Source organism: Stegostoma tigrinum, chromosome 17 (genome assembly GCF_030684315.1).
Source record: "Stegostoma tigrinum isolate sSteTig4 chromosome 17, sSteTig4.hap1, whole genome shotgun sequence".
In the NCBI taxonomy this organism is placed as follows: domain Eukaryota; kingdom Metazoa; phylum Chordata; class Chondrichthyes; order Orectolobiformes; family Stegostomatidae; genus Stegostoma; species Stegostoma tigrinum.
In genome coordinates this window covers 60,735,994-60,808,082 of record NC_081370.1, presented here as the reverse complement: position 1 = coordinate 60,808,082, position 72,089 = coordinate 60,735,994, and positions in this window count along the sequence as shown.

Genomic DNA, 72,089 nt, shown 5'->3' with positions numbered 1-72,089 from the left:
GTGAATACAAGACCATCAAACATATGAACAGGAGTATGTTCCTATCGAGAAGTGATGGCCTAGTGGTATTATCAGGAGACTATTAGCCCAGGCAAAGTTGCGTGATCTGGGTTCAAATCCCACTGACAATGAGGTTAAACTAACTCAGTTAAAATCTGGAGTCTAGTGAAGATGATCATGGAACAATTGTTCAGGGAAGCAGCCTGTCTGGTTCACTAATCCCCTTTAACTAAATGTACCACCAGCCTCATGCACAGTTCCATGCAGTACTTGTCTATCTACACCACTCAAACCTTACCTTTATCTGCCTCAACAGTTGGCACTGCTCTAAACTGTGTGCTCCCATTTCACATCCTGTTCACCATAGCAGCTATTCATCTGTGGTAGGTGTATTATGCAAACATAACTGCAACACAATCATCCTCACACTTCACTCCCTTTGCCTTTCTCAGGAGAAGGTGATAAAAAGGAGCTGGAAGCAGTAGTGAACTGGCAGGGGTTGGGAAGAGGGGTATGGTGCTAGGCATAGTTCCACATTCTGGCCCCATTGGCTGAGAAGGTACCAGAGATAATTGCACCAGGCCATTAAGGTAGTGGCCCGAGGGGGCACCAATGTCCCTGAAGTTAACATTATCATGCAGACTAATAAATCTTGTCAAATCCCATGCCACTCACAAACTGCTCCAAAGTACGAACTAGAGACGGTAAAATTGTGCACCTCAAGCGTTCACCTCCAATCCCTTCCCTCAACCACAAACCCCTCAGCCCCAACCTCTCCAATAGCCCTCACCTCTTAATTCCACAATTCCCACCCCCTCCTACAACCCCCAACCCCAATTCCATAATTGCCAACCCTCTCCTCCAACCGCCAATCCCCCAATCCAACAAACCGCAGCCCCTCCTACAATCCCCACTTCCCCAATTCCACAAACACCCCCACAACGCCCACCGTCTCAATTCCACAAACCCCATGCCCTCATACAACCCCCACCCTGACAATTCTTCATCTCCATCCCCAATTCCACAATTCTACTCCTCTTTCTACAACCATGACCCTCTGAACAACACAACCACCAACATCCCCACCATCTTCCCCATCTTAGCCCCTTACTGATATCTTTTCCTCCATGTGTAATTGTTCTCACATGACAACAGGGGCTTCAGAAGCATGCCATTGGCTGCTAAAGAATTTCAGGCAGCATGGTGTTGTGAGAGGCAGGATCAAGATCCAAGTATTTCTCTTGTTGGTTTCATGTCCACATTTTTTAATCTTATTCTGCCTCTATGAAGGACATTTACTTGTTTCCTAAAGAACAGTGATGACTGAGGTCTCCCGGAATAATACCTCTGATAAATGATCAGAACGTCCTACAGCCTGTGATGTTTAAGGCCCTTCAGTGTGAGGAAGGGACACCACAACTAGACTGGACAGCCCTGAACTAAGGTGGGATGGGAAGAGGAAGGGTGTGAGTGTAAATTTGTTCTTATCGTGAGGCATTCTGGAGCAAAGTCGGGTTCAGATGCAATGTGGAGTGCAAACAAATATCTAGCAATGCCTGAAGAAAATCAAACCATTCTGAAGGGTCACTGGACCCGAAGCATTAGCTCTGTTTCTCTCTACATAGATTCTGCCAGACTTGCAGCATTTCTCCAGCAATTCCTGTCTTTGATTTAGATTTCCAGCATCTGCAGCTCCTTGTTTGACTGAAGAATATATTCCAGCCAGTTTGCAGGCACCAAGGCTCTGTAAACGGAAATCTGATGATAATCAAATTACCTACATTATTTTAAAGATTATTAATAATAAAATTATACTGACGAAGGGAATATGTTATCATTATTATAATGTTATTGCAACTTTAACACGAACATGAGTTAATAGTATTTGAATCTGGTTAACAATAGTTTAAATGAATGAAGATTGATTGCTCCCTTGCTGTGTGATATTGATCAGTATCTATTTTAACCACGTCTTCATTTGAGATCAGATAAATGTTCCAGCTACATCCTGAACAATATCAGGTGTGCCCAGAATACAGAGGATAGTATTTCTAGTGATAATGGGAACTGCAGATGCTGGAGAATCCAAGATAATAAAACGTGAGGCTGGATGAACACAGCCAGCCCAGCAGCATCTCAGGAGCACAAAAGCTGACATTTCGGGCCTAGACTCTCTGATGAAGGGTCTAGGCCCGAAACGTCAGCTTTTGTGCTTCTGAGATGCTGCTGGGCCTGCTGTGTTCATCCAGCCTCACATTTTATTATCTTGGGTAGTATTTCTAGTTGCATATCTCAGTTTTGTTTTCCACCTGAATACTTTCCACGCACAATTTATACGAGTTCACCCTTTAAACAGTTTGTGTGTAGAAACCGAGTCACCCAGAAGATATGTCTTCATTGTTATGTTCACAAAACCATCCAACTAAAAGTTCTGAACATCTGTCCTCTATAATAGATCAGGAGGGATTGCTAAGGTCCAACATATGTGAGCCATTCTCATGACAATGGGAAGGTTGCATCTGTTATAGCAGTTTTTTTTTGCAGTTTAGGACACCAGGGTTTGTCAGGAATCTGTTTGTCTGGAATAAATGAAATCTCAGACTGTTTTTCTGTCTGCTAAACTATACCTTCATCCGTTCGCCTCCTGGTCTCACTTTGTCATCCAGACTCCCCCGAACCATCTCAGGGAAAAGAAAAATCACAAACTTGAGGACTTCTGTTTCTAGTTTTATTTTCTTATTTTGGCATTGTCAGGCATATTACTTATCTGACATTCGCTCTGATACAATTAATCCCTTGAAATGCAAATTTCCCCCACTGCTATAGCATAGACAGGTGTTCCAAGCTGTGAGCCAAATGTTTTGGTAGATTTATTCTATGTAAGGTAGGTGTTTAAATTCCCTCTTCTTCACACATACAAGCTTGTGAAATCTACTTCTCCATCAGAAGGTTTTGTCTACTGGAGTTACATTTATTTATTCTATCCAACGGGTTTGCTTTTGTGCGTAGACTACCTACTGGAATCAATTTAATTTAAGGTATGATAAAGTGCTACATTGTATTAATCAGCATTTACAATGTGACATGACAAAAATGATTGTGGATTAACAGGCAGAAACGTAGAAAATCAGTTTCGGCCCTTCAAGTGTGCTCCACCATTCAATATGCTGATGGCTGGTTATCCAACTCAGTTCCCTGTTCCTGCTTTCTTCCCATACCCTTTGATCCCCTTAGCCCTAAGAACTACATCTAACTCCTTCTTGAAAATAACCAATCTTTTGGCCACATCACTTTCTGTGGCAGAGACGTCCACAGGGTCACAACTCTGTGGGTTCAGAAAAGACTTACAAGAATGTTGCCAGGACTGGAGGGTTTGAGCTATAGGGAGAGGCTGAATAGGCTGGGGTTATTTTCCCTGGAGCTTTGGAGACTGAGGGGTGATGTGTAGCAATTTGAAAATCATGAGGGTCATAGATAGGGTGAATGGCCAAGATCATTTTCCCGGGGTGTGGGAGTCCAAAGCTAAATGGCACAGGTCTAAGATGAGAAACAAAGAAACAAAGAAACCTACAGCACAGGAACAGGCCCTTCGGCCCTCCAAGCCTGCGCCAATCATGATCCTCTGTCTAACCTGTCATCTATTTTCTAAGGGTCTGTGTCCATTTGCTCCCCGCCCATCCATGTACCTGTCCAAATATATCTTAAAAGACGCTAACGTGTCTGCGTCTACCACCTCCGCTGGCAACGCGTTCCAGGCACCCACCACCCTCTGCGTAAAGAACTTTCCACATATATCTCCCTTAAACTTTCCTCCTCTCACTTTGAACTCATGACCCCTAGTAATTGAGACCCCACTCTGGGAAAAAAGCTTCTTGCTATCCATCCTGTCTATACCCCTCATGATTTTGTAGACCTCAATCAGGTCCCCCCTCAATCTCCGTCTTTCTAATGAAAATAATCCTAATCTATTCAACCTCTCTTCATAGCTAGTACCCTCCATACCAGGCAACATCCTGGTGAACCTCCTCTGCACCCTCGCCAATGCATCCACATCCTTTTGGTAATGTGGCGACCAGAACTGTACACAGTACTCTAAATGTGGCCAAACAAAAGTCCTAAAGAGAGGGGAAAGATTTAGAAGGGTCCTAAGGCGCAACTTCTTCACACAGAGGGTGGTATGTGTATGGAACAAGCTGCCAGAGGAAGTGGTGGGGGCTGGTACAATTGCAACATTTAAAAAGTATTTGGATAGGTACATGAATAGGAAGGGTTTAGAGCGTAATAGGCCAAATGCTGGCAAACGGGACCAGATTAGCTTAGGACATCTGGTTGGCAGGGATGAGTCAAACTAAATGGTCTGTTCCTGTGCTGTATGTCTCTGTGACTCTAATACTCCATAAAATCATACCATGGGGAGGGTGATGGCCTGGTCGTAGTATTGCTGGACTGTTAATCCAGAGAGCCAGATAATGTTCTTGGGATGTGGGTTGAATCCCTCCACAGCAGATGGTGGGATTTGAATTCAAGAAATATCTGGAATTAAGAACCTAATGATGACAATGAATCCATTGTCATTTGTTGGAAAAATCCCATCTGGCTCACCAAAGTTCTTGAGGGAAGGAAACTGCCATCCTTACCTGGTCTGGCCTATATGTGACTCCAGACCCACAGCAATGTGGTTGACACTGAACTGCCCTCTGGGTAATTAGTGATGGGCAGTAAATGCTGCCTGGTCAGCGACGCCCTCATCCTGTGAATGAATAGAGGAAAAGAAAATCTGCAAGGAAAGATGGCGCCTAGGTTTAATGCCACATGTGAACGATGACACACTGTGGCCAAAGTAGGGCTCCCTCAGCATTGCAATGGAGTGTCAGCCAAGGCTTTGTTCATGCATCAGTGAAGTACAACTGAGTCAACACAGCCAGCCAAAAACAGAACGTACACCCAGGTGGACAAAGGTCTGTGGCATTGGCAACAACGATAGAAAGTCGAAGCAGGAACAGGCCATTTGGCCCTTCAAGCATGCTCTACCATTCAATATGGTCATGGCTGATCATCCAACTCAGCCCCCTGTCCCTGGTTTCAGCCTATGCCCTGTAATCCTTTTAGCCTTGAGAAGTTGACCTAACCATTTCTTGAATGAATTAGATCCTTGAGCTTCACATTCTGTGGCAGAGAATTCCACAGACCTACGCGCTCTCTGGGTGAAGAATTTTCTCCTCAGCTCAGTCTTAAATATCCTACTCTAAATCCTTAGTATGTGGTTTGCCAGTTCTGTGCTCTCTGGTCATTACGAGGATCCTTCCTCCATTTACCAGGAACCAATCAGGTTTCTATAAGGCAGCTTTTTGACTCTGTTCAGCATTAGCCTATTTAAATCAGCTGTAAATCACAGAATCACATGGCTGTTACATTGTAGAAGGAGGCCATTCAGCCAATGTACCTGCATTTGCTCCTCAAACAGGCATCATCAACTTGTGACAATCTCCTGCCTTTTCCCTGTAACCTTGCGTGGTATTTTTTATCCAAATAATCATTCAATGCCCTCTTGAATACCACAGTGGAACTTGCCTGCTCAGCCTAACTTCACTTCACCTTTGCATCTTTGAAAATCACTTTAAATCTGTGCCCTCTCATTGTTCCCCAACCCCGCACGGCCCGTTTCTATCTCCTTCCCAAAATCCACAGACCTGCCTGCCCTGGTCGACCCATTGTCTCTACCTGCTCCTGCCCCACCAAACTCATCTCCACCTGTCTGGACTCCATTTTCTCCCCTTTGGTCCAGGAACTCCCTACCTACGTCCGTGATGCCACCCACGCCCTCCACCTCCTCCAGGACTTCCAATTCCCCGGCCCCCAACACCTCATTTTCACCATGGATGTCCAGTCCATGTACACCTGTATTCCTCATGCAGATGGCCTCAAGGGCCTCCGCTTCTTCCTGTCCCGCAGGCCCAACCAATCCCCCTCCACCGACACCCTCATCTGCCTAGCCGAACTCGTCCTCACCCTCAACAACTTCTCTTTCGATTCCTCCCACTTCCTACAGACAAAGGGGGTGGCCATGGGCACCCGCATGGGCCCAAGCTATGCCTGCCTTTTTGTAGGTTACGTGGAACAGTCCCTCTTCCGCACCTACACAGGCCCCAAACCCCACCTCTTCCTCCGTTACATTGATGACTGTATCAGCGCCACCTCTTGCTCCCCAGAGCTCGAACAGTTCATCCACTTCACCAACACCTTCCACCCTAACCTCAAGTTCACCTGGGCCATCTCCAACACATCCCTCACTTTCCTGGGCCTCTCAGTCTCCATCTCAGGTAACCAGCTAGAAACTGATGTCCATTTCAAGCCCACTGACTCCCATAGCTACCTAGAATACACCTCCTCCCACCCACCCTCCTGCAAACATTCCATCCCCTATTCCCAATTCCTCTGCCTCTGCCACATCTGCTCCCAGGATGAGGCATTCCATTCCCGCACATCCCAGATGTCCACGTTCTCCCAGGACCGCAATATCCCCCCGCAGTGGTTGAGAACGCCCTTGACCGCGTCTCCCGCATTTCCCGCAACACATCCTTCACACCCTGCCCCCGCCACAACCGCTCCCAGAGGATCCCACTCGTTCTCACATGCCACCCCACCAAATTCCGGATATAACGCATCATCCTCCGACACTTCTGCCATCTACAATCCGAACCCACCACCCAAGACATTTTTCCATCCCCACCCTTGTCTGCCTTCCGGAGAGACCACTCTCTCCGTGACTCCCTTGTTCGCTCCACACTGCCCTCCAACCCCACCACACCTGGCACTTTCCCCTGCAACCACAGGAAGTGCTACACTTGCCCCCACACCTCCTCCCTCACCCCCATCCCAGGCCCCAAGATGACCTTCCATATCAAGCAGATGTTCACCTGCACATCTGCCAATGTGGTATATTGTATCCATTGCACCCGGTGTGGCTTCCTCTACATTGTGGAAACCAAGCGGAGGCTTGGGGACCACTTTGCAGAACATCTCCACTCAGTTCACAGTAAACAACTGCACCTCCCAGTCGTGAACCATTTCAACTCCCCCTCCCATTCCTCAGACGACATGTCCATCATGGGCCTCCTGCAGTGCCACAATGATGCCACCCGAAGGTTGCAGGAACAGCAACTCATATTCTGCTTGGGAACCCTGCAGCCCAATGGTGACAATGTGGACTTCACAAGCTTCAAAATCTCCCCTTCCCTCACTGCATCCCAAAACCAGCCCAGTTCTTCCCCTCCTCCCACTGCATCACAAAACCAGTCCAGCTCGTCCCCTCCCCCCACTGCATCCCAAAACCAGTCTAGCCTGTCTCTGCTTCCCTAACCTGTTCTTCCTCTCACCCATCCCTTCTTCCCACCTCAAGCCGCACCTCCATTTCCTACCTCTACCTCATCCCACCTCCTTGACCTGTCCATCTTCCCTGGACAGACCTATCCCCTCCCAACCTCCCCACCTATACTCTCCTCTCCACCTATCTTCTTTTCTCTCCATCTTCGGTCCGCCTCCCCCTCTCTCCCTATTTATTCCAAAACCCTCACCCCACCCACCTCTCTGATGAAGGGTCTCGGCCTAGCTTTTGTGCTCCTGAGATGCTGCTTGGCCTGCTGTGTTCATCCAGCTCCACACTTTGTTAACCTCTCTTTCTTGTTCATTTTACAGACAGGAACATTTTCTCCCTATCTATTTTTGTCAAGCCCACTCATAATTTGAAAACCTCAATCAAATCTCCTCTCAGCCATTGTCTCTCCAAGGAGGCCAGTCCCAACATTTCAGTGGTCATTTTTCTTCTTTCCAAATTCATTTTGTTCATTAAGTCTGAAACAAGCTTTCCACTACAAGAAATTTTGTCGTCAAGAAAAGTTTGTCTCTTGTTGTGGCAAGATTTTCTGTCCTGGTTTCCGGGAGAAAGAATCAATTCATACTCCCTTCTCCCATCAAATCATAAAATGAATGGATCAACATAGTGAGATTCCTTCTTATTTGTAGCTGCACAGATATATTTTGTTGAAGTTTTCATTTGTCCCTGGATTAGCGAATTCATTCTATGAGTTTGCATTCTCAGCAAGAAGGAGACAGGGTGGCAGGAATGGTGCAGATCGTGCTGACAATGTTGTGCCTCTGATTATCTAACCTCAACACTCTGCAAACAAGGCTCCTTCATAAGACTGCAATAAATCCTTGCACACAGTAACTTAAAAGTTATGATAACCCCTACAGGGCCCATGAGGAATTAGTGATGAATCTCCTCATGAAGGTCGTTTAGTATGAGTTCCCTTGGTAACAGTCGATAGCCTGCCCAGTTTGAACTCATCACCAGAGCACTTTGTAAAGCAGACTTAGGTGTGCGCTGCTGGTGGGTTAGCTCAGATGATTAGAGCGTGGTGCTAACAATGCTAAGGCATGGGTTCCATCCCTATTGACAAAGCTCCTTTCCACTTGTGGTGCACTGGTAGTGTCCCACCCCTGGATCAGGCTGCCTAGGTTCAAGTCCCACTTGATCCAGATGTGTTTAATGACATTTTCCAGCAGGCTGATTAGGCAAAAATGTGTTCAATTGAGAAAAACCAACTCAGGGATGGGTCTACAGAACTGTCTGCCCTGGGCTGGGACTAACCATGGCTTACACCACACATAGTGTCTCTGTTCTGGTGTTCAAATAAATGGGGTTCTATTTCAGGCCAACTTCCCGATCTATTACAAAAAAATTTCTGAAAAAAAAGCTTTCAAAGCTTTTTGTCTGTACTCATCAGGATGTTCTCAGTGGACGTTACTAATGAATAAGTCCATTCCGAGAACAGGCATAGTTTGATAGATTGTATTTCTCTTTGTTTTATTTGACATGGTAATCTTTCACTGAAACAAGAACGCAGCAGGCTGGAGATTTGTTCTTTCTTAACAATAATACAGAAATTCCTTACACAAAAACACATAAACCAAATCCAGCTAACGATATATGTAATATAAATAATAAAAGCAAACAGCAAAACAAGACCCCACCTACTCCCCAGCATCATCAGCTTAGTTAACCAAAATGCGAGTGTATCTTTCCCTGTGTAATCTGTCACTGTATTCAAGCACCTCAGCTGATGTCCTGTGTGCTGGGAAGTCCTTTTCTTGGAATACTCACACAACTAAGAGCTTAGTTTTTCTGCAGGCTACAAATCAAACACTGCTGGTCTGGAAGTTACACAAACTAACCTCTTTTGCTGAGGTAACTCATTCCCTAAAATGTTTGAAACAGGCCATATTTGCTTTTGACCCCGTAGAGGTCTATGAACCCAAAAGCCTTTTGAAATAAATTAGAAAAATTTTTCTCATCCCAGATTTTGCTACGTCTGATGCTACAAAGTTTTCTCCCTGCTGTTGTAAACCTCCAATCTCCCCCTCCACCTCCACACCCACTGTATAAACAAACTTCCCTTAACACTCCAGGGGTCCCTTCAGTCTCCTGTTCTCTGGCTCATACTGGCTCTAAGCCATAGTTCCAGAATGCTTAGCTTGTTAATATTTAAACTGCCTCCCCAAAGTAGACCTACCCCCGTATGCAGGAGCAAATTACTGCAGATGCTGGAATCTGTACTGAATGAAGAGTCATCTAGACTTGAAACTTTAGTTAGCTTTCACTCCATGGATGCTGCCTGATCCACTGTGATCTGTTATTTCTTGTTATCACTACACCCATATGCCACTGGTTTGAAATCCAAACTCGAAAGAGATGATTTTAATATAAATAAATCACAAACCTTTCATCAAATATATGTATAAATAGCCAAGTAAATTTCAGAATCCACCCAAAAAGAAGATTGTTGTGATTGTTGGACGTCAGTCATCTCAACTCCATGACATCTCTAAAGGAGTTCCTCAAAAGAGTGCCCTAGGCCTAACCATCTTTAGCTGCTTCATCAATGACCTTGCCTCCATCATAAAGTCAGAAGTGGGGATGTTCGCCAATGATTGCACAGTGTTCATACCATTTGCAACTCCTCAGATATTGAAGCAGTCCATGTTCAAGATCTAGACAATACCCACATTTGGCTGACAACTGGCAAGTATCATAGGTGCCACACAATTGCCAGGCAATAATCATCTCCAATGAGAGAGAATATAAACATTGCTCCTTAACATTCAATGCATTACTACTACTGAATCCCCCATGATCAAAGCCTTAAAGGTTGCTATTGAGTATAAACTGAACCAGACCAGCCTTAGACCAACCAGTCAGAGGCTAGAAATCCAGCAACCAGTTCACCTCCTGACTTTCCAGAACCTGACCACCATTTACAAGGTGTCAGAATTCTCTCCACTTACTTCGAACAACACTGAAGACGTTTGGCACCATCCAGGACAAAGCAGCCAAGCATCCATTCCCTCCGCCCCCGACGCTCAGTAGCAGCAGTGTGCAGTGTCTACAAGATACACGGCAGAAACTCAACAAAGGTCCTTCCAAACCCATGACCACTTGCATCTGAAAGGGCAAGCTCAGGGAACCGCCATGTGGCCAAACTACAGTCACTGTCGCTGGGTCAAACCCTGGAATTCCCTCCCTTAACAGTACCATGGCTGAACCAACACACATCTCAAATGGCTACAGTAGTTCTAGAAGGCAGCTCACCACCATCTCTCTGAAGGGCAACTAGGAATGGGCAAATAATTCTGGCCTTACCCATGACATCCCATGAATGAATACAGAAAAGAGAATAAGGAGAAATAATTGGAGGGAGCAAAATGACGTTTAACACATCATTCACCCAGCGCCACTTCTTGCAGCATGTATCTCCTAGTGTTACTGTTTTATAGCAGAAGACTGGCCAATGGGGAGCAGGCAGACCTTCTTCTGTGGAGCTACCTGTCTTTCCTGAGCATCCAGCTCCGTCCAACACTCTGCTGCTCATATCTTCCTCAAAGTGAGTCCCCTTCACTTATCCCTCATGTGCTCACTGACCTACATTGCCTTCTCAGTCAATCAAACATTACATTGTTTTTAAAATCCTCTGTCTTGTTTTCAAATCCAGCCGTGGCCCAATTAGGTGTCCATTAATGTCCTTGCAGCCAGTTGTTGAGGCCAGAAACTCTAGGACAACTGCCCAATGTCTTTCCAGGTCACTTTCTTCCCTTTTGTCACTTCTGAAAACAAACCTCTTATATTAAATCATCAGCGCTACTCTATGAGTCTTATTTTTGTTTTACAATCCCTTGTGAAGCATTCCATTCTGGGTAGGTGCAATATGGGTGTAACACGTTGTTGGTGAATACGCCTGAGCAGTTGTCTTTTAGCCAAGGGGCACTACTGGAGTATTCTCCGCTGTCCTGCTACCATGGAATGAGTGGGAAAATGAGTGAAGATAAAATTCTAACTGAGGAAAGAAAGCATGCCAACCAGATTTGAGTTCTCCATGGAGCCCTTCCTGGCCAAAAATGCCCGGAGCCATGTCCCCAAACCTCAACAGTTCCATCAGGCTGCGAGACCTCCCACCACTATAGACAGGATCACAGTGATCATCAGCAACCATCCCTCAGCACAAGGCACAAGAAGCCCAGATGTTAAGAATTGGCACAGCCTACAGACAGTCGCCACATCTCCCTGTGTGGGTACAGCCCAAGTGTCCTGCAAGGAGTTCCCAAAAGGAAACACCAGTGATGGATACATTCTGGTGCAGCCTGTCTGATATGCCTCAGAACAGAGCTCCAGAAGAACCCCAAATGTTTATTTCCAAGTAACATTGTATTTTACTGGTATTTTTGCTCTAGGTTTCTGACCACAGTTTTTGTTCAGTTTTGACCATCATTTATGGCATTCACTGTCTCACAGTGCAAGCTGTTCGCAAGTCCCACAGGAAATGCCAGTTGTCTCAAAAACAGTGAGCAAGGGCAATGTTCTCAATTCATAGTTTATATTTAGTAAAGATTTCCACTGGTCTGGTGCCTTTTACAAAGCAAACCCTCCTGACACAGCAGGGCTATCAGACATGATTTGAAGCTAAGCTACATAAGGTGATAGTTGGCTCTCACTATGAGGGATTTTCCAACAATTTTAAATTCATTTTGCAGACAAATACACAACACAAACGTACACTCCAGGTGGCACAAATGAATATAAAGATAGTTCAGGCCCCCTCTCTCGGAACCTGATTAAGATAAGCTTACAATGAGAAATGAGTCATTCTGTCTATGTCTTTTGTCTTTATTTCAAAGAGGAAGCCAGTTAAGAAACTGGAACTAACTCCAACTGTTTATTTTTAAATTTTGCATGACTGACTACAAAAGATTAGATTTTCCGATTGATCCTAAACATGATCAGGAGTGGGGCAATGAAAGAACAGGGCCCAGTCCTCTCGTTGAACAATACCTTTGTGTGTGCATTCTGAGAGCTGACATCATTTTATCAAGATGAACAATTTCTCAGGTTGAAGTTGAGAGGTTTGGTCATTAATGGACAGGATTTTACAGGCCCTCGTATGGTTTAAAAAGCTCAAAAACTCAAGCTTTTCATTTGCCTAATTTGCTTCTAACAAAAGAATTCCTGTATAGAGACCATTGTCAAGACCGTATAATTATAGTAACAAAATTAACATTGTCATAGTTTCACCAAACCATAGGCCTGCTCTCTCATTTGAATGAGAGACAACTGGTGGTGATTTAACCTGAGAGTCACCACACCTCAAGTGAGGGGAGAGGTTGAGAAAGGAAGTCCTTCATGGTAACCTTAGCCGATAATAGGAATTGAACCCATCACTCTCCATTGCAAATCAGCCATCCAGCTAACTGAGCCAACAAACACATTTCATGGAGAAAATGGATCCACCTTTAGAACGGGGAGAGAATCTTACAAAATATCTCCCAGATGTCCCATGACTGTCCTTTCCCAGTTCAGCTGATATTAGGACTAGCCTGTACTCATTTCAGAAAGGAATCACAGAGACGTTTTGAAAATCAGCGAACAATTGCAAATGTAAACAGGACTGCTTTGGCAATGGTGGAATAACTCCTCCTGTCACACCAAAAAGCCTGGCAGAATGAGAGGCAGTGAAATGGGTGATTGAGACAGTTAAGAAAGTTCAATGGAAGTCAATAGATGGGCCTGTGCTTCTGAGATAACAAAGTGTGAAGCTGGATGAACACAGCAGGCCAAGCAGCATCTCAGGAGCACAAAAGCTAACGTTTCAGGCTCTCTGATGAAGGGTCTAGGCCCGAAACATCAGCTTTTGTGCTCCTGAGATGCTGCTTGGCCTGCTGTGTTCATGCAGCTCCACATTTTGTTATCTTAGATGGGCCTGTGCTTCTGGCCTGGTCTCACTTGATAACTGATTTGGAATCATGATTCACCAGTTTTGGGAGAGCGAGCTGTTGCACTGTAGATGTCAGAGTCACATCAGAGTGAGGCGAAGTGAACTCAAGTATTTCTGAGGTCAAAATGATGTCACCAGTGCTCAATCACGTGACTAAGGCTCACTTTATCCATCGTGCCCTCCTCCCACATGAACCTACACTTCCACCACCAGACATTGTTTGCAGCTGTGTCATTTGAGACAGTCAAGGTCATCCTGGGGTTGTCACCCACTATCCTTCTTCTGTCTCTATCAAGCCTCTGCCCCACAACATCCTGCATCTTCTCTCATAGAGATCTTACTATCGGCCACAGTGACTCTCAACCTTTTATCTCTCAGCCTTGACCCTAACCTCCTCACCCAAGCCCTGCGTCCTGAGCTCCCAGAACCTTTCTGCATCATCTTTGACCAGTCCTGTGTAGCCCCCATGATCACTCAAACACCATTGACCTTCTCACCCTCAAGCTGGGGGCATGGTTCCATTAAGTTTGGGCTCACCCATCTCACTGCTAGTCTTCCCTGTTTGGTACACCCTGAAACACCCAGGACTGGACATTAGGTAAAACTGACTTTGACCTTCGGCCCTTTAGGCTCCATAGCTTATTATAGCTTTCTCCCCAAAGACCACCTTTGAGCCCCAACACCCCTTTGCCTTCTTGCTGTGCTACTGAATTCCCTGACACCCCTGCACCCTGGATACCCTCTTCATTGCCCTTTCCACCTTGCTGTGATCGATTGTCCAGCTCAGTGAGCATCCTCCTGCTCCCATCCTCCCATTATTAACAGAATCCAGAAAAGACAACTGCTCACCTCTGATCCAAGTAGATTGAACTGCATTTGGAGACAACCCATCTTCAAGCAGCCTTTAATCAAGGGGCAGGAGTCTCCCATTTGCTGACAATGTCATTCTGAGAGTGGGGCTTCATTCGGAAAAAGAAATAACAAGGTGTAGAGCTGGATGAACTCAGCAGGCCTAGCAGCATCAGAGGAGCACAAAAGCTGATATTTCAAACCTAGACCTTAAGTCGCCTTTTGATGATTATTCATGGACGTAAATATATGTAAAAAAAGGTACCCATTCCTGGACACTGTGAGGCCTGGTCCATCACTTAAATACTGCTGCCTGGATCATTAAAACTCACTTCATCACTGGGCAACTTTGGCTCCTAACTACAGAAATCCCTCAGCTTGCCAATTTCCTCCTCCCTTAAATTTCACCCATTACATTCAACTTGTATAATTTGTCATACAGGGCAGTAGAGGCCGTTCAGCCCATTGAATGTGCACCAACAAAACAAGCATCACCTACCCACAGCTACCTCACTTACCCACACAAGGCCCACAACATTGATTGTTTCGATATTTTAAGTGCTCATCCAAATACCTCCTAAAGTTTTGAGGTTTCCCAACTCAAATCCCATCACTATTCCAGATTTCCACCACCTTCTGGGTGACATAATGTTTTCCTTAAATCTCCTCTACTCCTCCTGCTTTTCAACTTATAGTGTGCCACCTTATTATTGAGCCACAAACTAAGGAGATAGCTGCTTTCTCTCCAGTCCATCCATGCCCCTCATAATCTTTTTGTTATAGAGTCACACAGCATGGAAACAGACCCTTCGGCCCAACCACTCGGTACCAAAAATAAACTCAAACTAAACTATTCCTACCTGCCGGCTCCTGGCGCATATGTTTCCTATTCATGTACTTATCCAAATGTCTCTTAAACATTGTAATCATACCCACATCCACTACTTCTTCAAGAAGTTCATTCCACACGCAAATTGTTGACACTCATGCAGAGCCTTGTCAAATATTGAACACAGAACAGTACAGGCCCTTCGGCCCACGATGTTGTGCCGAACTTTTACCCTAAGCCTAAGGTCTATCTAATCTCCACCCCTACCTTATACTATCATCCATATGCCTATCTAACAGCTGCCTAAATTTAAATGTTTTATTAAAATCTAAATAAAAAAACACCTACTGCTCAATCTTTTTGGTAACTTCGCCAAAAAACTCAATCAAGTTTGTGAGACACGATTTTCCTCACACAAAACCCTCCTGACTATGCTAATCATTTTTTTTCCTCTCCAAATGTCTATAAATCATACCTCCAACAAATTACCCACAACCAAAGTCAGACTCAGAGGTCTATAATTCTCTGATTTTTCCTTACAACGTTTCGTAAATAAAGATACAACATTAGCCACCCACCAGTCAGCAGACACCTCACCCGCAGTTATAAATGATGCAAATATTTCTGCAAAAGGTCACGCAATTTTCTCCCTTACTTCCCACAATGCTCTGGGATACATTAGATCAGAACCAGGAGATTTATCTATCTTTCCATTCTCTGAGATCTCCCAAACTTCCTCTTCTGTAATGTGAGCTGTTTTTAAAATATCAAAGTTTATTTCTCTGCGATCTCAAGCCTCCATTTCTTTCTCCAACATGAAAACTGACACAAAATGTTCACTTAGTGTCTGTGCCATCTTCTGGGATTCATCACCAAAACAATCTCCTTGATCTTTAAGAGGCCCAACACTCTCTCTGGTTACCCTCTTGCTCCTAATGTATTTGTAGAATCTCTTTGGATTATCCTAATCTTACATTCCAATGCTATCTCATGCCCCCCTTTGCCTTCCTGATTTCTTTTTAAGAATGCCTCTACACTCTTTGTATTGATTAAGAGATTCAATTTAACCAAGCTATATATATCAAAAATAAGATTCTTTTGTATTTTTGACTGGAACCTCAATATCCTTATTCACCCATTGTTCGTTAATCTCACCAGCTTTACCCTTCACTCTAACAGGAACAAAATGCCTCTGAACTCTTGTACTCCTCCCACTTGTCAGATGTCCTTTTTACCTGCAAACAGTCTACTCCAAGATAACAAAGTGTGGAGCTGGATAGACGCAGCAGGCCAAGCAGCATCTTAGAAGCACAAAAGCTGACGTTTTGGGCCTAACCTAATAGAATTATGATTGCTTGATCCAAAGTGTTCCCCCACTTTGACTTGAGACACCTGCCCTTCCTTAGTGCCCAAAAGAAGGCCTGTTTTTGCTCCATCCCTAGTAGGAGCGTCCACATATCGATAAAGAAAATTTCCTTTAACATATTTGACAAATTCTTCACCATCTAAACCTTTGACACTATGGTAGACCCAGTCAACATCTGGAAAATTAAAATCTATCATTATTATAACCTTATTATACTTATATATTTATCTGAGATCTCCCTACGCATTTATCAATTTTCCTCTCTACTATTGGGGGGGCCTATAGTACAATCCAATCAAAGTGATCTTACTTTTCTTTCGTAATTTCTACCCATATATTTTCACTGGTCAATTTTTCAGAAATATTTCCCCTAGTTACAGCAGTAATGTATTCCTTAATCAAAAACACTACTCCCTCTCCTTTCTTGCCTCCTTTCCTACCCATCCAATGGCATCTAAAATCTGGAGCATTGAGCTACCAGTCTTGTCCACCTCTCAGCTATATTTCTGTAATAGCTAAGACATTCCAATCCCTTGTTCTGATATATGCCCTGAGTTAATTTACCTTACCTGTAAGAACCATTGCATTGAAATAAATGCAGTTTAATTCTTCGGAATTACTTCATATTCTGGCTCTCTCTTGTTTTTCCTTTCAAATTGATACGCTCTCCTCACATTCAGAACCTACCCTATCAATCCTTCCATTTACACTGCTACTTAGAATTCCTCTACTCCCCCTCTCTATCAGAATAAAGTCTCCCTTAACGGAACGAGCAAATCGCACTGCTAAAATATTCCCAGTTTAAGGTAGGCCCATCCTTTTTGAACAGGTCTTTTCTATCCCAAAAGACATTCCAATTGTCCAAAGACCTGAATTCCTGAAAAATACACCAGCTCTTGAGCCGTTGATTTATCTCCTTTAAGCTTTTGTTCCTTCCCTTGTCTGAGTTTGACATTGAGTTTGGGAGTAAGCCACAAATTATTACTTTTGATGTTCCGTTTTTCAATCTTTTACTTAGACTCTTACTGCTTTCATCTTTTCCCTAAAATTTTCATTACTACCAATGTGTACAATAATTTCTAGCTTCTTAATTTTACCTTTAACAAAAGGCTTGAAATGTTTAGAAACGTCCTTAATCCTACTACCAGGAAAGCAACAAGCCATCCTAAAACTTTGCTCACTGCCACAGAATCTCCTCTCCATGCCCCTGATAGGACAGTACCTGATAACAATAATTCTATTAAATCTTGTCAGATGTTGCCTAACATAAAAATCATTTCAATTGCCCAGTAACATACTGGGCCTTCCGTTTTCTTTGGAGAGACTAACACCCTCTCTGTTCTTTGACTCCAAATGCTTTTACCTTCACAGAGTTTGTAACAAAAAGGTTGGACTCAACTATGAATTTTCCCGTAGTTTAACAGTCTCCTTTCACTCATTGTTAAAGATCACACCAGAATCGGAACTCAAGCAAAGTTTAAAAAATAAATATTTGTCTAGACCCGAAACATCAGCTTTCCTGCTCCTCTGATGCTGTTTGGCTGCTATGTTCATCTAGTTCTACACCTTGTTATCTCATGAAAATGAGATGTTCCTTTTGAATTTTCAAACAAACATACTAATTTTTACTTTCTGTGTTGTACAAGTTCTCTGCTTCTATAAGATTTCAAATTGTTGCCATCTTTTATAAAATATATTGTGCCATCTCAGATGTAGCACAGGAAATTTGGCAGCCAAGTATGCTTAACAAAGTCCCAGAAGCCACGTTGAGAAAACGACCAGGTAGTCTGTTTTGAAGGGATAACTATTGGCTAGGACCCCAGGGATAACATCTTATAATGGCCCAGGTACTGCACTCAAGCTTCTGCAGTGGGACTCGAACACACAGCGTTCAAGCATGTGCACACAGAGCAAGCATGGCACTAGGTAGAGTCACAGAGTCATACAGCACAGAAATAGACACTTTGGTCCAACCAGTCTGTGCTGAATCTAGTCCCAAACTAAACTAGAGCTGCCTACCTGTGCTTGCACCTTATCCCTCCAAACATTTTTATTCATGAACTTATCCAAATGTCTTTTAAACATTTTAACTCTACCCACATCCACCACTTCCTCTGGAACTTTATTCCACACATGAATCACCTTCTGTGTAAAAATGTGGCCTCTCCCGTCCTTTTTAAATCTTAAAACATACGCCACAACCCTTAGGAAAAGACAGCTGGCATTCACCTGATCAATATCCCTCATTGTTTTATAAACTTCTATAAGGTCACCTTTCAATCACTCATGGACTCCATTTACACCTCTTGGTGCTGTGGAAAGGCTGCAATGTCATCAAAGACCTCTCTCACTCCAGCTTTAATCTCTTCCAACGTCTTCTGTCAGGCAGGAGATACAGAAGCCTAAACACACGCACCAACAGATTCAAGAACAGCTTCTTCCCCGCAGTTAATTGACTTCTAAATGGACCTCTCTAATTCAAAATTAATGTTGATCTTGCTTTATGCACCTCCTGTGCAGATGAAACCTTGTATGCCTCACACTCTCTAAGCGGCCTATGATTTGTCTGTCCTTTTTGCTGTGATCTGCCTGTACTGCTTGCAAAACAAAACTTGTCACTGTACTTAGGTACACAAGGCAACAATAAATCAAATCAAACCCTGGTGGAACTCCAGTGAAAAAAAGAACAGCCTATCCAAGCTTTCCTTATAACTCAAATTCTCTATTCCCAGCAACATCCTGGTAACTGTCTTCTGAACCCTCTCCAGCTTAATATTATGCTTCCTACAGCAGGGCTGTCAGCACGATACAGCAATCCAGAAGAGGCTTCACTGATATCCTGTACAGCCTCAACATAATGTCCCATGCAGGTAAAAATACAATAAGTAATCATATAAAGTACATAAAGCAAATTGGCTCTTAGACTCAGAGCTATAAAGAGATAAGCAAAGACAAAATATTTGCAAGACATCAAATGTAGAATCGATGATGACAAACAGCTGTTTAGCAGGATTCAATCAGAATGTTGATGAGGAATTTACATAAACGCTTGAAGAAGAACAAAAGATTAAAGCAGAAGGGCAAATTATACTGGAATAAGTTGCTCGTGTTTGGAAGTCCCAAAACAATATACTGAGATGGTCACCTTCTGGTTTGAAATCTCACTCGCAGCGAGTGCATTCGGTCACTGGCTGTCTCCTTGCCTCTGCCATTGTATGCTCGCTTCACAAAACAGACAAGATTAAAAGTCAGCGAGCCGGACAATGAGGAAAATTCCTCATTGTGCAAGTTAAAAATATTACAGAAAATTGGCTCTGGAAACATTGGCGGCAGCAGCTGCTGCTAATTTCATCTGTCATGTCTCGTTGCAGCTTCTCCCCATCCATATGAGCAGCACATTGTTCTGGGCAGTAGCAATGAGCCAGAAGAAAATGTACTCAAAAGAGCATCTGTTTATTCTACTTATAAAAGCATCACGCCCTTTGTAGTGCTAAAACAATAAAATTCAAGAACATAACTTTAACATTCATGACTACTGCTTTTTTTTTGGACACCAAAACCACTTGAAAGAATATTTCCACTGGATCGTTACTTATCTTCCTACAACAGATTGAGGGACAGATGAATGTATTGTCTTAACACATTACCATATGAACACAGTTCCCTTTCTTTTTGTGTTACATGTCGTACAGTTGACTTTGACTTTATGTGAGCAATTGACAGCCCAGGGCACGTGTAAGTGTAAAATAACAGTCCCTCCATTTTCTTTCAGTGTGTTCTCCCTAGAGCTTGTATCTGGCAATGCCAAAGGAATTTAGGAACAAAAAAACAACCAAAAAACAACCAAAATTGAAGCCTTTCTTGCCCTGACTGAACCTTTAGACAAAAAGTGTTTTTTTTTATATTCCCCCCCCCCACCCCTCCAGCTGCGAGCTGGGCTGGTGTGGAGGAGGCAGTCCTAATGAATGTTTAATAGATAATAAAAAATTGCTAAGTGGAATAAACTCCATTAGGCATTATGTGTGGCCAGCGAACTTGGACGAGTTTGTGTGTGGAAATGCAGAACTGGTCCAGTGCCCTGAAAATCCACGCCCACCACCAAACTCCCACCTCCAAATCCCTTCCCACCTCTACACTCCCTTCCAAACCCATCCAACCTCTACTCATGCCTCATGCCCTGTAGCATCAACAGGAAGTAAACTTTTCTAACACTGTGAGGAGAGTGAGCGGGTGTCGCTGTCCAAAACAGTGACAAATCTGTGCATCATTTAGTCCGTTTTTCTTTCCCCTTTGAAACTTGCTCAGCCACAAGCAGGGGTTAGGTGGGGGTGGGGGTGTGAAATACAATGTCACATTTCAGCATTTCATTCATTAAAGAGCCCGACAGAGACCAGACGATCGGTGCAAATGGTTGTGCAATTGGACACTCTGACATCATGCTAAAGAGCTTGAAAAGAGGTGACGTGTACTCATCTGTGGTCATTTACTTGAGAGCAGGGCTCTCGACAATGCCAGCACCTGCCAGATCACAACCCTCATCATGAAGTCGTCAACAGCACCACACTGTTTCGACACACGCCAGGCACAAGGCCCTATTGTTAATTTAATCCACACTCTCATTTGTAAACCCCCTCCCTTGCCCTCGCAGAACACCCCCCCCCCACCCCCAACTCTGCCCATAAGCCATGAAATGCTGCAGATTGCTTCGGATGGACCAAAGTGGAAGACCTTTTCATCTGTTTGGAGCTGTAAGCATCAACGCAAGTCAAGCTAACTTAATGATTCTTGAATACTCAGCCTGTCCTAAATAAAATTTCTCTCTTGTTCATGAGGGAGCTCAGAGTGTCATTCCATTGACCAGCAGACACATGGGGTGACATTTTCTTGTTTAACACACAGTTTAACACCCAGGCTTTGTGGTGGCCATAGTCTTAGCAGGAATGTTGGCATTCAGAATTTGTACAGTGACTTCCAGCAGAATTATCAGACTGGTAATTCTCATCATAAAAAAGCAGATGACACAGTGCACCTTTTCTGACACTAATTGTCACAAACAGGAATCAAACACAAATGAATACTTCAATTTTCTTTTATTATAGTTTGGTTAATTGTTTTACTGCCCACGCTTCATAAGGCTTGCACTTCCTGAGGATGAGACTCTTAAACAATTCAGAGAACTATGTTATGGAAAATGGAATAAAAACTAACACTGCAGATGCTGGAAATCAGAAACAAAAACAGAAACTACTGAAAAACTCGGTAGGTCTGGCAGCATCAGTGGAGAGAAAGCGGAATTAATGTTAACTGTGTTTTCTCTCCATGTTGTGTCAAATGTATGCTTCTGATAATGAAGTTTTCATAATTGTCACATTGTTTATTTTCTAATGAAGCCGCTTTCCTAATTCAGACCTGAGAGACAAAAGAAATTCTAATTTCTCTTTTTCAGTCAGGTAGATGAAATGGGATGCAGTGTCACAGTAGCCTGCAGAATCCTACTGGCACTTCACCCAGCAGCGAGATTGCTGGCGGAGTGTAGAACATTGGGAGCAGTCAGAGAGTCAGAGACTCACTGGAGATGTACAGCATGGAAACAGACCCTTCCGTCCAACTGGTCCATGCCAACCAGGTGCCCTAAACTGACCTAGTCCTATTTGCCAGCTTTTGGCTCATTTCCGGCTAAACCCTTCCTATTCGTGTAGCCAAACAGATGTCTTTTAAATGTTGTAATTGTACCAGCCCCCACCACTTCCTTGGCAGCTCATTCAAACCTGACAGTTAAAGTCAAAGTTTCCAGGAAAGACTCTGGGCTGACACTTCTCCCTTTCAAAGCCTGGGACACAGAACTTAACAGGAGTAGGCCATTCAGCCCAATCAAGTCTGCCTCAATTTTATTTGTATATATTTAATATATTTATATTAAATATATTTAAAACACCATGGATAAGACAATATTGAATATGATCACGGCTGATCCAGTATAAGATCTTGGCTACAGTTTCCCATCTGCCCCCGACAATCCTCAACTCTCTCCTTTGTCCAAAATCTCTCTAACTCAGCCTTGCATAAATTGGAAGTGTTTACAGTGATGGCGTTGGGATTGATGGGATGTTGATGGGGGATAGGAGGTTATGTTAGAGGGAGACATTTTAGGATTAGAAAGAAACATTCATGTTCACCACTCTTTTCTCCTCCTGGGTGAACAGTACCCCTTACTGAGGATGCACTGTGGAAGAGATTGTATCCAGACATAGTTCAGGACCTCACACTGAAATGAAACCCTGACTAACTCATAAAGATTCACCGTTTGTAGTCACTTGTAACACATGCATCCCATTCAGGTCCCACATCTGAATTGAAAGATAAGTAACTCCTAATAAAACTGGTGGCTGTGTGTGTCTTGGAGGTGGAGGAAGTTTGTGTTGGTCTGTAAGAAGCTGTAAGGGGGCCTGCACTAGCCTGGGTGTCAAGGATGTGAGGTGAAGCGATTTATCATGCCACTGATTCCAACTTTGAAGGACTTTGACACAGCAGATAGTGAAAGTCACAAAGAGTCAGACTGGGCTATGTGTCCCATGTATGGAATGAACTATCTCACTCCGAGCAGCAAATCCCTCCTATGTGGCTGATGGAATAGGGGAGGGGAAGTGAGGTGTTGGGGGGGGGGCGGTGCTATGGGTCTGTCGGGAGGGGCCTCACTGTGTTCAAATGGCTACAGAGCAGACCTTCTCTGTCCGATTGGAGGAGCCTGATGAGGGCTCAGAGGGTTTGGTTGCTCAGAACAAGCTCTCCTTTTTGTACAAAGACTATGCAAAACAACCCACCCTGTCCTGGAGTAGAGCGATATCCCATTTCTCAATCCAATGCCATACATAGTCTAAAAAAAACACAATTGCATCCTATGATTCTATTCATAAAAGCCTGTTTCAGAATCTCAGTTTTATCCAGAAAAATGGGGCCAGGAGATTTCAAATACTCCAATTCATACAGAACAGGGGGAAATGCCTGTGATTCAAGTCCCACTGCAAGCTCAAAGTTTGAGGTTGACTCTCTCAGACATGACTAAGTGAGTGCTACACTGTCCAAGGTACAAGCTATTGGATGAACTGTTAAGCTGAGCTTCCATCTGCCTGTTTGATCGGATGCAAAAGATCCCATGGCATTGTGTCAAAGAGCAGGAGAGATATCTTTAATGCTGGCCAATATTTATCCCCCAATCTAGATCACAAAACAGGATATATGATCATTCTAATGTTGCTGTTTGTGGGAGTTTGCTGATCTAACACTGGAGACTACCTTTCTTGCGTTGATCTAATGTCTACATCTTCAGCCACAAATGGGTTTGAAAGCTCCAGTGGTATGAAAAGCATGATTGGCCAGAAATTCCAATGGCCTCAGAGTTGTTGGAATAATATTGACTGAAGCTATAAGTTAGGGCTTGCAGAATCCCCAGGCAACAGGCTTTATGTAACTTGCCCAGGCATTGAGGGACATTGATGAGGCTGTAGTAATGTCACTAACCTTACAAGCCCAAACTCCAGATTCATGTTCAGGGAAGCAAGGGTTCAAACCCCAGCATGGCAGATGTTGAAATTTGAATTGTGTTAAAAATAAAATCTGGAATAAAAGGCTATCTAATAGCGACCATGTAACAAAAGCTGATCTGGTTCACTAACAACACAGTATGGAGCTGAGGAACACAACAGGCCAGGCAGCATCAGCAGAGCAGGAAAGTTGATATTTTGGGTTGAGACCTGCTGTGTTCCTCCAGCTCCACACTCCAGCATCTGTAGTTCTATCTCCTGGCTCACTAATGTCCTTTAGGGAAGGAAACCTGCCATCCTCACCTGGTCTGGCCTACATGTGACTCCAGGCCAGCAATGTGGTTGATGCTTGGCTCTTTGGGATGGTCTATAAATGGTGGCTCAGCCAGCAAGGCACACCTCCCATGAGTGAATAAAAAATTGAATTTTCCAACAGGCAACTCGAAATCCATTAAAGTTGATGAATTTGGAGAGTTGTGGCATTGTTTAACTGAAGAGTTATGCAGGAAATGTTTGCGAACTTGAATCCAGCTCTAACTGGGTCTAAAATAGAAGTTACTGGAGCATCTGTGAAGAGAAGTCTAGGCAAGGCATTGACTGTTGGTGTGCAAAAAAGACTTTCTACCCCTCACGGGTCTCAGAGTCGCATTAATGAGAGGTCAGAAATGGCATTGTACATCCAGAGAGACATAATCTGATCCTCCATTACCTTTCTAACCACACATTTCTCTGAAGAAACAGGCAGTTCAAATAAAAGTGATGTCTTTCACAAGTGACAGATGAACCATATTTTTCCAATCTATTTCTATCACTCATTTTTCTTGGTGGCTAGCCTGAAATACTTGCTAGGTGTCACACTGCAACAGAGAATCAATAGTCTTGCCCACCATTATCACCAGTTGTGGGCATGTACATAATTAATAGAATAAAACAGAGAATGCCAGAGAGACTCAGCTGGTCAGGCAGCATTTGTGCAGAGAGAAACAGAGTTAATGCTTCAAGTTCTTCAGAAATCAAGGATGTAGTTGTTAAATTGACCCAGATCCATTGCCCACAGGCTGGGTCAAGAAGGGATGCACTTCCTCTGTGCAGATCTCAAGTGATGTACTGGACCGCAGTCACATGGAAGTACCCAACCAAAACAGAAATTGCTGGAAAAGCTCAGCAGGTCAGGCAGCATCTGTGAAGAGAAATCAACGTTAGTGTTTCAGGCACGGTGACCCTTCCTCAGAACCTCCTCAGCACCCGTAGGTCTGTCGGTTTTTACATGGAAATAACAGCTGTGCTGACCCACATTGAACATCCATAGAACATAGAACAGTACAGCACAGCAAAGGCCCTTCAGCCAAAAATGTTGTGCTGACCTATTATCCTACTAAGATCAATCTACCCTGCATACATGTAACATGAATCGCAGAACAGTTTTTGTGCAGGAGGAGGCCATTCAGCCTATTGTGTCTACGCAAGGTCATTAAATGAGCATCATTATTTGGTGCCAATCTCCTGCTTTCTCCCCAAATCCAAGCACATTAATTTTATCCAACACCCCTTTGGAATACCTGGGTTTAACCTGCCGCTACCACATTTCCAGGCAGAGCATCCCAGACCCCTAACTACTCACTCCGTGAAAATGTTTCCTCTATCCTGTTACCCTTGCGCCATTTGCACATCATTTTAAATTCAAGTCCCTCTCATTTGTGATCCATTTAAAAGTGGGAACAGCTTCTCCCTATCTATTCAACCCAGCCCACTCATGATTCTGAAAACCTGTATCAAATCTCCTCTCAGCCTCCTTCTCTTCAAGATCAGTCCCAGATTCTTCAATCTATACTCATCACTGAAGGTTGTCATTCCTGGAACCATCCTCATAAATTGTTTCTGCACTTTGTCCAAAACATTCACATCTTTCGTTTAATGTGGTGGCAACAACTTTGAACAACACTCCTGCTGAGGTCTAACAAGCATCTCATACAGGTTTAACATCGCTACCTTGCTCTCATATTCTATGCTCCTATTAATAAAGGTCAGAAACCACAGGACACTAGGTTACAGTCGAACAGGTTTATTTGGAAGCACAAGCTTTCGGAGCTGAGGATACTGTATGCTTTGGGTAGTGATTGGAACCAGGTGGATCTTATTGATTGCAAGCTCCTTGATTGGGTTAGTTAACCTGAGCCGATGAAGAAAGCCCTGGCTGATCAGGAGATTTAGGATCTCCTCAGTTCAGGGACTGATTCCGAGCTGGCTAGTCACAGCCAGTGTACTGATTACAGGTAAACAAAGGGTCATTTGGTGATGGTATACCGGCCTCTGTGCAGTTATTTCAATTTGCTTACCGCACATTTTATTGAATATATAGCCAAGGGTAGATAGAATGTTGTGCATGTGTTAATGAAGGTCCAGAAATCAGGTCCAGCAACAACCATAGATGAGGATGCTCACCATGTAATTGTTTGATACTAAAATCAAAAATCAAGTCAATTTCACTGAAATGAAACCAACTGCAAGATTTTTGCTTTTAACTTCAGCGAAAACTCTGCACACTGATAGTGATAATGGGAACTGCAGATGCTGGAGAATCCAAGATAACAAAGTGTGGAGCTGGATGAACACAGCAGGCCAAGCAGCATCTCAGGAGCACCTGAGATGCTGCTTGGCCTGCTGTGTTCATTCGGCTCCACACTTTGTTATCTCTGCACACTGACAGTTTGATCTGATGTTTGCTTCGCTCAAATTCCAGTTGTCAAAAAGCTAAGAAGTCCAAAAGAGTTTGTCATGTTAGGATACACAGTGCAACTTGTGATCTAAGTATAACACTTTCTGAGTAAACCTCCACCCAGACAGGGTGATGTAGTGCTTAAAAAAATCATTAGTAGCAAAGCAATCATGAAATGCTACAGAAGGTATTTTGTTGCTCCCTCGTTTATAGAGCATTCTTTAACTCTGCCAAGAGCTACTAACCTGAGAACAGCATTTACAGGTATTGGAGGTGGGCTTCGTACTCTTTAGCTTTGGAATATAGTCATTTGTGACAAGCTTAGATAGTCCTGCCAAGATTCACTTCCACCAAAGAAACAACAAATAATGTATTTATATAGTGCCTTTAACACAATAAAACATAACTAAAATGTCAGCTGGCAAAAGAAGGTATGACCCCATGGTGATTCTATGGATGGGAAAAGTAATTGAAATGAGTGTTGGATTCATTGAGTTACATTTACAAAAGTGGCAGTCAGTATTAACAAAGGACAAAGGTCTGACCAGACAAAAGGAGGTAAGGATGAGGGCTGTGGAGATTTCTGAAGAAGGGTCCCAACCCAAAACGTCAACTTTCCTGCTCCTCTGCTGCCTGGCCTGTTGTGTTCCTTCAGCTCCACACTGTGTTACCTCTGACTCAAGCACCTGTAGTTTGTACTCTGAGGATGAGGGCTATTTGTGAATTGGGACTCTGATGGTGACTCCTCGATAGGGCATTGCAATCTCCAAGGGCTTTCAACATACAATTGCATCAGTGAGGGGGACCTCCACTTTTGAAGCCCAATGAAAGAGCCAGAGACAAGCACACCTACCCCATCGGGACGCTCCCCCCCCCTCCCCCAGCCCCATCCAAATCACCCACTGCTCCTTCCCAGAGGTGCTGAGGGACGTGAGTGAGTACAAAGTGCCTCAAAATGATGGCACATGCGGATGGTTGGTGAACATGTTTCATAAAAGAAGACCCAGAGTTGAGATGGTGCCCTAGCTGGGTGACCCCACCGAGGAGTGACTGGGACGCTTGCGGTTTCAGCTGTGAGACTTAATTGGATCGATTAGCCGAACACTTCCATTCTTGGAATTAAGCACATAGTTGTGGATCAGGAGTCACATGCAGGAATATCAATCTTTAACTTGTCCCTGAGAATAGATTCTAAATGTTGCTCAATAGTAAGTAAGTTTTTTTTAGTTTGTTTGTGGGATGCTGACGTTGCAGGCTGGCCAGTATTCAGCGCCCATCCCTAGCTGTCCTTAAGAAGGTAGTGAAGGGCTGCCTTCCTGAACCTCTACAGTCCATTTGATGTAGGTGCCCCTGACAATGCTGTTCAGGGGGGATTTCCAGATTTTGCCTCACCAAGCCTGAAGGAATAGTGATCTATTACCAAGCCAGGATGATAAGAGGCTGCAAGGGGAACATGCAAGGGGTGGTGGTCCCATGTATACTCTGCTCTTGTCCTTCGAGATGGAAATGGTCCTGATCTCAGGATCCTTGGAGAATTTCTGCAGTACCTCTTGTCGATAGTATGCACTACTGCAGCCGATCATCTCTGTTGGAGGGAATGAGTGTATGTGAACATTGTACCAATCAAGTGGCCTACTTTGCCCTGGATAGTGTCAAGTTTCCTGAGTGTTGTTGGAGCTGCACCCATTCAGGCAAGTAGAAAGTGTACTGCATTACAAATGGCAGATTTGAGGAGTCAGAAAGTGAGTTACTCCCTACAGTATTCCTAGCCTTTGACGTGCCCTTGGAGTCACTGGGTTAATGTGATGAGTCAATTTGAGTTCTTGGCCAATGCAAACACCCAGAATGTTAATAGTACTTTGGAAACTCTGTTGAATGCCAAGTGGCAGTGGCTAGATTCCCTCTGATTGAAGATGATTGTTATCTGGGATTTGTGTGGCACAAATGTTACTTGCCACTTGTTAGCCCAAGCCTGGATGTTGTCCAGATCCTGCTGCATGTGAACACAGATTGCTTCAGCACCTGAGGAGTCACGAATGGAGCTGAACATTGTGCAATCGTCGGCAAACATCCCCACTTCTGACCTCATGAAGGAGAGAAGGTCATTGATGAAGCAGCTGATGATGGTTAGGCCTAAGACACTACTCTGAGGAACTCCTGCAGAGCCCCAAAAACCATAACCATCCACCTATGTGTCAGGTATGACTCCAAACAGCAGAAAGTCAGCCCCCAATAGGCATTGATTACAGTTTTGCTCGGGCTCCTTGTTGCCTCACTCGGTCAAACGCAGCTTTGATATCAATGGCCGTCACTCTCGCCTCACGTCTGCAATTCAGCTCTTTTGTCCATGTTTGAAGCTGAGTGGCCCTGGCAGAAACCAAACTGGGCATCACTGAGCAGCTTGTTGCTGAGCGGGTGCTTTATAATAGCACTGTTGATGTCAGCACCTTGCATTGCTTTACTGATGATTGAGAATAGACTGATTGGGCGGTAATTGGAACTGTCCTTTTTTGTGTACACAGAGCATATCTGGGCTCATACCATGTGCACATTCCAGGTGGCAGATGGAGTTCAACCTGGATAAATGCGAGGTGATGCATTTTGGAAGGTCGAATTTGAAAGCTGAGTACAGGATTAAGGATAGGATTCTTGGCAGCGTGGAGGAACAGAGGGATCTTGGTGTGCAGATACATAGATCCCTTAAAATGGCCACCCAAGTGGACAGGGTTGTTAAGAAAGCATATGGTGTTTTGGCTTTCATTAACAGGGGGATTGCGCTTAAGAGTCGTGAGATCTTGTTGCAGCTCTATAAAGCTTTGGTTAGACTGCACTTGGAATACAGCATCCAGTTCTGGGCGCCCTATTATAGGAAAGATGTGGATGCTTTGGAGAGGGTTCAGAGGAGGTTTACCAGGATGCTGCCTGGACTGGAGGGCTTATCTTATGAAGAGAGGTTGACTGAGCTCAGTCTCTTTTCACTGGAGAAAAGGAGGAGGAGAGGGGACCTAATTGAGGTATACAAGATAATGAGAGGCATAGATAGAGTTGATAGCCAGAGACTATTTCCCAGGGCAGAAATGGCTAGCACGAGGGGTCATAGTTTTAAGCTGGTTGGTGGAAAGTATAGAGGGGATGTCAGAGGCAGGTTCTTTACGCAGAGAGTTGTGAGAGCATGGAATGCGTTGCCAGCAGCAGTTGTGGAAGCAAGGTCATTGGGGTCATTTAAGAGACTGCTGGACATGCATATGGTCACAGAAATTTGAGGGTGCATACATGAGGATCAATGGTCAGCACAACATTGTGGGCTGAAGGGCCTGTTCTGTGCTGTACTGTTCTATGTTCTATGTTCTATGTTCTAACACAATCTCCAGGGATCAAGGCTCAGTGCTTGAATCGCAACACCCCCATTGAAGTGTTACTGTCGGAAATTCCCTTGGCATTCTTCAGGTGTGACATTCCATGATTCCTCTTAGGGATTTTAGCAAGGAATTTGATCAGGTTCCACATGGTAGGCTTATCCAGAAAGTAAGGAGGCATGGGATTCAGGGAAATTTGGCTTTCAAAGACAGAGGATGGTAGTAGATGGAAAGTATTCAGCCTGGAGCTCGGTGACCAGTGGTGTGCCACAGGGATCTGTTCTGGGACCTCTGCTTTTTGTGATCTTTATAAATGACTTGGATGAGGGAGTGGACGGGTGGGTTAGTAAGTTTGGCAATGACATGAAGGTTGATGGAGTTGTGGATAGTGTGGAGGGCTGTTATAGGAAGCAACAGACATTGGCAGGATGCAGACCTGGGCAAAGAAGTGGCTGATGGAATTCAACGCAGAAAAGTGTGAAGTGATTCATTTTGGAAGGTCGAATTTGAATGTAGAATACAGTGTTAATGGCAGGATTCTCGGCAGTGTGCAGGATCAGAGGGATCTTGGGATCCACATCCATAGATTCATCAAAGTTACTACACAAGTTGATAGGGTTGTAAAGAAGGCGTGCGATGTGTTGGCTCTCATTGGCAGGGGAATTGAGTTTAAGAGCCACGAGGTTACACTGCAGCTCTATAAAATCCTGATTAGACTATACTTGGAATATTGTCACCTCATTATAGGAAAGGTATGGAAGCTATAGAGAGGGTGCAAAGGAGATTTACCAGGATGCTGCCTGGATGGGAGGGCAGGTCTTATGAGGAAAGGTTGAGGGAGCTGGTGCTTTTCTCATTGGAGTGAAGAAGGATGAGAGGTGTCTTGGTCAATGTTTACATGATGATGAGAGGCATACAGTGGATAGTCAGTCCTTTTTCCCAGGGTGGAAATGACTATTACAAGGGGGCATAATTTTAAGGTGATTGGAGGAAGGTATAGGGGAGATATCAGAGGGAGGTTATTTACACAGAGAGTGGTGGGTGTGTGGAATGCGCTGCCGGCAGTGGTAGTGGAGTCAGATACTTTAAAGACTTTTAAGCGACTCTTGGATAGGCGCATGGAGGATAGTAAATTGTAAGGTATGCAGGGTAGTTTGATCTTGGTAGGATAATAGGTCGGCACAAAATCATGAGCTGAAGGGCCTGTGCTGTACTGTACTGTTCTATGACTCAGTCACTGGAGTTACATCTCAGCTATTGTACTTTTCTTTTAAAATGCACAATATTCTTACACATTCAATAGCTCTCTGAGTAATTTGGAGTTCCAATCCATTTTCACAAAGAACAAAGAACAGTACAGCACAGGAACACGACCTTCGGCCCTCCAAGCCTGTGCTGACACATTTTGCCCTTCCGTATTAAAACTGTTTTCACTTACAGGATCTGTATCCCTCTATCCCCTTCCTCTTCATTGATTCATCCAGGTCTTTTTTGAATGTTGTTATCATGCCTGCTTCCACCATCTCCTCTGGCAACACATTCCAGGCACTCACCATCCTTTGTGCCAAAAAACTAGCCCCGCACATCTCTTTTAAACTTCCCCTCCCCTACACCCACTCACACCTTGAACCTGTGTCCGCTCGTAATTGACCCGTCCTCCCTGGGAAAATCCTCGTACTTTCCACTCTATCTATGCCCTTCGCAATCCCCTCAACTTCTTACGTTCCAATGGAAGCAACTCAATCTATCCAATAACTAAAATCCCTCATTCCAGGCAACATCTTGGTAAACCTTTTCTGTACCCTCTACAAAGCATCCACATCCTTCTGGTAGTGTGGTGACCCGAACTGTGTGCAATATTCCAAATGTGGCCTCACTAAAATTCTATAAAGCAGCAGCATAACCTGTCCATCCTTACACTCAATGCCCCTTCCAATGAAGGCAAGCATGCCATAGGCTTGTTTTTTAACAACCTTTTCTACCTGTGTTGCTACTTTCAATGATCTGTGGACCTGTTCACCCAGATCCCTCTGCACATCAATACTCCTAAGGGTTCTGCCACCGACTGTAAAATTTCTACCTTACGTGACCGTCCAAAATGCATCACTTCACACTTGTCAAGATTAAACTCCATCTGCTATTTTTTAGCTCATGCCTCCAACTGATCTATATTCTGCTGTATCCTCTGACAATCCTCCTCACTATCTGCAACTCCACCAATCTTTGCATCATCCTCAAACTTACTAATCTGCTCAGCTACATTTTCCTCCAAATCTTTTATGTAGATCATAAACAGTAGAGTGCCAGCGCTGATGAATCTGCAACACCACTAGTTACAACCCTCCATCCTGAAAAGCATCGTCCCACCATTACCCTCTGATTTTTGAGTGCGAGCAGCAGTGGAGGTAAGATGAACCCGGAAGACTGCAGCTAAGGTAAGGCAGTTTTTTTAAAAATTACTTACCCGTAGCGGGCAGCGGTGTTTTCTTTTTCACAGAAGGAGCGGGAAGCAGCGGGGAAGTGACAAGGACCAGAGGGGCAGCCGGGAAGGAAAGCAGTGACCATATATATCAGCAAGGCGGCTAAACTCGAGACTCTACAACTCTAGTGTCTCCCACCCGCCCTCCTCCTCTAACCTAGTTAATAAGATAAGGTTCATTCTAAACTTTCTATATTGAATATAAGTTTATTAATTTTATAGCAACTTGAACTAAGCTTTCCACTTTAGTACTGAGTGGGTGTTCAGATAAGTGGGGTATGGATGCTAGGGCAGTTGCTTGCTCCTCCTGCAGAATGTGGCAGGTGGGAGACATGGCACACGTCTCCGCTGGCTACATCTGCGGGAAGTGCATCCAACTTCAGCTCCTTGAAAACCGTGTTAGGGAAATGCAGCTGGAGCTGGATGAACTACGGATCATTCGGGAGGCAGAAGGGGTAATTGAGAGGAGTTACCGGGAGTTGGTCACTCCTAAGGCTCAGGACAAGGATAGATGGGTTACAGTTAGGGGGAGGAAAGGGGAAAGACAGACAGTGCAGAGATCCCCTGTGGGCATTCCCCTCAGCAATGAGTATATCGTTTTGGATACTGCTGGGGGGGATGGCCTACCAGAGGAAAGCCATAGTAGTCCGTTCTCTGGCACTGAGCCTGACACTGTGGCAAAGAAGGGAAGGGGGCAGAATAGAAAAGTGCTCGTGGTAGGGGACTCGATAGTTAGGGGAATCGACAGGAGATTTTGGGATCAGGATCGGGATTCCCGGAAGGTATATTGCCTCCCTGGTGCCAGGGTCCGGGACATCTCCGATCGGGTGTATAAGGTTCTAAGAGGGGAGGGCGAACAGCCAGAAATCGTGTTACATATTGGCACTAATGATATAGCCAGAAATAGGATTGAGGATATAAAAAGTGATTTCAGGGAGTTAGGATGGAAGCTGCAAAGCAGGACGAACAGAGTAGTGTTCTCGAGTTTACTACCGGTGCCACGAGATAGCGATGCGAGGAACAGGGAGCGGGCACAGCTTAACACGTGGCTGCGCAGCTGGTGTAGGAGGGAGGGCTTCAGATATGTAGATAATTGGGATGCCTTCTGGGGAAGGTGGGACCTGTACAAGAAGGACGGATTGCATCTGAACTGGAAGGGGACCAATGTCCTGGGTGGAAGGTTTGCTCGAGTAGTTCAAGAGGGTTTAAACTAGTATGGCAGGGGGGTGGGAACCTGAGCTGTATACCGGAGGTGAGAGTTGATGCAGGTGAGGCAGTAGCAAGAGGTAGACCAGCTAGTGGGAAGGATTTTCCTGGGAAGGAACCAAGGGATCAGTTAAAGTGTGTTTGCTTTAACGCAAGGAGTATCAGGAATAAAAGTGATGAACTTAGAGCATGGATCAGTACCTGGTGCTATGATGTTTTGGCCATAACAGAGACATGGGTTTCTCAGGGGCAGGAATGGTTGCTGGATGTTCCAGGGTTTAGAACATTTAAAAAGAATAGGGAGGGGGGAAAAAGAGGAGGGGGTGTAGCACTACTAATCAGAGAGGGTATCACAGCTACAGAAGCTTCCCTTGTCGAGGAAGATCTGCCTACTGAGTCAGTATGGGTGGAAATTAGGAACAGCAAGGGAGTAGTCACCTCGTTAGGGGTTTACTACAGGCCCCCCAATAGCAGCAGAGAGATTGAAGAAAGCGTAGGTTGGCAGACTTTGGAAAAGTGCGGACGTAGTAGGGTTGTTGTAATGGGTGACTTTAACTTTCCCAATATTGATTGGAACCTCCTTCGAGCAGAAGATTTGAATGGAGTTGTTTTTGTAAGGTGTGTTCAGGAGGGTTTCCTAACTCAGTACATTGACAGGCCAACGAGGGGAGAGGCCATTCTAGACTTGGTGCTCGGAAACGAGCCGGGGCAGGTATCAGATCTTGTGGGAGAGCATTTTGGTGATAGTGACCATAACTGCCTCACATTCTACATAGCAATGGAGAAGGACAGGATTAGGCAAAATGGGAGGATATTTAATTGGGGAAGAGGAAACTATGACGTGATTAGACATGAGTTAGGAAGCATGGACTGGGAGCAATTGTTCCACGGTAAAGGCACTATAGACATGTGGAGACTGTTTAAGGAACAGTTGTTGTGAGTGATGAGTAAATATGTCCCTCTGAGACAGGCAAGAAGGGGTAAGATAAAGGAACCTTGGATGACGAGAGCGGTGGAGCTTCTCGTCAAAAGGAAGAAGGTAGCTTACATAAGGTGGAGGAAGCTAGGGTCAAGTTCAGCTCGAGAGGATTACACGCAGGCGAGGAAGGAGCTCAAAAATGGTCTGAGGAGAGCCAGGAGGGGGCACGAGAAAGGCTTGGCGGAATGGATTAGGGAGAACGCAAAGGCATTTTACATTTATGTGAGGAATAAGAGAATGGTCAAAGAAAGAGTAGGGCCGATCAGAGATAGCATAGGGAACTTGTGTGTGGAGTCTGAGGAGGTAGGGGAAGCCCTAAATGAGTTTTTTGCTTCTGTCTTTACGAGGGAAAAGAACTTTGTAATGAATGAAATCTTTGAAGAGCAGGTGTGCATGATGGAATGGATAGAGATAGAGGAAGCTGATGTGCTGAAAATTTTGTCAAACATTAAGATTGACAAGTCACCAGCCCCAGACCAGATTTGCCCTCGGCTGCTTTGGGAAACAAGAAATGCAATTGCTTCGCCACTTGCGAAGATCTTTGCATCCTCGCTCTCCACTGGAGTCGTACCTGAGGACTGGAGAGAGGCAAATGTAATTCCTCTCTTCAAGAAAGGAAATAGGGAAATACCCGGCAATTACAGACCAGTAAGTCTCATGTCTGTCGTCTGCAAGGTGTTAGAAAGGATTATGAGGGATAGGATTTATGACCATCTGGAAGAGCATGGCTTGATCAAATGCAGTCAACACGGCTTTGTGAGGGGTAGGTCATGCCTCACAAACCTTATCGAGTTCTTTGAGGATGTGACTAGAAAAGTTGATGAGGGTCGAGCTGTGGATGTGGTGTATATGGACTTCAGCAAGGCATTTGATAAGGTTCCCCATGGTAGGCTCATTCAGAAGGTCAGGAGGAATGGGATACAGGGGAACTTAGCTGTCTGAATACAGAATTGGCTGGCCAACAGAAGACAACGAGTGGTAGTAGAAGGAAAATATTCTGTCTGGAAGTCAGTGGTGAGTGGTGTTCCACAGGGCTCTGTCCTTAGGCCTCTACTGTTTGTAATTTTTATTAATGACTTGGATGAGGGGATTGAAAGATGGGTCAGCAAGTTTGCAGACAACACGAAGGTTGGAGGTGTCGTTGACAGTGTAGAGGGCAGTTGTAGGCTGCAGCGGAACATTGACAGGATGCAGAGATGGGCTGAGAGGTGGCAGATGGAGTTCAACCTGGATAAATGCGAGGTGATGCATTTTGGAAGGTCGAATTTGAAAGCTGAGTACAGGATTAAGGATAGGATTCTTGGCAGCGTGGAGGAACAGAGGGATCTTGGTGTGCAGATACATAGATCCCTTAAAATGGCCACCCAAGTGGACAGGGTTGTTCAGAAAGCATATGGTGTTTTGGCTTTCATTAGCAGGTGGATTGAGTTGAAGAGTCGTGAGATCTTGTTGCAGCTCTATACAACTTTGGTTAGATCGCACTTGGAATACAGCGTCCAGTTCTGGTCGCCCTATTATAGGAAAGATGTGGATGCTTTGGAGAGGGTTCAGAGGAGGTTTACCAGGATGCTGCCTGGACTGGAGGGCTTATCTTATGAAGAGAGGTTGACAGAGCTCAGACTCTTTTCATTGGAGAAAAGGAGGAGAAGAGGGGACCTAATTAAGGTATATAAGATAATGAGAGGCATAGATAGAGTTGACAGCCAGAGACTATTTCCCAGGGCAGAAATGGCTAACACGAGGGGTCATAGTTTTAAGCTGGTTGGAGGAAAGTATAGAGGGGATGTCAGAGGCAGGTTCTTTACACAGAGAGTTGTGAGAGCATGGAATGCGTTACCAGCAGCAGTTGTGGAAGCAAGGTCATTGGGAACATTTAAGAGACTGCTGGACATGCATATGGTCACAGAAATTTGAGGGTGCATACATGAGGATCAATGGTCGGCACAACATCGTGGGCTGAAGGGCCTGTTCTGTGCTGTACTGTTCTATGTTCTATGTTCTATGTCTCCTATTTAAGCCAGTTCTGTATCCATCAGTTCTGTATTGCCAGCTCACCCCTGATACCATGTGACTTCACCTACTGTACCAGTCTGCCATGAGGGACCTTGTCAAAGGCTTTACTAAAGTCCATGTAGACAACATCAACCACTTTTCCCTCATCAATCATCTTCATCAACTCCTCAAAAAACTCAATCAAATCAGTAAACCACAACCTCCCCTGCACAACACCACGATGTTAATCACTAATCGGTCCTTTTGGTTCTAAATGTGTACGGATTAACAATGAGCAAAACGGGTAGAGTTCATTCTGTTTTATCTTGGCTAGAACTACATAAAAGTAACACCATCTGATCTGGTCACTAGCCCCAACATATTTCTGTTGACATTTACACTCCACAAAAGCAAATGATTATGTTTCCCCTCCCTGATCCCATGTCCTTTCTGACCCATTCCCTTCATCCAGCTGTCCAATCTAATCTTGAATGTTGACATAGTTTCTGCCTCAAACACTTTACAGTGAATAGTGATTAGATGTAAAGCTAGATATTCCTGCCAATTCAGGTGTGTCAGCTTGTGCAGGATCTGAAGAACTTTGCATTCAACAATTCACAGTTTGTCAACTGCTCTGCTGAATTCAGGAGTTGGTAGTCACCTACCAGCCAGCCATATTGGCGCTGATATTGAGCGTAAACTGGAGGCACTTATGTTGGACTGATTTAGACAAAGTCAGAAACCACACAACACCAGGTTATAGTCCTACAGGTTTGTTTGAAATCACAAACGGGTCATAGCACTGCTCCTTTGTCAGGTGGCCTGCTTCTTTGTTGAGAGCTGCTTCAATCAGCTGATTGATGAACTTCGAGTTTTTTTTTAGCCTGCAAAGCTAAATACTGTCAAGACAGCCAACAATGCACTGTGCAACTTCTTACTCGCTCTCTTCAATGTATTTTTCATTTCGAACCAAACTGCAGAAATGCTGAAAATTTGAGCTGATCCTTCTGGTTTTTTTGCATGCATTAATAATTAACATAACATGCCATGGGGAAAATGTTATCAGAACTGGAAAATTGCACCCATTTGGGAAGATTGTGGAACGTGGGGTTGTTCACTTGAGAAAAGAGAAAGTTAGGAATGGTTTGATAACAGTCTTTAAGACAATGAACAGGATTGATAGGGTAGACTTAAGGATGAGATCAAAACTTGGAACCATAGTTGTAACAGAGATAGTAGGACCTACAGATGCTGGAGAATCTGACATAACAAGGTGTAGAGCTGGATGAACACAGTGGGCCAAGCAGCATCAGAGGAATGGGAAAGCAGACATTTTGGGCCTAGAATCCTCTTCAGAAAAAATTCTAGGGTCTAGACCTGAAACATCAGCTTTCCTCCTCCTCTGATGCTGCTTGGCCTGCTGTGTTCATCCAGCTCTACACCTTGTTAACCATAGTTGAAAAATAGTCAACAATAAATATCATTGGCAACCTGAGAAAAACGTCTTTACTCATTAGTTAGTCCGACTGCAGAATGCGCTAACCCAAAGAGTAGTTGAAGTAAATGCCATAGATATATTCAAGGAGAAGCTGAATAAACAGTTGAGGGAGAAAGGTTTGAAAGGGTATGTTGATGGGGGTTAATTGAAGATAAGGCTCAGATGGGGCATAAATAACAGCAGGAACTGATAGACCGAATGGCCTAATTCTTTGCCAGAAATATTTCACAATTCTACATCATGACCTTAGCTGCAATGTTAAGATCTTTGTGTGACAATATCCAAATAGAGCAGTGTTAAGGGCTTCCCATGATCAAAGCTGTTTTTTATTGGGACAACCAGCACTTCCAGACTGGTGTATACTGGCAGGAGGAGACTAAAAGCTGTAAACCCTGAATAAACTCAATGTCCTGCAGGATCCTGACTAACCAGACGACAGGCTGACTTGAATAGCTGGCAGAAAAAGAGGGAGGCAAGTTGGTGAGCGTACCGATCTCTGAAGTGTATGGACCAGTCCAGATAAGCAGACGTTTGCTCAAACATTCAGATAAATATCATTCATACTTCTGCCAGCTGGTGTGAAAATCTGAACACACCCATTCCCCACTAATGACATTTCTTTATTGATTATGGCTGTTTGTACGGAACTGGGCGTGTGATACCGGCCCAGTTATCAGCCTGTATGGGACGGAGAATTTGTTGGCCAAGCCCTTCAATGTAAGTATTTATTCTTCAAATGGCACTTTATTGTCGGAAGCGATTTCCTCAATCTTGGCACAAGGAATACAATTCACCGTGTTTGTACAAGATACCTTAGCCCAAGTAAAAAACAAGCAGCATCTATGCAGCAGGAAATTTACATCTTTAACAAGTTCATTCAGAAATATCTCAACCATCTGACAGATTCAGAATCATCGATCTCCAAGTTAGTGCTGTCAACTCCCTCAAGTTATGGAACACAACCTGCATTGCAATTAACTTCCAATGATGTTAATTGAAACCTACATCAACTTGTACTGAGAACTGACTGCACTGATCACGTCACAGCCTTTTATCCCACATTAGAAAAATGGTTCTCAAATGGGATTCTAATGAAAGGACGTGGTCATGGTGATGTCATCCACTAACCCCATTCCATTCTTGTAGTCTTCTCTTGGCAAAAGCATCAAGGCAGCAACTGAGATGTGGGGGTGCTGGTGTTGGGCTGAGCTGGATGACGTCAGAAGCCGCAAGACACTAGGTTATCGTCCAGCAGGTTTTTTAAAATCACAAGCTTTCATAGCGCTGCCCCTTCATCAGGTAAAGTGCAGAGAGGCACACGGGCACGGAATCTATAGCTGAGAGGTCAAACAATCATATATATGGTGTGAGTGGAGCGTTGACGCAGTGAATAATAACACTATGCTGGAGATCAGAAGTGTCAGACAGTGTGAGTAAAGTGTCAAAAGCTGAGTAACAAATGAAGGGATGACCTATAATCCGATTAAATGAGGCAGAGAGATATTTTCAAAAAATTAAAAATAACATGTTGCTGGAGACAAATTAAATGACTGGAATAACATGATTAGGTATAAGAGTCACATGCCGAGGGTCTAAACAAAGTAATGAGTAATCCAAAACTGTACAAACTAATTAAGATAGAGAGATCATAACAACTTATCAAGGTCATGCTGGAAAAACAGGGCAGTAAGGAAGACATTACAGATACAGAACAGTATGATGTGGTCACACGTAGTGCAGCTTGAACCCAAGATCACCTTTGAGACTGCCTTCATGGTTGTGGAGCTTGACTATCACTTCCTGCCTGGCGATTCTGTGTAGTGTATCTCGAAGGCCACATTGGGCGCATACCCGAAGATTGGAGGATGAATGTCCTTGATCACTGAAGACCACACTGGGAGGGAACATTCCTGTCTGCTGATTGTTGCACAGTGTCCATTCATCCCTTGTCATAGCGTCCGCGTGGTCTCACCAATATACCATGCCACAGAGCATCCTTGCAGTGTGGACTTGTTGGGCCGAAGGGTCTGTTTCCACACTGTAGGGAATCTAATCTAATCTAATGAGATAGGCAACATTGGCCGAGTCACATGAGTATCTGCCATGTACGCGGTGGGTGGTGTTCCCACGTGAGATGGTAGTGTCCATGTCGATGATCTGACATGTCTTGCAGAGGTTGCTGTGACAGGGTTGTGTGGTGTCGTGGTTGAAATTGTCCTGAAGGCTGGGTCGTTTGCTGTGAACAAAGGTCTTTTTAAGGTTTGGCGGTTGTTAGAAGGCAAGAAGTGGAGGTGTAGGATGATCTTGGTGCTTTGCCGAGATATTTGTATCATCGATTGCCACAGGTGAGGTGTTGGCAGACAGGAGGTTAGCTAACATTGTGCCACTATTTAAGAAAGATGGTAAGGAGAAACCAGGGAACTATGGACCAGTGAGCCTGATATTGGTGATGGGGAAGTTGTTGGAGGGAATCCTGAGGGAAAGAGTTTACATGTATTTGGAAAGGCAAGGACTGATCAGGATAGTCAACATGGCTTTGTGTGAGGGAAAACATGTCTCTCTAACTTGATTGTGCTTTTTGAAGAAGCAATGAAGAGAATTGATGAAGGCAGATCAGTGGATGTGACCTATATGGATTTCAGTAAGCTGTTCGACAAAGTTCAACATTGCAGAATCGCTGAGCAGAGACTGATAGCCAAATTCCGTACTATCTGTAAAACCTTCCTTACTGTCCTGTTTTGTCACCATCACCTTGATAAATTGTTATGATCTCTCTACCGTAATTAGCTTGTACAATTTTGAATTTTTTGTTACTTTGTTTAGACCCTCAGCATGTGACTCTTTATCCCTCATGTTATTCCAGTCATTTGGTTTGTCTCCAGCACCACCTTATTTTAATTTTTTGCAGCTCCCTCTCAGCCTCAACTAATTGGATTCTAGGTCATCCCTTCACTTGCTAGTCAGATGTTGACACTTTACTCACACCATCTGACACTTTTCATCACATATAGAGTCCGTGCCTATATGACTCTCTGCAGTTCACGTGACAAAGGGGCTGTGCTCCAAAAGCTTATGATTTCAAACTAACCTGTTGGACTACAACTTGGAATCTGTTATTGGCAGTAGCTGAGGCAACTGGTTTCATTGTTCAATAGACTGAGGACCAGTCTATTCGACCTTTCCTCAGACGACAATCCCTCAGACGCAGGAAGTAATGTTATACTCCCTCTATGGCTCCCTCGATCTCTCCTGGTACATCATTCCCGACGGAGCTAAGTACCGTATATCCTACTTCTGCCTTGATTCAGCAACATTTATGTCTACAATAGCATTGTAAGGGTGTTCCCCAATGGGATCTTTCATGTTACCAGCTGTGGCTCAGTTGCTAGCAATGTTGATAGTGTAAGTTCATGGGGAAGAGTGGCCAATCTACAAGCCTGCTCTACTCTTCAATGAGATCATGTCTGACCATTTACTTTGACACAATTTTCCTCCATTATCTCCATGATGCTCTTAACATCGAGAAATCTATTAACCTCTGCCTTGAATGCACTCGATGACCGAACCTCCGCAGCAGAACTAAAGATTTCCATCCTCTAAGGTAACAAATTCCTTCTTATCTCACTCTTAGGCAGCATACTCCTTGTTCTGAGGACCAGTCTATTTGATCTTTCCTCAGAGAACAATCCCCTGGGCCCAGGAATTTATGTCGTGCTCTCTATATGACTCCCTCTCTCTCCTCTCAGCTAGTGTGGCCAAAACTGCACCAAACAGTCCAATGGCCTCACCATGGCTCTATATGATTGCAGACTTAGGTCCTCATGATTTGCATGCCTCTGTTTAGGGATTTTTGTCACCCTATGATGTGTATGTTCTAGCTTACTACGATCTGCCTTTACTACTTATGAACAAAGCTTTTCACTGTACTTAGGTACATGTGACAATAAATAAATCAAATTTAATTTTGTGAAAAAGGCCAACGTACCATTTGTCTTGTTAATCATTCACTGTGACTATGTGTTAACTTTCAGTAACTCATGGACAAAACATACCCAATCCCTTTGAAGCTCAATACTTTGCAAATTCTCACTATTTACAAAATGCTTTGTACTTCTGTTTATCGCAGAAGTGAATAACCTTACATTTCGCTACATTGTCTTCCATTTGTTAAATTTCTGCCCATTCACTTAACCTCCTTAACCCCCTTAAAACATCTTTGCATCCGGCCTACAGCTCCCAACTAGTTAGTGATAATGGGAACTGCAGATGCTGGAGAATTCCAAGATAATAAAGTGTGGAGCTGGATGAACACAGCAGGCCAAGCAGCATCTCAAGAGCACAAAAGCTGATGAAGGGTCTAGGCCCGAAATGTCAGCTTTTGTGCTCCTGAGATGCTGCTTGGCCGGCTGTGTTCATCCAGCTCCACACTTTGTTATCCCGTGTAGTTTGTGTTGCCTGAAAATGTCGAAATATTGCATTTCATGCCCACATCCAAATCATTGATAATGAATAGGAATAGCTGGGGAATAAGACATTTGTCCTTGAACTATCTCACAAGTCAAACCTGCCAACCTGAAAATTATGCCTATATTTTACATTTTTTGCCCAATAACTGTGAGCCTTTATATTATTCGAACATTGAAAATAAGTACACTATGAGTGGTTTAAGAATTAAGAAATGTGTTGCTGGTTGTTGCTTGTGTTGCACATATATAGTAACGTGTCTAATTATGCCGTGTACAATTTTGGTTTCCTTATTTTGGGAAGAAAGTAAAATGCATTGGAGATGGTTCAGAGAAGGTTTACTGCAGTGATACTGAAATGAGTGAGTTGTCTTATGGGGAAAAGGTTGGACAGACTGGGCTTGTTTCCACTGGAGATTAGAAGAGTGAGGGGGTGACTTGATTGAAGGTGGCTATGGAAAGGATGTTTCGTCTCCTGGGTCAATCCAGAACAAGGAAGCTCTATTTTAAAATTAGTGGCTGGCCTTTCAGGACTGTGAGGCAGAGAATTTCTTTCTCTCTAGTAGTTGTGTAATTTTAGAACTCTCTGCCCGATGGAAGAGGGTGGGAGCGTATAACCGGGGAGGGAGGGGTCTTTGATGATGTTGGTTGCTTTCCCGAGGCAGCAGGAAGTATGGATGGAGCCAATGGGTTGGGAAGGCTGTTTTGTGAGATGGACTGGGCTATGTTCATGTCTCTTTGTAACTCCTTGAAGTCTTGAGGAGAGCAGTTGCCATACCAAGCTGTAATGCATCCAGATAGAATGCTTTCTATGGCACATCCATAAAAATTGGTAAGAGTCCTCATGGACATGCGGAATTTCCTTAGCATCCTGAGGATGTAGAGACGTTGTTGCACTTTCTTCACTGTCGCATTGATGTGGATGGACCAGGACAGATTGTTGGTAATACTCACTCCCAGGAACTTGATGGTCTCGACCACCTCAACCTCAGCACCCACTGATAAAGACACGGGTGTGCCCTCTTGCACAGACTCGGAATAAAATTGTTTCAAAGAAAGAGAACACAGCTTTCTAAACACCGGGACATCCCAATGAATTGCTCTGAAGTGTGGGCGCTGTGATTTTATAGACCTCAGGCACCAATCCTTTTACTTTTAAATATAATCATTGAATTCAATCTAGCAGCAGCTAAAAGTGGAATTCCTCTCAGAATATCGGAAGTGTAGTTTTGGTCTGCACCACTAGATGGAACATTGAAAGGTGATTAATTTAGACTATCAAGAAACAGACTCACAAATCTTACTCCTTTTAAACAGTTCATGTCATTTCGTACAAATGTGTTCTATGTACAAACCCAACTAAAGAACACAGCTTTATAGGCATAGTGGAAAACACACAAAAGAGGTTAATCACCATAAATTCTTTCCCAACTCGTAATTGTTTTACAACTGGAAAATATGCAGGGTATTTCAGGATGGAAAGGGGTTAAAATTAACACCTTAAATGAAATGCTCTCTGATGAAGGGTCTAGGCCCGAAACGTCAGCTTTTGTGCTCCTGAGATGCTGCTTGGCCTGCTGTGTTCATCCAGCTCCACACTTTGTTATCTTGGATTCTCCAGCATCTGCAGTTCCCATTATCACCATTAAATGAATATGGCACAGCAGGAGGCCATTCTCCCCATTGATTGCGCTGGCTGTCTGCAAGACCAATGACATCTAGTGCCATTTGTTTTCTCTTCAATCTGGGGAGAACTCTTCAGCCCTACGCAGGCCGAGAGGGAAAACCAGTTAAACTGGCAAATGATACGTACTGGTCCATGCCCCGACTTGTAAAACACCGAATGGAGCTCCAGTATGACCAGCACATTCACTTCCAACTACTGCTGTTTTTCATTGATATTTCCTTCTGGCCAGGAAGGGGGCCATTCTACTCCTCTCGAAGCGATAATACAGGACCTGGAGGAGCCCACAAGACCATTAGACATAGGAGCAGAGGTAGGCCATTCAGCCCATTGAGTCTGCTTCACCATTCAATAGGATCATGGCTGATCTGTTCATCCTCAACCTCACTTCCCTGCCTTTTCCACATAACCTTTGGTACATTACTGATTAAAAATCTATCTCAGCCATGAACATAAGAGGATTCCCAAGTCCCTCGGTGCTACAGATTTCTACAGTCTTTCTATATTTAAACAAAATTCAGCTCATCTATTCTTCCTGCCAAAGTACAGTAGCATCAAGACTGCATTCGCTCAGCTGGGCTCACCACATTAACACTGGGGTTATAACAGCAAGCCAAAGGCTAGGAACAATGCAGCTAGGAACACTTCTGACTCCACTAAACCTGCCCACCATCTATAAGGCACAACTCAGGAGTGTGATGGAATACCCCCCCAGTTGTCTGGATGAATGCAGCTTCAGCAACATCCAAGAAGCTTGACACCATCCCGGACAAAGCAGCCACTTGATTGGCACCACATCCACAAGCATCCACTCCCTCCATCACCAACTCTCTGTAGCAGCAGTGTGTACCATCTACAAGAAACACTGCAGAAATTCACCAAAGATCCTCAGACAGCACCTTCCAAGCTCATGAGCACTACCACCTAGAAAGACCATACGCAGACCATATGCAGCAGACATATGGGAACTCCACCTCCTCCAAGTTCCCGTCCAAGCCCCTCACCACCCTGATTTGGAAATATATCATCGTTCCTTCACTGTCATTGGGACAAAATCCTGGACAGGAACTTCCTGAACTATCAACATCCTTAGAGTTAGCATTGACCAGAAACTCAATGAAACTCATCACATAAACACAGCAGTGGCAGGAGCAGATCATTTGCTACAAACATGGTAACAAGTAACTCTCCTTTTGACTATCCAAAGCCTGTCCTCAAGTCAGGAGTGAGATGGAATACTACCCACTTGCCTCTCCAATAACATTTGAGAAGCTTGACACAATTCAGGATAAAACTGCTTACTTTATTGGCACCACTATTGATACTCAGTAGCAGCAGTGTGTGCTATCTACAAGATTCACCGCAGAAATTTGCCAAAGATCCTCAGGCAGCACCTTCTAAACCCATGACCACTTCCATCTAAAAGGACAAGGGCAACGAAATATGGGAACACCAATACTAACAAGTTCCCCTCCAAGTCACTCCTGGAATTCCCTCCCTAAAGGCATTGGGGGTTGACCAAAGATTAGCTGTAAATACTTTGTATATTTTTTACGCAAGCAATTATTTGGGATCTGTGAGCACTGCCATAAGTATACCCCCATGGTACAGGCTTTGCTCCCAGCTGGGTTTTTGTAACTGATGACACCATGCTTCCATTTGCACTCATAAAGGAAGTCTTAGAAGCAGATAACACAACACTGAATGATTCAACAGATGTTTATTCCAGCTCCTGATATAGACGTATAGTACAGGCACAAACATATTAGTGCCTGGATTAATACTAACCTATTGAACTATACAGTAACACGCCTCCATCAGCTGCTCAGGTTTCAAGGAGCCCTAGTTAAGATAGCACCTGAGACCTTTCTCCCATCAGGCTGTGTCTATGATAAGGAGATGGTATCATGAGTGTGTCACTTAAAGGTATGTAGTAGGCTAACTGTGAGCCACAATACAACGTTCATGCATTCTTCAAAGCCAATTAAGCAAATTATTCTGCGGTTAGAGTGTTTATCCTGAGGTTGAACTCATGCAAATTTGTTGATGTTAAGTAATTTTACTCTACTGAATTGTCTGGGATTTTTCATCCCAGCTTTTACATCATAACGACTAATGAAAATATTGGAGCTGTAATAAAGCATCACAAAGATCTATTGAAGAAATTCATTTAAATCTGACAGTGCTTCACGGGAAGGGGAGTATACTGTTTTTCAAAGAGGCTCTGGCAAATGTCTTTGTTTTTGTTTTCTCATTCTTCCCATTCCAGCCTCTCCTGATCCCAGGTCTGTCTCTGGATTTTCGATGCCTGTGCGTTCTTTGTGTGTTCACAGGAGGCAATGAAACAAGAAAAAACAAACATTCCCTCCTCCAATCGAGACACCGTCCAAGAATTTAGAATGCTTTCCTTGCCTTATCGCTTTCCCTCATTCCCTGTGGGCTACTGATAACACCCATGATATTTGACCTGGGAATCCTCTAAAGTGGACTTTGTGTGATTTCAATGCTTTGGCTTGTAATATCATGTCTTACAAGCAGATCACAGGTGATGTACATATCTTCAACAACGCATATCAAGCAAATTTGCTCTTTTCTTCGGGCTTGGCTGCCATTAATCTTGTATTTACTCATACTCTAGCTGAATCCTTTTCCAAGATAACTTGGGGGACTGCAGAATGGATTCTACACTGAAGCACACAGAGGTATGAACCCTTCCATTTGTATGTTACATATAGGGAGGCATTAGGGTTAAGTACATTCCACAGCATTTCACTGGAATGAACCTTTTCATTGCTATCTGGGTAACTGTCCCTCCTATACATGCCTGTGAGATGAGATTCCAAAGTTCCCAGTAGTTGAGATTTGCATGCAGCTTGTACCCAGTGTGAACTCCTCCAAACATTGGAAGAAAGGTTAAATGCGACAGAATTGCGCTGGAGCTTTTCAACTGGTAAGGTGCATGCAGATGGAGCAAGAAATTAATTTAGTTGAAACAAGTGATTCAAACACAATTTGGAAAGATTGACATATGGGGCAAACTATTCAAAGAATTGCAAAGAAAGCCAGTGCTTCCTGTTACAAGCTGCTTTCTACAGAAGGGTCCCACAGGTAGAATTCCAGAAGTTGGCAATGTCCATAATCCGAACTGTAGCTTCAGGACAGGAGCTGAGAGAGTGGGAACAAACATAGCAGGAGTAAAGGAAATGGATGAAGGCAAAGAGGCACCAGCAACAGCACTGTGGCAGCAAAGAGTTAACAGTTGGCTGGCGAATGATTGAAAAGAATTCACAGAACCATCCTGAGCACTTTCTACAAGCTTCAGTTTCTCAACTGGGTTTTTAAACCTTACCTACAAGCATTTAAAAAGCACAAAGACTCGAAACAGAAATTTTCACAACCAGCAAATATTTGAAAGCCAATGATACGCAGACAGTGCTGTGGCAGGGGTAAGATGGTTGCTTGTCTACTCTCAGCAAGTTCCTACAAATAGCAATGTCACAATGAGCAGATGTAGATTGATGGATAAAGATAAGTCCTTTAGGTGGCTTCTCAACGCAGTGCCATGAGATTGTGTGTGTCCAGCTGACAAGCATCATTTTGATCTTCCATCTAAACGAAAGCACCAGTGGATCGATCATGGTGTGTGGCCTCAAGACCTAGACTGGGGCCCGAGCCCACAGGATTTCATTCAGAATTCACAGCTAACACTGAAATAACCTGGCAACCTCATAATGTGAAACAAGGCCACTCTGCGTTTAAATCATTTCAAAGCAGTACCATGAAGTGACTGTAAATTTCAGTCTGTGGGGATGGGCCTTTAAATATATTCAATGCTGAGACTGACAGATTTTTAATCAGGAAGGGCAGCACGGTGGATCAGTGGTTAGCGCTGCTCTCTCTCAGAGCCAAGGACCCGGGTTTGATTCCACCCTCGGGCGACTGTCTGTGTGGAGTTTGCACATTCTCCCCGTGTTTGTGTGGGTTTCCTCCAGGTGCTCCGGTTTCCTCCCACAGTCCAAAGATGTACAGCTTAGGTGGATTGGCCATGCTAAATTGCCTGTAGTGTTCAGGGATGTGTAGATTGGGTGGGTTACAGGGGGATGGGTCTGGGTTGGATGCTCTGAGGTTTGGTGTGGACTTGTTGAGCCGAAGGACCTGTTTCCACACTGTTGGCGTTCTGTGAATGAAAAAATGTTCTGAATCAAAGGTTATGGGAAAAGGCAGGAAAGTGGAGTTGCAGATTATCAGATTAACCATCATCACATTGAATGGTGGACCTGATTCGATGGGCTGAATGGCCTATTTCTGTTCCTACATTTTATGGGTTCTATGATCTAAATTTTGACCTGCTCTGATGAGCACCGGAATTGTTTCAGAAATTCTTTAGAAGGAATTAGCTGAATTCCAACAACGTTTGGGGGTGGTGTGTGGAACACTGGAGGATGTTCCCTTTGCAGAGTTAGCGTGTCCTGAGTTTGCGGCAACTGTGGTAATAATCAGTGAGATTTATTGAAACAATTAGATTGGTAAGTAGCTAATGAAGCTAATGTGCAGACTCAGAACAATAGCTTAGACATGAATTTCATTGGCATTATAAAATTAATTTGTTCTTACTTATAAAGGAAGATGCAAGAAAAACATGTTTTCTTTATGGTAGTTCTGCCATCAAAGTTATTCTCGAAGGTAAGATCCCTTACATTCCAACGGTGCCTGGATCATTGTTGGCAATCAATCTCAATCTTATCTCCGCTGTTTGAGTTGATTAATGGACGATGTTCTGTGCATTATCTTGGCCCTCAGGAATCTCGTTCAGAAGATAAAACTTAGAAATCCTAACTTTTAATTCATCAGCTTCCTTGTTTGTCTTGAATTTCCCCATTCCATTTTTATTTCTACATAATACCAACTGAAATGAACAGTTTTAGTCAGACAAAAAGACAGAATATTGTTTATTTTGTACCTCAAAATGTTATTAATTTTTTCCTGTTTATGTTTGAGGTTGGATGGAACTTTAAAAATTAATGTTAGTTGAGTCTAACCATAACCATTGAAAGGGAGCAGTGTTGTTCAATTCAATGCACCTCATGGGATGAAATACTACTGTTTGTCTACTGTCATGACCCATTTGGAGGTAACCCACTGGAAATCGAGCTCCTCTATTTCTAGGGTCATTACAAATATGAAAATTTGAATAAATTAAAATCGGTTGCCCAATTTTACCCAATGATACAATTTAGATTAAAATAATATGCACACCAGCTTTTCTACATTAACAATAAACAACAATTTCTTCCAATTTTTAAAAATTGTTCATTCATTTTCTAGAATGTGGGCATCTCTAGTAGTGCCAGTATTTATTGCCCTTGAGGAGGTAGGGGTGAGCTGCCTTCTTGAACCATTGCAGTCCACATGCTTTAGGTTGACCCACAAGGCCCTGAGGGAGGGAATTCCAGGATTTTGGCCCAGCGACCGTGAAGGAACAGCGTTATATATCCAAGTTAGGGTGGTGAGTCTTGTAGGGAAACTTGAAGGAGGTGGTGTTCCCATGTATCTGCTGCCCTTGTCCTTCTAGATGGAAGTGGTCATGGGTTTGTAAGGTGCTACATGAGGATCTTTGGTGAATTTGGTGAAATAAATTTTTTTTTCACAAGGAAAGATGGAAACATGAACTGTTAATTTATAATTTATCACTTGACCTTTTTAGAAATCCCCAAACTCATTCAAACAGGCACATAAAGAGGCAAGACACAAGTATTATGGTTGGATAAAGAAAATATGTCTAAAGCCCAGAGATAGTAGGAACTGCAGATGCTGGAGAATCTGCGATAACAAGGTGTGGAGCTGGATGAGCACAGCGGACCAAGCAACATCAGAGGAGCAGGAAGGCTGACGTTTTGGGCCTAGACCCTTCTTCAAAAATGGGAGAGGGGAAGGGGTTTCTGAAATAAATAGGGAGAGGGGGGAGGTGAGTAGAATATGGATAGAGGAGAAGATAGATGACGAGAAGACAGACCTGTCAAAGAGGTGGGGACGGAGCCAGTAAAGGTGAGTGTAGGTGGGGAGGTGGGGAGGAGATAGATCAGTCCAGGGAGGACAGACAGGTCAAGAGGCGGGAAGAAGTTAGTAGGTAGGAGATGGGGGTGGGGCTTGAAGTGGGAGGAGGGGATAGGTGGGAGGAGGAAAAGGTTATGGAGGCGGGGACAAGCTGGGCTGGCTTTGGGACGCGGTGTGGGAGGGGAGATTTTGAAGCTTGTGAAGTTCATATTGATACCATTGGGCTGCAGGGCTCCCACTCTCTCCATGATTTCCTTGTCCGCTCCACACTCCCCTCCAGCCCCACCACACCCGGCACTTTCCCCTGCAACCGCAGGAAGTGCTACATCTGCCCCTACACCTCCACTCTCACCCATATCCCAGGCCCCAAGAAAAATTTTCACGTCAAGTAGATATTCACCTGCACATCTGCCAATGTGGTATACTGTATCTGCTGTTCGCGTTGTGGCTTCCTCTACATCGGGGAAAACAAGCGGAAGCTTGGGGACCGCTTTGCAGAACACCTATGCTCAGTTCGCACTAAACAACTGCATCTCCCAGGCACAAGCCATTTCAATTCCCCCTCCCAATCTGCAGTCGACATGTCCATCCTGGGCCTCCTGCAGTCCCACAACAATGCCACCCACAGGGTGCAGGAACAGGAACTCATATTCCACTTGGGAACCCTGCAGCCCAATGGTATCACTGTGGACATCACAAGCTTCAAAATCTCCCCTCCCCCTACTGCATCCCAAAACCAGCCAGCTTGCCCCCACCTCCCTAACCAGCCCTTCTTCCCACCTATCTCCTCCTCCCACTTCAAGCCCCACCCCCATCTCCTACCTACTAACCTCATCCCACCCACTTGAGCTGTCCGTCCTCCCTGGACTGAACTATCCCCTCGCTAACTCCCCACCTACACTCACCTTTACTGGCTCCATCCCCACCTCTTTAACTTGTCTGTCCCCTCTCCACCTATCTGCTCCTCTATCCATCTTCTATCCACCTCCCCCCTCTCCCTGTTTGTTTCAGAACCTCCTTCCCCTCCCCCATTTCTGAAGAAGGGTCTAGGCCGGAAACATCAGCTTTCCTTCTCCTATGTTGCTGCTTGGCCTACTGTGTTCATCCAGCTCCATACATTGTTATGTCTAAAGCACAGTTCTGGCACCAGTCTGGATCACAGACATCAATGAGCTGTGCTTTTGTCATGCCTTTCTGACTCATTTTGACTCCCTCTGGCCCTGTTAGTAACTCAAAGCTGTGAGTATGGACTTTATTTCACTGGTTGGGAATTCAGTCCCTCGGAAGGTGGCTTTCCCCTTTTCCTTTCAACATTTACAGAAAGAGCAGATCACAGCATAAAGATAAGAAAGAGTGTCTAGCTACGAGGGATTTTGTTTTTTTTCTTCACACTGTAGGGAAACAGAAAGAGAGATCTGGATGCCTTCTGTCTGCACACTGAATGTTTCTGCTGCATTGACCAAACATAAGCTGTGGCCCAGGAACCAATCAAGTTGTGTTGCTACGCTAAGGACTCCTTAATCCACAATAACTGGTGCTAATTGAAAAAGTCAATTAAAAAATTGCAAAATACCTTGAGCACACATTGACAGTCTCATTTTTGCCCTGACTGCTCCATCTCACTGCTCTAGTGAGACAACGCTGCACATAGAAATCACAACACGTTCCAATAACTCATTTGTAAAACTGCAAAAATCTAGCTACACCATGTCAATTTCCAAGAAGAGTCAACCTCACTCAGATTGCCATTCTGCTCTTTTTTTCCATGAAAGACTACGGCAATTTCTTTTAAACACAGGGGCTTCCTGGAGAGTAATGTACCTTTGTTTACTTGGGAGACGTCTTCTAGGGAGCAAAGTAAACAGTGTAGTACATTAAATTTTCAAATTCTAGAATTTTTGTGGGTCTTAGGGAACATGCTTGGAGAAAAGATTTTCAATTTCAGTTTGGGGCCATTTTTTGCAAAAGCATCACCTGAAACTGTATGTGTAAATCAGTTCCTCCAGGGAAAGAACGATGATTTTAGGACAGGTGAGAAAAAGTTCATCTCAGTGTAAAGATGTTAGTTGAAAAGTTCCAAATCAGAAGAGATTGCCTGAATCCCTGAAGAGTTTATGTGAAGCTTAGAAAGTTTGAGCTCAGTTACAGGAAGGCTCCAGATAGAGACTGTCAGATTCTAAAGTCTGGGAATTAAAGCCACTGTTAAATTAACCCCCATAGAAGGGAATACTCAATGTTGTGTATACTGCAAAAGAACATTCTTGGGAATAATGGGACTGTATTTGACAATGTCTTTAGAAATCTTTAAATGTGTGTTATTTGTAAATAGTTTGGTTCATTCCAGGTTATTTTTTCTTCTTTAGTGCACTTACAAACATAATCTGCATTCTGCAGCTCAGTGACAGAGGTTGGGGTGGCCTTGATTCTGGATTGGAGGGAAAGGAGGTTGAATAGATTCCCATTTATTCTGTGGCGAAGCTGCAGTCCATCGGGAAACTTCATGGAGATGGGATGGAGTGTTGCAGTGGGGACAATGGAGAAGATGTCTCAGCGTTGCTTAACACCAGTTTGTAAAGTCTGGATCTGTGGTAGAGCCACTGGGGTTGAGCAGGATTAGTAGGCTGCAGGCAAGCAGGTACAGGATAGTGACAAATATCTTCAAGAACTAAATCTGCGAACAACGCTCCATTGTCCCTCTCAGTTGAGAGCAGAAGGTCTTTGTGAGGTCAAAGAAAGCCACATACGAACATTGTTACTGTTGCCCTCATTTTCCTTGAATTTGCCTTGCTGTAAAGGTCATGAACACTGTGCATCTTGATTGAAGGTCCTACATTATGGTCTTGGAGGACCTTTTCAACCACTGGGACAAGGTAATTGGGGGCGATTTTTACAATGATCCTCCCTGACCCAGCCAACAGTTGACTCACCAACTTTAAGGCCATTTAAATGGTCATTGGATAAACATATGGATGATAATGGAGCAGTGTAAGGGGATGGGCTTCAGATTGGTTTTACAGGTCGGCACAACATCGAGGGCTGAAGGGTCTGTACTGTGCTGTAATGTTCTATGTTCTACGTTCTAACAGGGGGACACCTCTGCAGTTGCCACAATCAGTCATACCCCTTTCTTGATAACAAAGTGTGGAGCTGGATGAACACAGCAGGCCAAGCAGCATCTCAGGAGCACAAAAGCTGATGTTTCCGGCCTAGACAGAGCTGGTGAAGGGTCTCAGCCCGAAACGTCAGCTTTTGTGCTCCTAAGATGCTGCTTGGCCTGCTGTGTTCATCCAGCTCCACACTTTGTTATCTTGGATTCTCCAGCATCTACAGTTCCCATTATCTCCGATACCCCTTCCTTGAAGCTGGTCACAGTTGTGGAATCTTGGAGGTCCTCTGGCATGCTCTCATTCTTCCAAATGAAGGAGATGAGCTCATGTATCTGAATTGAAATTGCTTCCGCACTGTATTTTAGTCTTTTGGTGGGGATTCTGTCTGCGCTGGCAGTAGTGTTGGCTCTCACTTGTTGAGTGGTCTTTCCCAGATCACATCAGACCAGCTTGGGCTGAGATGGGGTAGGTAGCACGTCATAGGATGACGTTCAGGACACTTTCATTAAGAATTGAGTCTGCATTGAGGACACCCTTGAAATGTAGATTTCATGATTGCTACCTATCTCTCTCTCACTGATCAGTGCCACTCTCTGATCTCTCAGCCAGGCAGGTGCTTGGGTCCCTGGCCATAGATTGTCTTTCCTGTGTTGAAATATAATAGCCATTTGTGTATTGTTGAGTTTTCTGCAGTTTTTCCACACAACATCCATTCATTCAGTTGTTTTCTTTTGCAAGATCTCTGCTTTCATTGTCTGTAGACCTCATTTCCTTCACTCTTCCCCGGGGTTACTGCCAATATTTCATCAATGTTGGATCAGGGGAAGATTTTCCCAATTCTACCCTGTAGTTTAGGATGATCCTCTGGTGTAAAGCTAAGGGACTGCTGCCTTGTTGAAGATGCTGCTGAGGTGAAATGCTGAACCAATAATATCTGAGCTGAGTTGCTCTTCAGAAAGTTGGCAAACATTCCATAGCCCTAGTTGCAAGAAGCTGAAGGTGTGTACAACTGCATTCCTTCAATGAAGAACACCATGAAAAGCAGATGAGCTGATTATTTGTGGTGTTGTAGAATTTTTACATGAAATGGCTGCCACATTTCCTTGCTCAGGAACAGCCACTGAACAAACTTTTAAAACTTTTCCAGTCCAAAGATATGCAGGCTAGGTCGATTGGCCATGGAAAATGCAGGCTTACAGGGCTAGGGTAGTGATGGGTCTGGGTGGGATGTCAATTGGAAGATCGGCACAGACCTGATGGGCTGAATGGCTTGCTTCCCCATTGTAAGGATTCCATGAAAGCATTGATACATAGAATCTCTACAGTGTGGGATCAGGCCATTCAGCCCAACATATCCACACTGCCCCTCTGAAGAGCATCCCACTCTAACTCATTTCCCTATCCCCTGCATTTCCTGCATTAATCAGGGTCTTGCTTCAATTTACCTTTGTTAAGTTTGAGTGTTTTTCCAGGCTTGAGTGGTTTAATAATGTGCTGTGTTGGTGAGAAGATGAGATCAGCTCACAGAGCTAACATCAGCCAAATAATGCCCCTCAACTCCTTATAAAACAGCTAAACAATAGAACAATCAAATCTCAGTCATATCAATGAGAGAGGTACAAAGCAATGCACAGTGTGCATTTCAGACAGAATGGAGTCACTCTGAGTTTGGTGAGTGAGCAAATTCGATGAGTGAAGGATATGCCTTTAACCCTGTATTTCTTCTTCCTACTTTACCAGCCTCCAGGAGAGCAAAAGTGAAAAAATCTCCATGAGAAAACTGAGTTAGAAACAAGAAACAGACTGACATCCGTAATTTAATTAAACTGTAAGCTTCCATTTGTAACAAATAGCAGAACCTCAAGTTTATGTAATGGCAGGACAGATTGGCCAAGTGGAGCACTCACCCTGTGATGGGTGGGGAATCACAGGCATGTCACACGACCAAGATGGACATGGGTGAAAGGAAGTGCTACTGGTTGCAGAAGCTTGAGCTCTGATTTTCAGAACTTGAATGGTGTCTGGACTCACTGTGATGTACACACGAGAATGAGAGTTAATTTGATTTTATGTTCAGCAAGATGGGCACAATGCAGGATAGGGATATGTAGGAATTTGGGAATGGATGACAGCCAGATTGTCTAAGAGAATCACACAGATATTTGAGGTGACTCCTGGTGTCCCTCTTGACAATCCATTTTCCATTCAGAATTCTGATGAAGGCATTGGTTCCTTCAAGCAGCTCACCAAGTGTCAGGCCCTTGGGTGGATGAGATATACAGGAGGAACAGCAGGAGTACAATACTGATAGGGATTCATTAGTTAGCAGAACAGACAGGCCTTTCTGCAGGACTGGACATGACTCTGGGATGGAACGATGCCTCCATGGTACTACAGTAGGGATATCATAGAATGGTTGCAGGCCATTCTTTTGGTAGAGGGTTATCAGCCAGAGACCATGCTCTATGTTGGTCTGTGTTGGCAGGGAGGGGGAACCTACTGTCAGAGGTTTAGGAGCAAAGTTGAAAATGAACAGGCAAGATTTCTAAGGTTTTGGAGTAGATCTGGAGCTCAGGTTACAGGTGTTGAGGTTGGTTGGCTCGCCGAGGTGATTTGTTGTTCCGCAGATGTTTCATCACCATGCTTGGTAACATCCTCAGTGCAGCCTCTGATGAAGTGTCGATGTGTTTTCCCGCCTGGTTTTCAAACTCTGGAGCCCATTGAGCTGGATTGCGTCACTTACAGTTTTCTTTCGTAGTGGGGTGTATATGGGGTCGAGTTCTATGTGTTTATTAATGGCTTTCTTCGTGGAGTGCCAGGCTTCTAGGAATTCTCATGCCTGTCTCTGCTTAGCTTGTCCCAGGATTTTGGTGTTGTCCCAGGCAAGATTTCGAAAGTAGGGATCTCTGGAGTATTCCCTGTACCACACACAATTGAGTATAGAAAAAGTAGGATAAGACAAAATAATTCATTGATGGAAAGACAGTGGGGGAGGGAGGACATCAAATTCCTAGGACTGATTCTGGGAGAGATGGATAGTTTGCACAAGAACGACTGAGATCTTGGCAGGACACTGTTGCAAAGCTTTAAATGAACTCTGCATAGAGTGTGGGAACTTCGAGAATATTTGAGAGCAATGTTATGGAACATAAAATTATGGGAGAGGCAGATAGCACTATAATAGAGAATAACATATTTAAAAGGAGGAATCAGAATAAGAGAGAAATAAAAACATTTCCAAATCAGAATTGTCTCATGAAGAGAGATTGGCCAGTTTAGACCTATACTATATGGAGTTTATGAGAATGAGAGGAGATTTATTGATGTATATAAGATGATAAAGGGATTGACAGAGTAACAATAGAGAGGACGTTTCCCCTCATACAATGAGAGGTCAAAATTTTACGATGAAGGATACCAGATTCAAAACAGAGATGAGGAAGAATTAGAGATTGTGAGAACTGCTGATGCTGAAGTCTGAGATAACACAGTGTGGAGCTGGACCAACACAGCAGACCAGGCAGCATCAGAGGAGCAGGAAAGCTGATGTTTCGAGTCAGGACCTTCTTCAGAAGAAAGAAGGAATTATTTCTCTCCAAAGGTCATTAATCTGTGGCATTCACTACATCAGGACTCTGAGACACTGAGTAAGTTTAAGGAGGATATGGGCAGATTTTTAATGAGTAATCTGTTGAAGGCTTGTAGGGAGCGCTCAGGAAAGTGGAGTTGAGGCCAAGATGAGATCAGCCATGATTATATTGAATAATGGAGCAGGCTCGAGTGGCTGAATGGCCCACCCCTGCTCATCGTTCTGATGTCCCTATGTTAACAGTACACCAGTGAGTGTGCAGAGTATAGTAAACCAGCCCAGTGTGGTACAGGGATAATGGGAACTGCAGATGCTGGAGAATTCCAAGATAACAAAATGTGAGGCTGGATGAACACAGCAGGCCAAGCAGCATCTCAGGAGCACAAAAGCTGACGTTTCGGGCCTGGACCCTTCATCAGAGAGGGGGATGGGGAGAGGGAACTGGAATAAATAGGGAGAGAGGGGGAGGCGGACCGAAGATGGAGAGTAAAGAAGATAGGTGGAGAGAGTATAGGTGGGGAGGTAGAGAGGGGATAGGTCAGTCCAGGGAAGACGGACAGGTCAAGGAGGTGGGATGAGGTTAGTAGGTAGCTGGGGGTGCGGCTTGGGGTTGGAGGAAGGGATGGGTGAGAGGAAGAACCGGTTAGGGAGGCAGAGACAGGTTGGACTGGTTTTGGGATGCAGTGGGTGGGGGGGAAGAGCTGGGCTGGTTGTGTGGTGCAGTGGGGGGAGGGGACGAACTGGGCTGGTTTAGGGATGCAGTGGGGGAAGGGGAGATTTTGAAACTGGTGAAGTCCACCACCCAAGACATTTTTCCATCCCCTCCCCTGTCTGCTTTCCGGAGAGACCACTCTCTCCGTGACTCCCTTGTTCGCTCCACACTGCCCTCCAACCCCACCACACCCGGCACCTTCCCCTGCAACCGCAGGAAATGCTACACTTGTCCCCACACCTCCTCCCTCACCCCTATCCCAGGCCCCAAGATGACATTCCACATTAAGCAGAGGTTCACCTGCACATCTGCCAATGTGGTATACTGCATCCACTGTACCCGGTGCAGCTTCCTCTACATTGGGGAAACCAAGCGGAGGCTTGGGGACCGCTTTGCAGAACACCTCCGCTCAGGTCGCAACAAACAACTGCACCTCCCAGTCGCAAACCATTTCCACTCCCCCTCCCATTCTCTAGATGACATGTCCATCATGGGCCTCCTGCACTGCCACAATGATGCCACCTGAAGGTTGCAGGAACAGCAACTCATATTCTGCCTGGGAACCCTGCAGCCCAATGGTATCAATGTGGACTTCACCAGTTTCAAAATCTCCCCTTCCCCTACTGCATCCCTAAACCAGCCTAGTTCGTCCCCTTCCCCCACTGCACCACACAACCAGCCCAGCTCTTCCCCCCCACCCACTGCATCCCAAAACCAGTCCAACCTGTCTCTGCCTCCCTAACCGGTTCTTCCTCTCACCCATCCCTTCCTCCCACCCCAAGCCGCACCCCCAGCTACCTACTAACCTCATCCCACCTCCTTGACCTGTCCGTCTACCCTGGACTGACCTATCCCCTCCCTACCTCCCCACCTACACTCTCTCCACCTATCTTCTTTACTCTCCATCTTCGGTCCGCCTCCCCCTCTCTCCCTATTTATTCCAGTTCCCTCTCCCCATCCCCCTCTCTGATGAAGGGTCTAGGCCCGAAACGTCAGCTTTTGTGCTCCTGAGATGCTGCTGGGCCTGCTGTGCTCATCCAGCCTCACAGTGTGGCACAGGTACGGATTGCAATGTGGTTAAAACAGAGACCTGGCTGAAGGAAGACAAGACTGCGTTTTCAAACAGTAGAGGAAAAGGAGGGGTGACAGCATTCATTCAGAAGAGCAAAAGTGAAATACCGTGGATGCTAGAAATCTGAAATAAAAACAGAGAGTGCTAGAGAAACTCAACAGGCCTGTCAACATCTACAGAGAGAGTTGCAGAGTTAACGTTTCCAGTCCAGTATGACTGTTCTTCGGGATTGATAAACTAATGACTCTAATACTGATTGACTTGGCTCTTTGGAATAAGGTGGGCAAGTGGTTCCGGCTCCAGTAGAGGAACATGTAAAGGGCAGTAATCGTTGTAGGGTAATTTTTAAGTTGATGGTGAAAAGAACAGATCGTGGCCCAAGAGACTGGAACCAAAGGCTGGCAGGACAAATATAATTGGGAGCCCAGCTGAATACAGAAGATTCAGGAGGGAGATGATAAAGCAAATAAGAGAAGCAAACGGGCTATGATAAAAGGCTAGCAGCTGACATAAAGAGGAATTCTGAAGTCTTCTATACAGACCCATGAATAGAAAAAAGACGCATGGCCAATTAGATACCAAAAGAAGAGATTCAATGAACATCAGTCTTTACCAAGGAGGCAGACATTCTGCGGACCATAGCAACAAAGAAGAAAAATCAGTCACTAAGTTTGCCAATTAATTTTCAGGAAGGTAATGGCCTAGTGGTATTATTGCCAGACTATTAATTCAGAGACCCAGATAATGTTCTGAGCACTCAGGTTCAAATCCTGCCACAGCAGACAGTGGAATTTGAATTCAATAAATACCTCAGTTCAGAGTTAATGATGACCATTGTCAATTGCCAGGAAAACTCCTTCTGGTTCACTCACGTACTTTTGGGAAGGAAACTGCTGTCCTTACCTGATCTGATCTATATGTGACTCCAGACCCACAGCAATGTGGTTAATACCTAACTGCCCTCTGGGCAGTTAGGAATGAGCAATAAATGCTGACACTGCTGCTGGCGCCTGTATCTGTAAATGATTAAGACAAGCCCTTCTCATGAGGGTAAGTGACTGTCCCATGGATAGCAAGCAAAAAACAAGGGGCCGTACCGTACTTGTGCTATTTTAGCCTGAACAGTGTTCATTTGTTTCTTTAAAAAACAAATTCCGTGAAAGAGCTGAAGAATCCAAATGAATGAAAGCTTTTTTTTTGCTCTTAAAATACCCCAGGCCATTCCGGCAAAGCTATTGACAAGGGAAACCTAAAATCCTTGCGTTTTGCTGAAAGCTGCAGTCTTTCTGACATCATTCTGCTGGGCCTGTATATGTCACAGAACCAATCAGGGCCCTGGTAATGGTATCATCATAACAAACCTCTTACTGTCAGTTATTTCCTTCACTAGCAGAAAGAAAATACACAACCTGAGGGAAGTTAGTTGAAGATGCAAGTCAAACACATGCAAGATTTGTCCTCTCACTTGCCTCGTTTGAATGCCTTTCTGTCCACTTCATAGATCACATCTGGGCATTAGCTACATGAAAGGGGATGTGTTCAACATTTCTATTGCTTAGAGCTTTCGTTAAAACAGTGGGAAATTGACCTCGATCATAGTTCACAACTTTGTGTGGAATAACATCAGTCACATTATATTTACTTTTCTACCTGACCTGCCTGTTCCTGCATCCATTAATTGTAAGAACTTTGAACATTTTACAGGCTTACAGACGGGTTTTGGGGCAACATATGGATATAAAAATGTACAGAAACAGAACCCTGCTGTTATTTTCCAGGATGTTTAGTACTTACAGATGGACGGAGGTATTTCCTAAGCATCACCAGCAACTGAGGGTTCTGTGTCCTAATATGTCAGTGCTGATGTCTTTCTGGATGGGTTAATTTTCTTTATTCTGTTTGAAGCAGCATCCACAAGCTGCCATGTTATTTCCTTGAGTTTGAGCAAGGTCAGATCTAGGGTCAGGGGCACAGGTCTGTTCATGGTCGCTGTCTGTAGCACACTGTGCTTTTCTCCTAAGCTTAATGCAGGCTGGAATAAGTGGGCCCAGTTCTTTCTCCCTTCATACCCATTAGAAAATGCTATTGCCTTACTCGACTGAATCATTATTAATAGGGCTCTGTATGGGCTTTTTGAAAAGAGTAATTCAGTTACAATGTGCACTTAGAGTCATACAGCCACATAGCACAGAGACAGACCCTTCAGTCCAACCAGTGCATGCTGAGAACTCGTCCCACTATGCCAGATGCTGGCCAATATTTCTCCAAACCCAAATATTCATGTACTTTATCCATTTGCCTATTAAACATTGTAATTGTGCCCACATTTACCACTTCCTCAGGCCACAAGCGAATTTCCCACTTGCAGAAAAAATTTGCCCCCAAATCTTTTCTAAATATCTCTCCTCTCACCCTAAAAATACGCCCCTTTGTCTTGAAATCATCCCATACGAGGGAACAGATACTTACCATGAACTCTGTCTATACCCCTCATGATTTTATAAACCTCTGTAAAGGTCATCTCTCAATCTCCTAACCTCCAGTGAAAAAAGTCCCAGCCTATCCACCCTTTCTTTATAACTCAAACCTTCCATCCTAGTAAATCTTTTCTGAACCCTCTTAATAAGACCTTTCCTTTAACAGGGTGACCAAATCTTCTTGTATTTTTTATAGGAACGTAGGAACAGGAGTAAGCCATTCAGCCCATAGAGCCTGTCTCACATTTCAATGTGATCATGGCTAATCAAACACTTCTATATCTTTTCTCCAGCCCATTCCCATAACCTTGGACATCACTGCTAATCAGAGATCAATCAATATCCACCTGAAACATTTTCAAAGTCTGAGCTTCCATGGCTGTGGTACACAAACCAAAGATTCGCAACCCTCTAAGCAGAAGGATTTCTCCATAACTCGGTCTTATCTGACATCTCCCTTATTGTGCCCCAGTTTCTAGACAACCAGGGGAAACATCTTACCCCCATCTGCCCTGTCTATCCCTTTAAGTATTTTGTAGATTTCAACGAGATCACCTCTCATTCATCAAATTACTGTAGAGAACTCAGGCCGAGTTTGCTCAATCTCTCTCCATTGGAAAGTCCCATCATCCCAGGCATCATACTCCCCCATGACAATACTACCTTTCCTGAGATAAGGCGATTGAAGCTACACATAGTGTTCCAAATGTGGTCTAACCAAGCCCCTGCACCTTGGTTGTTCCCCAATCAACCTGTTCAATGATGTAATCAAATACCCCTGGGGCAGGTGGGACTTGGATCTCTCAGTCTAAGGGTAGGGATACTACACTGCACAACAAGCAAGACTTCACTACACCTGTAATCAAATCCTCTTGTAGTCAAGGCTTATTGCCTTCCTAATAGATTGCTGCATCTGCACATCGGCCTTCAATGGCATATCAACAAAAACCCTCAGGTCCCTTTGTACATCTACATTTTAGTTGAGAGATGGCCTTGTTGTAGTTTATAAGCTAATAAAGGGTATAGGTAGGTTTAATGGTAGTTGTTTTTGTCTGGGGATGCGAGACTTCAAGTCTAGTGGGCACATTTTTAAGATGAGAAGAGAGAAATTTAACAACAGCATGAGAGGCAAATTTTTTTTACACAGAGTTTGGTTCACATGTGGAATGAACTACCTGAGAAAGTGGTAGATGTGGATAATTGCAATGTTTAGAAGACATATGGATGAGTACTTGAATAGGAAATCTTTGGAAGGATACATATCAGGAGTAGGCAAGTTGAACTAGTTTACTTTGAGAAAATGTTCAACATGGGCTGGTTGGACCAAAGGGTCTGTTTCCGTGCTGTATGTCTCAATGACTTTATGACCCTACATCCATTTCTCCTGCCAGAGTGGACAACCTCATATATTTCCAGAGATAATGGGAACTGCAGATGCTGGAGATTCCAAGATAATAAAATGTGAGGCTGGATGAACACAGCAGGCCAAGCAGCATCTCAGGAGCACAAAAGCTGACGTTTCGGGCCTAGACCCTTCATCAGAGAGGGGGATGGGGGGAGGGAACTGGAATAAATAGGGAGAGAGGGGGAGGCGGACCGAAGATGGAGAGTAAAGAAGATAGGTGGAGAGGGTGTAGGTGGGGAGGTAGGGAGGGGATAGGTCAGTCCAGGGAAGACGGACAGGTCAAGGAGGTGGGATGAGGTTAGTAGGTAGCTGGGGGTGCGGCACTGGGAGTGGTCTCTCCGGAAAGCAGACAGGGGTGGGGATGGAAAAATGTCTTGGGTGGTGGGGTCGGATTGTAAATGGCGGAAGTGTCGGAGGATAATGCGTTGTATCCGGAGGTTGGTAGGGTGGTGTGTGAGAACGAGGGGGATCCTCTTGGGGCGGTTGTGGCGGGGGCGGGGTGTGAGGGATGTGTCGCGGGAAATGCGGGAGACGCGGTCAAGGGCGTTCTCAATCACCGTGGGGGGGAAGTTGCGGTCCTTAAAGAACTTGGACATCTGGGATGTGCGGGAGTGGAATGTCTTATCGTGGGAGCAGATGCGGCGGAGGCGGAGGAATTGGGAATAGGGGATGGAATTTTTGCAGGAGGGTGGGTGGGAGGAGGTGTATTCTAGGTAGCTGTGGGAGTCGGTGGGCTTTCACCCCCCCCCAAGACATTTTTCCATCCTCACCCCTGTCTGCTTTCCGGAGAGACCACTCTCTCCGTGACTCCCTTGTTCGCTCCACACTGCCCTCCAACCCCACCACACCCGGCACCTTCCCCTGCAACCGCAGGAAATGCTACACTTGTCCCCACACCTCCTCCCTCACCCCCATCCCAGGCCCCAAGATGACATTCCACATTAAGCAGAGGTTCACCTGCACATCTGCCAATGTGGTATACTGCATCCACTGTACCCGGTGCGGCTTTCTCTACATTGGGGAAACCAAGCGGAGGCTTGGGGACCGCTTTGCAGAACACCTCCGCTCAGTTCGCAACAAACAACTGCACCTCCCAGTCGCAAACCATTTCCACTCCCCCTCCCATTCTCTTGATGACATGTCCATCATGGGCCTCCTGCACTGCCACAATGATGCCACCCGAAGGTTGCAGGAACAGCAACTCATATTCCGCCTGGGAACCCTGCAGCCATATGGTATCAATGTGGACTTCACCAGTTTCAAAATCTCCCCTTCCCCCACTGCATCCCTAAACCAGCCCAGTTCATCCCCTCCCCCCACTGCACCACACAACCAGCCCAGCTCTTCCCTCCCACCCACTGCATCCCAAAACCAGTCCAACCTGTCTCTGCCTCCCTAACCGGTTCTTCCTCTCACCCATCCCTTCCTCCCACCCCAAGCCGCACCCCCAGCTACCTACTAACCTCATCCCACCTCCTTGACCTGTCCGTCTTCCCTGGACTGACCTATCCCCTCCCTACCTCCCCACCTACACCCTCTCCACCTATCTTCTTTACTCTCCATCTTCGGTCCGCCTCCCCCTCTCTCCCTATTTATTCCAGTTCCTTCCCCCCATCCCCCTCTCTGATGAAGGGTCTAGGCCCGAAACGTCAGCTTTTGTGCTCCTGAGCTGCTGCTTGGCCTGCTGTGTTCATCCAGCCTCACATTTTATTATCTCATATATTTCCATATTATATTCTATCTGTCATCTTACCCATTTACTGAGTCTGCCCAAAGCTGTGTGAAGCCTCTTTACATCTTCCTCACAACACATTCCCACTTAGCTTTGTAACATCCACAAATTCGGAAATATTACATTTTAACCCTGTCTCCAAATTGTTGATACATACTATGAACAGCTGAGACCCAAATACTGATCCTCATGGTTTCCCACCAGTAACAGACTGTCATTGTGAGAATGAACCATTCATTCCTATTCTCTATCTTCTGTCTGTTCACCAATCATTAATCATTACCAGTACATTACCTCCTATCCAATGTGCTTTAATTTTTCTAACTAGTTTCCTGTGGGGACCCTATCCAAATTCTTCCAAAAATCCAAATTTACTACATCCATTGATTCCCTTTGCCAACTTGGTAACATTCAAAAGACTCCAACAACTTTGCCAAACACAATTTTCTATTTGCAAATCCATGCCAACTACATCCAATCAGATCACTTTTATCTAAGTCTCCATTCTTTAACATAGATTATAGCATTTTCCTGACTCTTGATGTAAGACTAACAGACCTCTAAGGGTTTAGAGTAGATTTGTAGCTTGGGGTGTGGATGTTGCAGTTGGTTGTTTCGACGAGCTGGGTCCGTTGTTTTCTGCAGATGTTTCATTACCCTGCTGGGTAACATCATCAGTGCAGCCTCCAATAAAGCGCTGTTCCTGCCTGGTATTTAAACTCAGGTGACCACTGGGCTAGATGACCTCATTTCCGGTTTCCCTTCGTGGTGGGGTGTATATGGGGTCGAGCTCTCTGTGTTTGTTGATGGCTTTCATCGTGGAGTACCAGGCTTCTGGGAATTCCCGTGTTTGTCTCCGCTTTGCTTGTCCCAGGATGTTGGCGTTGTCCCAGTCAAATTGGTGGTTCTCCTTATCCATGCGGCTAGAGATGAGATAGAGATAAGAGATCATGGGAACTGCAGATGCTGGAGAATCCAAGATAATAAAGTGTGGAGCTGGATGAACACAGCAGGCCCAGCAGCACAGTGAGTATTGGCCATGTTACTTTGTTTCCAATTGATGTTCATGTACCTTTGTTGTTAATTTCCTTCCTGTTAGTCCTATGTAGTGTTTGTCACAGTCTCTGAAGGGAATTTGTACACAAATCTTGTATACTCTGATGCCCAGAATAGGACACAAACCCACGTCAACCCTTCGCCAACTGCTCACCCGCACCAAAGACCCACTACCCACTATGGACAGGACCAACGTCATACACAAGATTCCCTGCAGAGACTGTGACAAACACTACATCAGACAAACAGGAAGGAAATTATCCACAAGGGTACATGAACATCAATAGAACGTAGAACATAGAACATAGAACAGTACAGTACAGGGCCTTTGACTCACGATGTTGTGCCAAATGCTTACCCTAATCATAAGGTCTATCTAGCCTCCACCCCTACCTTATACTACCATCCATATGCCTATCCAATAGCCATTTAAATGTCCCCAGTGAGGCCGACTCCACTACCCTCTTCGGCAATGCATTCCACGCCCCAACCACTCGCTGAGTAAAGAACCTAACTCTGGTGTCTCCCCTATATCTATCTCCACTCACTTTAAAACTATACTCCCTCATAATAGCTACCTCCACAAAGCTGCAAAAAGTCACGACCAGTACTCACTCATCTCTATACACATGGACAAGAAGAACCACCAATTTACCTGGAACAACACCAGGATCCTGGGACAAGCAAAGCAGAGACAAGCACAGGAATTCCTAGAAGCCTGGCATTCCATGAAGAAAGCCATCAAAAAACACATAGAGCTCGACCCCATATACACTCCACCGTGAAGGAAAATCGGAAATGTAGTAATCCAGCTCAACAGACTCCAGAGTTTAAAAACCAGGCGGGAAAACACGACATTTTCATCGGAGGCTGCACTGATGATGTTACCCAGCAGGGTAATGAACTGTCTGCAGAACAGCGAACCAGCTCAGCGAGCCAATCAACTACATAACTGGTCTGTAGCTCCCTGTTTTCTCTCTTACAAAGTGACAAAGTGTGGTAATATTTGTGACCTTCCAACTTGCAAAGCCAGAAGTCACACCACTCTAGTCCAACAGGTTTATTTGAAATCACAAGCTTACAGAGCAGCTGGTGTCGTGAGACTTCTGGCTTTGTCCACCTCAGTCCAATGCCAGCACCTCCACACCATGGCTTCCAATCTGCTGGGATCACTCCAGAATCTATAGAATTTTGGAAGATAATTATCAATGTACGAATAGTGTCTGTTGTCACCTCCTTCAACACTCTAGGGAATTATATACTTTCAACCTCATTAATGTCTCTAGTACAATTTTCTGTCTGATGATAATTTCCCTCACTTCCTCTTTCTCCCTAATCACTTGGACATGTAGTTCTGGGAAATTTCTTACATCTACCTCAGTGAAAACAGACACAATGTACAGCAAAATTTGTTTTAACCAGCATTTTATGAACTGGTACTCTTGATAAACCAGCATAAGTTATGCACCTCAAATACCACAATGTTTATTGTATTATTCAATCCAATTATTATAGTTTCAATTTATTGACCTCAATGTAAATATATTTGTTGTTTAGTCAAATGGACACACAAAAATGTTAACTTGATGCAATTTTGAGCCAATTTCTCCTCAAACACCCTGACCAACCACAATGCCTGAGCAGTCAGTAAAGGACGCGAGTGGGTAGTCTTTCTGCCAGTAAGTTTTATTTAAGGCAAAGTTGTGTTATTATTTAAGCGATTTATGTTGTAAATAGAGTATAACAGTATGTATACATCTCCTGCATTATGTTTCTCATAGTTAATCTGTGTTTTGACATTGATTATGTGGACATCTTGATTATCCAGAATATTTGATCAATCAGCACAATCTTGGTCCCATAGGTGCCAGGTCATAAGACGTTTACTGTAATCGATTAATTTCTCTGCTTTTTCTTTATCCCTGATCAGAAATTATCTTGACTCCACCTGTAATGGACGCATAAACATGCAGGAGCAGAAATTGTTAGAGAAACTCAGTTCGACTGGCAGCATCTGTCGAGAGAGGACACACAGTTACTGCTTTGAGTTCAGCGGGCTTTCCCCAGAACCCTCCTTCTGAAGAAGAGTCACTGGGCTTGAAGTGTTAACTCTGCTTCTCTCTTCACAGAAGCTGCCAGGCCTGCTGAGTTTCTCCAGCAACTTCTGTTCTTGTTTGTTTCAGACTTCCAGCCTCTGCAGTTTCTTGCTTTATTTCAGAATAACGAACCTATATATTTATTCCATAAAAATTAGAAAATTTGAATGTGTTGCCCAAATGGCTATGCTAGTAAAGAAAAATAATAAATTCCATTTATACAGTGGACTTTTCAAGGACATGGCATGGGCCAAGGAACAAGAGTGTTACCAAGAAAGACTGGAAACAAATAATCAAAAGCATAGCAAAAGAGTTGGAGTTTAAGAAGTGTCTCAAAAGAGGAAAGGGAAGTTGATTCTAAACTGCCTCCTTAAATGACTGAACAAGCCATTTAGCTCAAGGGCAATTAGGGATGGGCAAGAAATGACAGCCTTGTCCTTAATGCCAATGAAAGAATAAAATCCTGGCATGCCTTGATGGCTCTCCATTTGTGCAGGCACCTACAGCCCTTCAACCTTCCAATGTTTCGATGCTCCTCTCGTTCTATACCTATTTGAATCACTCCATTGTTGGTGATAATGCTTTCTCCCTTCCCTACGCCTTGGAAATCCCTTCCTTGGCCTCACTGCCTCACTATTCTCTGTTAAGCTGCTCCTTAAAACCCATCCCTTTGATAACTTCTTTTTAGCTGTCTATCCTTCTGTTGCCTTCTGTGGATGTCTTTCAAATTTTATTTCATTATGGCCTCAAGGAGCACTTTATCATCTTGCAGTACCTTAAAGGCAATACTGAAGCACAAATTGTTGCTGCTTTATCTCCAAAGCACCTTTCTTTAGGATTAATTAACAAATATTTGAGAAGCACATCCTTTCCTTAGTGTTGAAAAATAACAGGTTCAACATTTTTCTGATGTAGGGATGCCAGTGTTGGACTGGGGTAAACAAAGCCAGAAGTCACATGATGCCAAATTACAATCCAACAGGTTTCAAATAAACATGTTGAACTATAAACTGGCGTTGTCATGTGACTACCAAAATTTCCCTGGAATGGTAAAACTGCGTGGAAATAAAGTCATAGTTCAGTGACAGCTGACAATAATATTGCATCTGATATTTGTCATCATATTTTCCAATGCCTGAGAACACACCGTCAAAAATTTCTTGAAATAATTAAGATTAGATGAACTCTGCATTCAAACCTATGGGATGAAGTGCAACCTGCCTGTTTGAATGCAACCTCTGCATGAATCACAGAGACAGAGCACTCAGTTAACACATTCAGCCTGGAGTCAGGGGTTAAAGGAAGCCAGGGACTGATTACATTGCTCTCTGATGAAGGGTCTAGGCCCGAAACGTCAGCTTTTGTGCTCCTGAGATGCTGCTTGGCCTGCTGTGTTCATCCAGCCTCACATTTTATCATCTTGGAATCTCCAGCATCTGCAGTTCCCATTATGACTGATTACATTGCCTTGTTTAGGGGCGGAGGATTAGTGCACTGATGAGTCACTGCAAAGTAACTGATGCCTTCAAATCTTGCTGCAGGCATGATTAAAATAAATAGACCAGTAGTTTCTATGATTAGTGGAAATAATTGTAGGCATTCACGATCAATTCGTTATAAGTCCTGATCAATTATTCTTCAAAAAGCCTCTCTAATTGTTACCATGCACTCTTTGGCTTTTTTTCAGTCATAAGAGGAATTGTACAAAATGTTGGATACTTCTAGTGTAATTAATGCAGCTTTGTTATTTAAATCTTCATATATAAATAGCAGCTCGATTCTCATTCTAACAGGGTTCTGGTTATGAAAGTGTTACATGCTTTGGTATCTTTTACTTTGAGTTGATCATGCAGCATTGGGGCTGAAGACCAACAAAGTGGAATATTTCACCAGCCAAGGAGTTCCAGAAATGAACAGGAATTCTGAATCTACTTACGAGATTGTGCAGTTGTCTAATGTTATGGATCTTACCCCAATGTGCACCTACTCTCTGGCAGGAAACCAGTTAAGGAAGTTTAAACACCTACTGACAGAATCCCCACAGTGTGGGAAGAGGCTATTCAGCCCATCAGGCCCACACCAACCCTCCAAAGAAGATCCCAACCAGACCCACTTCCTTACTCTGTAATACCACATTTTACACCTGGACACTATAGGCACAGCCAATCCACCTAGCCTGCACATCTTTAGACTGTGGGAGATTGTGCACAGTCCTCACAGACAGCCACCAGAGGACAGATTTGAACCGGGCTCCCTGGAGCAGCGAAGCAGCAGTGCTAACCACTGAGCCACATCCTCCTCATTTATAGGTCAGTGTCACTTTGCAGTTTTACCTAAGACCTGGCTGTGGAAGCCTCTGCAACTCTCCCCGACTTAGGATGAAGCATGTCCAAAGCAGTCACAAGCAATCTTTGAGTGGTGACCTATCCTGGCCAGCCTGGCCTGCTGGCTGCCCACTGCCAGACGGCTTACTGTACAAAATTGTTGCAAAGACAGACCATGATGAAGCCACTCTACAACCAATCATATGTCTACCTGTGTGATGACCTCACAGAATCACAGAGCTGTTACCATGCAGAAAGAGGCCATTCAGCCCATCGTGCCTGAACTGTGTCTTTGAACAAGTATCTTTATTTAAAATAAAGCAAAGATCTGCAGATACTGGAGAAACAAAAACAGAACTTACTGGGGAAACTCCAGCAAGTGAGAAAGAAATGGAGGTGATGTTTCAAATACATTGACTCTTCTTCAGAAACATGAACTCTGTTCCTTTCTCTCTACAGATGCTGCTTGACCAGTTGAGTTTTTCCAGCAATTTCTGTTTTTGTTCGAGTGTCATTAGCCAGTGCCAATCTCCTGTCTTTTCTCACATCCCTGCAGATTATTTCTCCCCAAATTCACTGCTCCTCTTGAAAACCCCAACTGAAACTGCCTCCACCATATTTCAAGGCAGTGCATACTATTCCCTGACTGCTCGCTGGGTAAAAAGGCTTTTTCTTCATTTCTCCATTACTTCTTTTGCACATCACTTTAAATCTACACTGTCTTATTCCTGATCCCTTCATAAGTGGGCACAACTTCTCCCTATCTCCTGTGTCCAAGCCGCTCATGACTTTAAAAATCTCCAGCAAATTTCCTCTCCTTTATCTTAATACTAAGGAGAACAGTCCCAACTTCTTAAATCTATCCCCATCACTAAAGGGGCCCATTCCTGGAATCATTCTTGTAAATCACTTCTGCACTCTCTCCAGTGCAATCACATCTGTCTTACAATGAACTAGAATTGTACACAGTACTCCAGCTTACACTCTGGAGACCCTGCTGGCCAACCCATGTCTTTTCTTTGCTACTGCAGGGGCACAGAAAGTCACTGCATCTGGCCCTTCATGCTTCCCCATCCTCAACACAAACCTATCCCTTCTGCAACTCCCTCCTAAAAGCCCCACACCACAATAAACCTGGGAACCTATTTTATGTTCAAAGGGGGCATTACATTTTCACTGACAGGCAGCTGCTTGTCTGCTTCTCTGTCCCAATTTGAGGTAAGAATTAAACGCATTGCTCCCACCTAACTTTGGACAAGGTTAACCTCTCTGTGGTCTCTCCATCAGAAGAGCAAGATTAATTTGGTAGAGCAGTCTGCATTCAGAAGAGGTGGCTCAGTGGTTAGCACTGCTGCCTCACAGCAACAGGGACCAGGGTTTGATTCGACCCTTGGGTGACTGTCTGTGTGGAGTTTGTACATTCTCACTGTGCCTGCACGTGTTTCCTCCCACAGTCCAAGGATGTGCAGGTTAGGGTGGATTGGCCAGGCTAAGTTTCCCTATAGTGTCCTGGGATGTGCAGACAAGGTGGATTAGCCTTGGGAAATGCCAGGTCCCAGGGATGGGGTAGGTCTGAGTGGGTAGCTCTTCAGAGAATAAGAGTAGACTTGGCGGGCCAAATGGCCTGCTTCTACTCTGTAATGGTTCTAAGAAGCCTCAGAGTAAAAATTCCTCATTAGTTCAAGCTTCTATGTATTTCTTTGTTGCAATGATAGCAATGCTGGAACAATATCAGATGTACCATGTTCCAACTACAGCTGAACACAAGTAACACGAAAAAATACTGCACATGCTTAGTTGTGAAGAAGGCCCACTGGACCCAAAAATTCAACACTGCTTTCTCTCTCCACAGAAGCTGCCTGGCTGAGATTCTCCAGCAATTTCTGATTTTGTTACTAATAACATGTGGACAGGCTGCAGAGGATCGACAGGATCAGTTGCTGCTCTCACAGAGAGTGAGGAAATTCTGCAAGAGGTCAACAAACTGAATGCATAATTAAATTGCAAAGTGAAACAAACCTAAAATCCAACCCTGTTATATCACATTCAAAGAGCAAAGTTTGAAATGGCATTTGATCTGGTTTTTTTAAATTTATTCATGGGGAGTTGGTATTGCCCGGTACTAATTGCTGAATGGGGGAACTTGCATTCTCAGGACCCTTCTTGGTTTGGTATAGATGTAGTC